Source organism: Quercus robur, chromosome 10, assembly GCF_932294415.1.
Source record: "Quercus robur chromosome 10, dhQueRobu3.1, whole genome shotgun sequence".
NCBI classification, from domain to species: domain Eukaryota; kingdom Viridiplantae; phylum Streptophyta; class Magnoliopsida; order Fagales; family Fagaceae; genus Quercus; species Quercus robur.
Genome location: NC_065543.1, coordinates 3,669,623 through 3,741,711, shown reverse-complemented (window position 1 = coordinate 3,741,711; position 72,089 = coordinate 3,669,623). Strand labels below are relative to the sequence as shown.

Below are 72,089 nucleotides of genomic sequence, written 5' to 3'. Positions count from 1 at the left end.
GATATGCTGCCATGGTCAAGAAGTGTGCAACCTACAGCCAAACCAACGAATTGATCGAACAAAATTCTTTCTTGACTGCAAGTAAACCCAAGGAATTCTGTCTCCACATCTTGATTATTAAGATGTGGAGAATCTTAATCAATTAATGAAAGAAGCCAATTGGAGGGAAAAAAAAAAATAGTCGAAATTCAGAATCAGGATTTTTATGTATATTATGGGATTAGCCTTATTCTTTAAGTTGATTTTAGTTGTTTCGTATTAATAATTTTTAAGTTTGAAATATTTATGTGTGAGTAGTGTGATTAATTAGTAAAGTGTTGATGATACTAATTACAAGAGTGAGAGATTCATATAACATAGTTGGACCCAAACGTATTACCAAAACCTTTGGGTTATATGGTGTTCTTATATATTATATTAACTACTCAACTAGAATCTTTTCAAGTTCTTATTTTCCCAACAAGTGGATTTACGAAATTCGAGTCAATGGTTCAACTAGGGAAGTGTTTGACAGTGAATAAAACCAACTAAGAGGAAGACTCCTCAATTCTACCCATGGTTAAGTAAAGCTTTTACTAGAAGCATGTTGGTGACTGCCATTATTGTGCAAGGAAGACTTCCATCTTCGCTCCACCTATAATTGAGTAAAGTGCGTTCTATTGGTGAAGGTAATGCATGACACTTAGATTGTGCAGAAAAAGACTTTCATTCAAGAGAAAAAATAACAAAAATGTTACAAGTGATTTAGCAGAAGGTTCACACTTGAATGTGGAGATTTGTTGAAATATTTACATGTGGGTAGTATGGTTAGTCAAGTGTTTAAGTCCCACAAGAGATACTAATTACAAGAGTGAGTCCTTAATACTACAATTTAGTTGGACCCAAACTCATCGATTTAAGTTTTTGGATTATGTGGTGTTCATATATAGCATTATATTAACTTCTCACTTTGAGTCTCTCAAATTATTCTCTCTCCGAATCACAAGTGTTGAACTAAAGTTGTTACTAGAAAAATTTATAATCTGCGCTAACGAGGATCAATAGCAATCAAATCCTAGTCCATCGATGCAATCCATAATTTAAATTCATGAATTCACTATGCTCTACTCGTCCAGGTAAAAGATATCGAGCATTAGCTTGTGGTAATGCATTAACATTGTTGTATCATGCTCAACGAGGTGTATATATACATATTTATATATATTATTACCTGTCAATATTAGAGTATATAGGCACCTCATGTTACTCGAACCAATATTTTTTGTACCAGGTTCCAATTCCTCAGTTTGATTTTCCAATTTCCTACGTTGTAATATATTGTTAGCTCTTATTCAATCTCTTTAAAGTTTAAACTGTCCTAGGACTGAAGCCATGGTAAAGGTTAGTACTAGTAGACACACTGCGTATCATAATACATGCCAAGTTGCCAACTTTGTCTGAATATTAGTACAATAATAACAAAGCATCAGATTGGGAGAATGTTATAAATTACAAAATCCCACCCCTTCTAGCAAGTGCATCATTACACTTTTTTAATTTGCATTCTTTGGGGAATGAATACCTGTTAGTCATCTTATAAAATAAAACCTAAAATTTCTGTCCTATAGATCGCAGCTTGTCATATGTCCATTTTCTTTTTCTTGTGAAATCGGAAATTTTTAAATTAAAAAAAGATAGAATCGAGAATCTCACTCGTTTGAAAGACAGTGGCTCAAAGACTTTAAGCCGAACTCGTCAAAAAGTACAAACACTTGGGGCACCCTATTGATTGCATAGTCTATGATTCTTCTTTATCTTGGGCTTTGGATGCGGCCAAATTTTGGCATAGTTTCAGTTGCATTTTTCACTCAAACATGTACTGTAACTTTCATATATTAAGAGAAACAACCAAGCAAAGAATTTGACTGAATCAGAGAATTGTTTCAAAACGGCCATCAATGAAAACATAATTTGAATTGGGTCTTGGAGTATCTAACAAACCGCAATTAAGCCAAATTCATCTGTGAACTAATACACATTACGATATTAAGAGGAAAAACCAACCAAAAAATTTAATATTAAGTCACGCTCTAGTCACTTAGGAAAAATTATAATTTAAATCGTTTCTCAAACTCAAAATTGCCTCAACATTATGCTATAACAAAGAAGATAACAAGAATCTGCTGATATGCTGCCATGGTAAAGAAGTGTACAACCTACAGCCAAACCAAAGAATTGATCGAACAAAATTCTTTCTTGACTGCAAGTAAACCCAAGGAATTCTGTCCCCACGAACCATGAACCAACATGCCCTGTACAAAAAAGCATCTTGATTATTACTAAAGAAATCAAACCTCCCGAAGATTCTGAAAATTTTTGTCTCTAATATCATAATATGATGTCAATTATAAAGCCTAGAATGGGAAAAGTAGTCAATAAAGCAGACCTCTAAGCTCTTCCAATTGCCTTTCTTAAGGGTTAAACAGCCCATGCAAGAATGTAAGCAGCATGAGATTATTCCACATGGCTAAAAAATATTCCAATGCAAGAACAATATCTTATATTTAGCCATATCCAATAAAGGATATAAGCTGGTTTGCATGTGAGGAAAATAAAAGGGGATGTTCTTGTTTCCAAAATAATTTTGGGGAAAGGAAGAAAACACGTGCACCTAACACCTATCGATATGATATTAGCATTTAAGAAACTTAATGTAATCAACATACCAAACTTCTCCATCCAATGGATGCACAGCAAAGAGCTTAATAAAAATTTACTAACACTGCACTCAATTCTCAAAAAAATAATAATCAAGCATCAAGGGAACTGCCAAATATATACTTTACCCAGGAATCTCGGATAATATAGGTTACATTGTCTGATGTTTTAGCAAATTTATGCATAGAATGATTTGACGACTAAAATGTCTCAAAGTAGAACCAAGTTACAAGAAAGGTGAGCACTATCATCAACACATATTCAATCAAGAACCAAATAATTGCTGCTTACAGCTTTGGCATCCTCCCATTTACCAGCATCCATAAAATCTGAAAATCTTAAAACAGATACATCTGTTCCAAAAGCATGCAAGGGAGAAAGAAAGAAAAAAATGCACCTGAAGCCTCAGATAACAGGCACACAGCGAAACCATCAACATTCAACATACAGTGTAAATACTAGTTATTAAACAATGAAAAGAGCTCTTAAATACCAAAAAAACAAAAATGCGATCTTAATATATATAGATAAGCAATGAGAAAAATTGTAAGTGTGTTAAAATAAAAAGACAAGCTCAAGTGAAAATGAAAAGGCAATGCACATGGATTTACCTCTAGTAAATCAACGTCTATCAGTTTTTCCGCTGGACCGCTTCCCAGAGAACAAATGCTTTGGTTTCAAAGTAGGTATTACCCTATCTGCCTCACCACGACGTGCATCCTTGTTCCTCTTCTTGGAAGATTTCTTTGCCAGCTTTTGTGCCTTAACCTTTTGAGCGGAGTCCCTGAAGCCCTCTCCAGGGACAAGTTCACCCGGTGGCCGTGAGACTGACCTTGATCGGGATCTAGACCTCATTCGCAGCCTCTTGTTAGGTGTGTCCACATCCATATCCATAGCATCACCACCATCATTATCAGGTGACCTCTCCCTCTTCCGACCCCTCGACCTACTACGGGCTCGATCAATGGCCTTAGATGGATCCAGCCCCAAAGCAGATAGCTGCCTTCCCATTCTCCTGGTTGTGAACTGCTTGTCCTTGTCAAATTTTCTTGGTACAATAGGCCGGCTCTCTGCAGTGCTTTTCTTGATCCTGTGCTGCTGAATGAGTAAGCTTTTCTTTTTCCTAATCTCAGCCAATGCTTGTTGCTCTTCCGGAGTCAATTCCTTGCCATCCATCTCAAAATCATCATCAACTTCCTCTGCCTGCCTTAGCCCTTCTTCTTGTTCCAACTCCTCAAGCCTTTGTAAAATATCAGGATCAATGAAGTCATATACATTGTGCCCATCAAGAATTTCTGGCAATACATCTTCTTTCCATTCATCATTAGCTAAGATATAATTCTTCTTCAAACTAGCAGAGTATACACCTGCACCACCATTCTCATTCTCCAAATCCTTTTCAGTTTTCCTCTTTTCCTTCTCTGCTGCTTGCTTCGCTTTAGCTTCCAAAACTGCCTGAGGTATACAAGGTGGCCTTTCCTTCTGGTCCCGTGGCTTTGGAATCGCAACATGAAAACGATTTAAGCAATCATTTATCTTTTTGGATTTCATCTTTATTTCAACCCTCTGATCCAATAACCTCTCACAAGCTGCATTTTTCACAGCAATTACCCCATCCTCAGTCAAAGTACTCATGGTCAGCAGCACCCCTTGGTCATCAGTAGGCTCACCTCCTTGACCAATCACCGTCTTCATAGCTTCAGCTTTCATCTCCATGACCAACTTCATATCTTCCTCTGATAAACCTTCAAGTGGTTGCAAATCAGTCTTGTTGCATACAATAGTCAAAGGTTTGTTCATAAACAGAGACTTAATGCTGTGAAAAAGTGCAGCCTGTTGTGCAATGGTATATCCACAAGACCCCGAGATGTCTAAGAAGAACAACACTGCAGCTCGAAGATGTGCCAAAGCTGTGATACTGCACATCTCAATAATATTGCGATCCTCAAAAGGCCGGTCCAAAATACCAGGTGTATCAATGACTTGATACCTTAGGTATTTATAGTCTGTATGACCGACAAAGAGCGACTTTGTGGTGAAAGCATAGGGCTGGACATCCACATCAGCTCTAGTGATCTTGTTAATGAAGGAACTCTTGCCCACATTGGGATACCCACAAATCAAGACCGTCCGAGTATTTGGATCAATTGAAGGTAGCCTAGCCATATGCTGTCTGATCTGTTCTAAGTAAGCCAAACTAGGAGCAACCCTTTTTATGACAGTGCACATGCGACCAAGAGCAGCAACCTTGAGACACTTGCATCGGTACAACGAATCACCATACTTCAACAACCTGACATAATCTTTAGCAATCTTACTAATCAGATTCCTTGCGGTATTGATTTGGCCAAGGGCAAGCTTGTAGTGATCTTTGTTGTAGAGCACATGAAGAAGATCTCCATAAAAAGGATGGATATCATCAAGACGAGGAAACTCGTCGATGATTGTAGAGAGCTTGTCATAATAGTTCGTCTGGGTATACTTCACTTTACGCATATAAAATTGGCGTAGGCGAGAGATAGCATAGCCCTTATGGACAACAGTCGGCGTTTGCCGTTGAGTACGAGACAAAATTATATCAATGAAGTCCTTCCCATTTGGAACTACAGTAATGTTCTTAAAATTATACTGCACCATCTTAAAGCTTCACCAGCTATCACCCCCCCTACTACTACAACAACAAAGTAGTGAAAAGTATAATTAAAATTTCATTCATAAACTCACACTACCACACCAATGATAATATCAAAAACACCAATATTTCGGAAAAGACAAAATGAACCAGAAAATGCAATACCCAGAATTCTTAAATCCTAAATGGACCTAACCCAAAAGCCAAGCAAGCAAAATCAACAAAACCCACAAACATAGTTGCCAAAAAACAACATTATGGATGGATTTTTGTCAATTATTCAATTCACAATCATCTTCAGCAAAAAACCAAACACCACAGTCAGCACAAATTCACACAAACTATAAACGTATGGCGTGGAGAGAAAGAGCATCAGAGAAAAATACTTGAAAATTGGAGGTTGGAGAGTCCGGCGGCGTGGTTGATGCGGCTTTGTTGATTACCTCTCTGTACTTGGAGAGAGGAAAAAACAGAGAGGGAGGCTAGGTTTAGGGTTTTAGAGACGTACCTGGTGAAAAGCTAGTAGTTTTAATGGGCCTTTAATTGGGCTTTTTAATTTTTTTGGGGTCTGTCTTTATCTTTCCTTGTTGAGCTGGGCCTGGGCTGATGTGTTCTTGGAGGAGAGGGGCCCAAATGCCCCAAACATGATTTTAATAGCCAATTTACTTATTAATTTTTAATGGTTTCCAAGCACCTATATATATATTATATGTATGTATGCGTTGTGGTGGGGCGGGTTGTGTGTTTGTTTGTTTATTTATTTCTGGTGATTGGTTTAGTATTATAACTTTTAAGTCTAGAATGGAGGGGAAGAGTGAGGAGGGAAGGGTAGCAGATTTCTGAGCACCCTTCCTCTCTCTTTCTCCTCATCCAAATAAAAGATTATGGCTAAGAAATTCAATGATATGCTCAAATGTGCTAATTAATATATTACGGTCACTTTTTAACTTTCTTCATATCTAGCTCCTCTGATGTTTTTTATCCAAAAAGGAAGAAGTTATGCTTTAAGAAATATTTGGAACTTTGGGCTTCAGCTCTTTATAAAAAGACAACATATGTCCCTGTCATGTGTAATGCTTGTTAACTCATATGGTTGGTTGGATACTTGGATCAAGTATAATTAAGATTAAGTGAGTCATGTTCATTGCTCATGACAAAAACGCATATATTCTTCTTAATGGGGGTTGAAGCCCAAGGCTCCAAATATGTTTGGAATCAAATTTTGTCTATTCAAAAATAGAGTTAAGCAATTTAATTATGTAAATGAAAAAAAAAAAAACTAATTAATTATAATAAAAAGTGACTTTAATTACATAGATCATTAGCTTGAAATTACGTGTATGTTTGGATCCACGTTTTCCTGCGTTTGCTGCGTTTTTCCTTTTTTTTTTTTTTTTTTTTTGTTTTCACGCGTTTTGAGTATTGCGGTTACTGTTCAATGAACAGTAACCGCAAAAGTGGACTTTCTGCCTTGAACAGTGCACATATGCACTGTTCACGGACCCACAAATTTCATTTTTTATCAATTTTTTCATTAAAAATAGGTCCCACAGCACTATTCACATATTTAAAAATTATTTTGCTACAATGTTTTCAGTTTTCAGTTTTCAGTTTCAGCAAAATAAGTTCTATCCAAACACACTCTACATCTCGCATAATGATGATGAAACTATCGACATTATTTTTCTATCTTTTTTTTGATAAGTATTAACACATTTTCAATTAAGTGGTTTTCTTAATAAGATGTTAAAATCATTCTTTCATATATGTCAAAAGTTGCTAACACTATAAACTTTTTTTTTTTTTAAGGAAAGCTGGCACTATAAACTTGAATGAATGGAATAATAAGAATTTTCATGTGCTAACCTATGTACCTTAATAAAGATTGATTGTATGTGACGTGCTTTTTTATAATAAGTTGTAGATCCGCACACCATTGGTGCAATGATCACTCTACAAGTATAAGTGTCTGTGTCAAGTTTTAACAATTAGGCCAACAGTTCCATCGAAGTACCTTGACAACTGGGTCAAGAATGATAATGATTATGGGCTTAACCTGTTCACATTAGAATCCTTTATTAGTATCATCAATTGGGTTGTGGGAGTGCCAAAGGTGGGTATGCCACAATGGACCGACCAAACAACAGATGCCAAGTTTGTTCAGGATGTGTGGAAGGTGGGAATTAAGGTTAAGGTTGATGAGAACGGGATTGTGAGAAGAGAAGAGATTGAGTTTTGCATTAGGGAAGTAATGGAGGGTGAGAGAGGAAGAGAAATGAAAAAGGAGGTGTTTGGCTCTAGAGGCAGTTAGTGAGGGAGGTACTTCGGACAAGAACATTGATGAGCTTGTATATAAATTGATAAACTAGTTTCCATCTTATAAGTAATTAATAAATGATGTATTACTGTTATAATAATTAACTTTATCAGAATGCTAAGAAATGGAGAGGTTGGCTCTAGAGGCAATTAGTGAGAGAGGGACTTCGAACAAGAATATTGATTAACTTGTATTTAAATTGAAAAACTAGTTTTCATCTCATAACTAATTAATAAATGATGTATTTTTGTTAGAATAATGGTTAAATAATTCAATTTATCATTTCTTAGCGGAAAACTTCAGTAAATTATCATGGTATTAAAGTAGCTTGTCCAGAGTTTAAACTATTGTTTTTGCTCTACCTCCTCTTTTAAAATTTAAAAACATCACGTGTTAGATCCCACTTATTAAAGGAGAGATTGGACTCATGTGATGGGGTAAGAATAATAGTTAAATATTTAAATTCACCAAGGTAGTCAATAATTTATCAATTGCAATAAAAGTTCATTTTTATTGTAGTATAATTTAAAAGTTTAATTGTAATAAAATTCTACCCGAATGCAATAACTTAATTAGCTCATGATATAGTCATGAGAATGATAATATTATATATTTATTTTTTATTTTCTTATGTCTCAAACTTCACATTGGCTACAGCCAGCGTCTTCTGCCTTTAAGGTGGGATGGTATCTGTCTAAGGCTTAGAGTTTGGGCTCCAAGGGGCCTCGAGTTCTACTTTGGGAGTGTTAAAATAATAGTTAAATTATTAAATTCATTTGTTAAAACCTTTCAAACAATTAATAATTGATTGATTATAATAAAAAAAATTAACTTTTAATATAATATAAATTAAATTTATTATTGTTATAAAATTTTACCTAGATATAATAATCCTTGCTCATGATATGGTTATTATGACAATTTAACCTTTTTATTTTTACTTCCTTTTGAACTCTCGCAATATTGGCCATATATAACGAGAAAATACATGTTGTTTCCATTGCATGTATCATCTCCCTCATATGGGGGTTGACCTCACACTACATGTATCCTCCTCCTCACTGAGGTCCACCCCCATGTGAGAGGGAGGATACGTGCAATGGAAACAGCATGTACCACCTCATATATAATAGACAAAGAAAGCCGACATGACCTTGCATTATTCTTATAATGTTTACATAAGCAATGATGTCAACGGATTTGTTTTTTCATAGTGTTATACCAAGATTATAGAGGAAAAAAAGAAGTGTAGTTATAGTATTGAATATCGTCGTCAAGGGCTATCTCTTAAAGGGTAACTATGTCATTTCACCTCAAAACCAATTGATAATGAGGAATACACTATTAAATTTTTTATGGTATTTGACGTCACGCTCACTGGCCTATTTTTAGAGTGGTTGTAGGGAGTCAAATTGTGGTTTCCCCATTAATAATCCCTCCCTTACAATAACACTTTTGTGACTCAAATCTATGACTTTGACTCGGATACCATTTGTTGGACTGTGAGCTGTGCCGTTCCACCTCAAAAAAATTGGTGATGAAGAAGACACACTCGAATCTTTTATAACATTCAACATCATGCTCGATAGACATGTTTTTAGAGTAGTTATAGGAAGTTAAACTGTGGTCCCCCAACAGGTATGAATTATAAAACATGTGTGATATTCATATTTCATAAGAGGAAGTTACATATAACAGTTTGATGTAGTAAATAATTCTCCACAATCATCACTCTAGAGCACGACATCTTAGGGCCTGTTTGGTTAGAGATTTCTAGTATCGTTGTTTAAGTGTTGTGAAAATACATGTGAGTTAAAAGTGTTGCAAGAATACATATTGTGGTGTTTAAACATTAAAAATTGTTATTTAAACACCCCTACCAAACACCCCCTAATTATTTGAAACTTATTAAACCAAAGTATTATTTCATTGGACTTAATCTGATAAATATTTCTAAACGTTCTTATTTTTTTCTATAACCATTTCTATACAATTTAATTTGTATTGTATGTGATGGGGAAGTGGAAAATTAGTCCAACTCCAGTTCGTCCAAAGGTATCGTCCAAAGCCAATAGAGCAAGTTGGATCAAGAATCACCCCAGAAGAAGAAAAAATGTTCATGGACGATAATATTGCTCTTGATCAATGAAGTCTCCCATGGACGATAAACTCGTCCATGAAGGTCGTCCATGGACGATCATCAGATGTCCAAGGACGACCAAATCGTCATACACTAGACGGACGAATACGCAACACTTAGAAAACTCTCGACTCTTTGTAGCGGTTACTAAACCCGTAGCTATCACCATGAATCCCTCAAATGAGTTAACTTCCATTAGCGGTTACAACTTTAGTAGCCGTTGAGAAAGTTAACTCCGGACTCATTGGCTTCCACAAATCTTGGGGAGGTTATTGGACAAATAACCGTCCCCAGGATCTCTATATAAAGGACCAATCTGAACCCAAGAGAGGTAAGACCATTCTGAGACTTGACTCCCAAAAAGTTGGAACTTCTTTCCTGTGAGATTAACTTTGCCATCGGGGGGGTGGGGGGTTTGGCCGGTCTTCTCCGATCCCTTTTTTGACAGTGTAATTGCTTTTTGTAGGCTTTCCACCGTTTAGTAGCCCACTGAAGCCAGAGCATCCACCTTACTGATTTGAAGCGATATCAGTTAGCGCCGTCTGTGGGAAAGAGAGATTGTTTTGTAGTTTTCTTTTCCACGACAAAAGGTTAGGATGGTCAAGACCAGATCAAGGGCTACTAGCCCAGGTCGTCAGGGAAGCAGAGGCGCTTCAAACGACCCCTAACGCGATCACCAATCTGCACTAGTCATGTAGACATCGTCTATTTAGCATGTGCAATCTATGGCGGCTGCAATGGCGGAGTTGACTCGCTAAAACCAAGAGTTAAGAATGGAGATCAATCAGAGAAGACAGACACGTGAGGAGTGTGAAGGAGGAGGACAAACACAGGGTCATGGTGATAGGGAAAATACTGAAATTGGAAGTCAGTTAAGAGGCACCACTTCACGGACGGTACCACACTTGAAGGAAGAGATGGACCAAATGAAGAAAGTCATGGAGGAAATGAAAGAGAATATGAGGAGGACGAATCCTATAGAAGATTTGGTCCACAAAACTGACTCTCCCTTTACGGCTTCCATCAACGGTCATCTTCTACCATCAAAATTCAAGCTGCCTTCTCTAGATTCGTATGATGGAATGCGTGACCCGTTTGATCACATTGCTACCTTCAAGACGACAATGCACCTTCAAAGGGTCCCTGATGAAATCATGTGTAGAGCCTTCCCTACCACCCTTAAAGGTCCAGCACGAGTCTAGTTTAGCAAAATACCCCCAAGTTCTGTAGGTTCTTTCGAAGAGTTGAGCAAATTGTTTATTAACAATTTCATTGGGGGACAGAGACACAAGCGTCCTTCGTCCAAATTGTTGACCATAGAGTAAGGGGAGAATGAGAGCCTGTAGTCATTCATCACTCGCTTCAACAGAGAAGCCCTTAGTGTGGACGAGGTAGACGACAAGCTTCTATTGGCGGCCTTCCATAATGGGATTAATTCTGATCTATTTATCCACAAGCTATATGAGAAGGAGTCTCAAACCATGGCTGAGCTCATCCATTCGGCTCAGAACTTTGTGAATGCAGAAGATGCAATCATAGCCAAGAAGAGGAAAAGAACTGAAAGGATGGAAGCGCACCCAACACGCCACTCAGAACAAGGCCCTCGTCCAAAGAAGGGACAGACGGAAGATAAGAAGGAACGAGATAATAGGAAGACGGGTCCTTTGGGAAGAAGCCAGAACTACACGCCCCTGAACGCTTCACTTGATCAGGTGCTCATGCAAATCAAAGATGACCCTTCTCTAAAATGGCCAAAGAAGATGAAAGGAGATCCTAATAAGCGTAATAAGTGTAAATATTGTTGCTTCCATAGGGACCATGGGCATGACACGGATGAATGTTATGACCTAAAGCAGCAAATTGAGAATCTTATTAGACAAGGAAAGCTGAGGCATTTCGTTGGAAGGGATCATAAAGATGAGAAGTTGAAAGGAAAAATGGAGGAATCATCCCGGCCCCTACTAGGAGAGATAAGGATTATCATTGGAGGAAACTCGACGGGGCAATCTTCCAAGTCGAAGAAAATGTATCTCAAAGTGGTGCAAAACGTCCAACTCTTTGGACGATCACCAAGGACGAGATCAATAGACGAGCCGGCCATTTCCTTCACCGGCGAAGATGCTGAGAGGATTCATCACCCGCATGATGATGCAATTGTCATTACTCTGCTTATTGCAGATTATACAACCAGGAGAGTGTTAGTTAACAATGGAAGCTCAGCAGATATATTGTACTACCCTGCCTTCCAACAGATGAGGCTTGGGTGGGATCGACTTCGACCAGTATGCTCACCATTGATAAGGTTCGTAGGAATGAAGGTGCAACCCGTAGGCATTATTACATTACCAGTAATGGTAGGGTCATATCCGCAGCAGATAACCAGGGAAGTCAATTTTCTCGTGGTGGATTGTTTGTCCACATACAATGCCATTATTGGAAGACCAACTCTGAACAGTTGGAAGGCGATAACATCTACCTACCATCTATCAGTCAAATTCCCTACGGAGTACGGGATAGGGCAAGCACAAGGAGATCAGTTGGCAGCTAGAGAATGCTATTTAGCCATGATGGCTTTGGAGGAGCAGGTGCAGACAATGAGTATTGAGGAAAGAAGGGTTGTTGCAGAGCCCACAGAAGTACTGGAAGATGTTCTTTTGCAAGAAGATGATCTCGAGAAATTCACCAGAATTGGAACAGGTATGAAGGAGAAGGCAAGAAAAGACCTTATCCAATTCCTGAGAAAGAGTATCGATGTTTTTGCATGGAGTCATGACGACATGCCGGGAATCAATCCAAGTGTAATCACTCATCGATTGAATGTGTACCCCTTTTCTAAGCCTGTTCATCAGAAGAAGAGGGTGTTCGCTCCTAAGCGGGATAAGGCAATCAAGTAAGAGGTTTAGAAACTGACCACAGCATAGTTTATTAAGGAAGTCTATTACCCGGATTGGTTAGCCAATGTGGTGATGGTGAAGAAAGCAAATGGCAAGTGGAGAATATGCGTAGATTTCACTGATTTGAACAAGGCTTGCCCCAAGGATAGTTATCCTTTGTCACGCATTGATTAATTGGTGGACTCTATGGCTGGCCATCAGTTGTTGAGTTTCATGGACGCCTTCTCAGGATATAATTAGATAAAGATGGACGAAGTTGATCAGGAAAAAACCTCCTTCATTACCAACCAAGGCTTGTTTTGCTATAAGGTGATGCCCTTTGGTTTAAAGAACGCAGGGGCAACTTATCAAAGGTTGGTTAATCACATGTTTCGTCCACAGATAGGACGGAATGTAGAGGTCTATGTCAACGACATGCTTGTGAAAAGCATAGACGAGGGAAGCCATTTGGACGATCTATAGGAAACCTTTGAAACACTTAAACGATATAAGATGAAATTGAACCCAAGTAAGTGTGCATTCGGAGTATCGTCGGGAAAGTTTCTGGGGTTCATGGTTTCGCAAAGAGGAATCGAAGCGAATCCAGACAAGATCCAAGCCATATTGGACATGGAACCACCGAAGAATATCAAGGAAGTTCAATCCCTCACTGGACGAGTTGCTGCTTTGAACAGGTTTGTTTCGAAAGCCACAGACAAATGTTTACCTTTCTTTAAAGTCTTCAGGAAGGCATTCAAATGGACAAACGAATGTCAAAAGGCCTTCCAAGACTTGAAGGACTATCTCACTACAGCTCCATTATTAAGTCCGTCCGTGCAAGGAGAAGAACTGTACCTGTACTTAGTGGTGTCTCCACATGCCGTAAGTTCATCTCTAATCAGGGAGGAAGGGAAAGTATAAAAACTCGTGTACTACACTAGCCGAGCACTCAAAGGAGCAGAGGGAAGGTACCCATTGATAGAGAAGTTGGCTTTTGCACTGATAACAACTTCTAGAAAGTTAAGACATTACTTCCAAGTTCATGTCATCAATGTCATGATGGACCATCTGCTCAAGAAGGCAATGAACAAGCTGGAAGCTGCAGGATGGCTGATTTAATAAGCGGTGGAACTTAGTGAATTTGACATTCGGTACCAACTGAGGAATGCAATAAAGGCCTAAGCCCTAGCAGATTTCATTGCAGAGTTCACTCAGAGTTATGAGGATCTTGGTGAAAGAGAGTACAATAAAAAATGGGTCGTCCATGTAGATGGATCGTCTACATTGCATGCTGGAGGAATAGGAGTTGTTTTGCAGTCACCAGAAGGAGACAAATTAAAGTACAAGACTCGTTTGCAATACCAAACTACTAATAATGAAGTGGAGTATGAAGTACTTTTAAAGGGATTGGAGTTGGCTAAGTCTGTAGAAGCAGACTCAATACTTGTCTTGGGAGACTCTCAGTTGGTTATAGGCCAAGTAAATGGGATATGTGAAGCCAAGGAAGACAGAATGAAGAAATATTTAAAGAAGGTAGTGCGCCTTGTGAAGAAATTCAAAGAAGCTGATTTCATTCAAATCCCAAGGGAAGAGAATGTGGAAGCAGATATTCTGGCAAAGGAAGCGTCTGTGAATGAAGCAACGGACGAGTTGGATGCAATACAATACATGCCTAGTATAGACCTTCCAGAGATGCTGCAGATAGAGGGTGATGAAAATTGGTTGACCCCAATAGTGTCATACTTGAAGGACGGAAGTCTTCCAGAAGAGAAGGACGAAGCTAGGAAGCTCAGGGTCAAATTAGCCATGTACATACTTATGGACGAAGTGTTATACAAAAGAGTTTTTCCCAGCCTCTCCTAAGGTGTTTGGCTCCAGACGAGGAAAACTACATGTTGAGGAAGGTTCATGAAAGAACATGTGGTAACCATTCAAAAGCCAGATCACTCGTCTATAAAGTCATTCGTAGCGGATTCTATTGGCCAACCATCCAAGTTGATGTTAAGGCATATGTTAAGGTATGTGATCAATGTCAGTGCTTCAGCAACATTCCTAGACAGCCAGCAGAGTATCTTACGCTAATGATGGCCCCTTGGCCTTTCGCACAATGGGGACTGGACATCTTGGGGCCCTTTCCAACTGGAATTCGGCAAATGAAATTTTTGGTGGTAGGAATAGATTACTTCACAAAATGGGTGGAAGCCAAACCCTTAGCAAAAATTACACAATAGAATGTCAAGAATTTCGTCTGGAAGAACATTGTATGTAGATTCGGGGTACCTAGGGTACTAGTGTCTGACAATGAACGACAGTTTGACAACACACTTTTCAGGGAATTTTGTGAACAGCTTGGAATAAAGAATCATTACTCTTCACCCTCCCACCCACAGGCCAATGGCCAGGCAGAAGTAGCAAACCGATCCTTGTTGAAGATCATCAAGACTCGGCTCGAAGGGGCAAAGGAAGTATGGCCGGATGAGTTACCAAGTGTTTTGTGGGCTTACAGAACGATAGTGAGAACTCCAACAGGGGAAACTCCTTTTAAACTAGCCTATGGAAGTGAGGCAGTTATGCCGACAGAGGTACATATGACGAGCCACAGGGTGAGGAAGTATCAAGCTGAAGAAAATGAAGAACAGCTCCGTCTTAACTTTGACCTTATGGACGAAGTCAGGATGGATGCAGAACAGAGAATAGCGAGGTACAAAAATCTTACGGCAAGACAATATGATGCCATGGTGAAGCCCAGGCGCTTCAACATCGGGGATCTCATCTTGAAGAGGGTTACCTTGGCAACAAGAAACTCGGCCTACGGGAAACTAGGGCTAAATTGGGAAGGACCTTATAGGGTTATCAACTGCAAGAGGCAAGGATCCTATTATTTGGAAGCTTTGGATGGACGAAGGCTAGAACACCCTTGGAATGTTAAGCACCTAAGGAAATACCATCAATAAATGCTGACTTTTGACGAAAGTGGCCACGGATGAGATACCTGGATGAGCGGAAGTATTCTCATGTTTGTTTACTACTACTATGTGTTTTAAGTATTTCAATAATCCCCTAGAAAGTACATTAGTATTTTCACTTTTGTGCTATTCATGGACGAGTTGGTTTGTATTTTTAATTCCCTAAAGCATTAGCTCACGAGCATGTGCCATGCCTGTGGATGAATGTTTGCATAAGTTTGGATTTTCAGATATATATATGATGTATTTTCAAGTATATTGTATGGGAATCCTTTATTTTTGTATATTCATTCAGAATGATCCACAAAAAAACAAATAAGCATGGATGAATGAAATCCCTAGACGCAAGGATGTATCGTCCATAAGCTTTCCTCAAAAGGAAAAATGAAACAAGGTACATCCGTCCAAAGCTTAAGACGAGATGAAACCTGAGTTAAAGTTAAAATGAAACAAGGTACATTTGTCCAAAGCTTAAGACGAGATGAAACTGAGTTAAAGTTAAAATAGAACAAGGTATATCCATTTAAAGCTCAAGACAAGATGAAACCCGAGAAATGGTTGTCCAAAACATGGAAGAACAAAGATTGCAAAAGCACAAGCCCATAAATGAATCTAACCAGCGTAACAATCCATTGCATGGACAAGAAATTGCTGGGAAGTCTTATCAAGGACGGTAATATGGTCGTCCCTAAATTTGAATAATGAATAAAAGCTAACAAAAAAGAAAGTCATTCATAGACGAACTGTACATAAGCTAAAAGGATTCAATTTGCTCTATTTCGGTGATGTAATAAGAAATTCACCCCTATACTCAAGACGAGGCAAACTGAATTCCTGGATGGACGAACCACACAGCCACAAAAATAATATGAATAATGAAAATAAAATTTCATACATAAAGCTGGAAATGTATGTATTCAAACACAATGGAAGGTGAAAATAGAAAATATTCATTTGATCATGGAATTTAAAGAAGGGTGGACGACCCACGTCCAAAAAAACCTTTAATTTGTGAAAATAAAACTAATTTTATATAAGACTTGTCCATAATCTTGGACGAGACAATTGTACTTGTATGAACTTGAATAAAAGAAGTAAAGAACAAAGCCCAAAACAACGGGCACTTCCAGATAAAAGTAAATAAAAGTAAAATAAATTTTCTAAGGAAAATGCAATCACTTGGGCAAGCTAGTCTTGGGGTCGTCCTGGGTCACTTCAGTGTTAGCATCGTCCATTATGTTGATGTCCTCAGAACTCGTCTGCAACAAGGAACTTTCAGTAGCGAGGGGAAGCTTGAAAGAATTGAAGTCCAAGTCAGGATATGTCTCCTTAGCATCAGCACAAAAGTCCTCATAGCCAGCCGCATAGTGGCTGTCTAGATGATTCTTGTACTCGTCAGACTTCTTAAAGGCTGCTATGGCTTCTTCACGTACTTTCTCTAAGGACGAGGCAAACTCAGAGACTTGTCCTTCGAGATGGATGACATGGGCATCCTTCTCTAAGTTATTAGCTTTAAGCTCTTCCACCTCGTTCTTCAGCTTTATCTCACTTCCTTGTAGATGATTAAAATCCTCGGTCAACCTAAGGACCTCCCCCTTTTTTAGCAGAACTTAATTGTTTAGCTCCTTAGCTTTGTCCTTAGCCATCTTAGCCTCTGTAGCAAGCTCCTTAGTTTGGCAGGTTGCTGTATAAAATTTTGACATAGCCTGCATATGGACGAAAGGGAGTTAGACATCCTATTCAAATTAAAATTAAAAAAAAAAAAAAAAAAATTACACACAAAGACGAGGGAAAGACTTACCTTAAAAAGGTCATGGATGCCAGAACGTTCAAATTCCTTCACTGACATGTTGTAGCATTCATTAACTTCACGCTCAGTGACGATTCCTTTGAACGTCCTCCATGCGTAACTCTCGTCCAGAACCAGATTGGAAGGACGATCAGAGGGCTCCAACGAACTAGGCTTGCGAGAAGCTTTGGCTGGAAAGGGAGGATCAGTCTGGATGGGATGGATTGTTTGGACGGGCTCCACATTCACCAGAGGGTCGTCCAAGTTCACCGTTGGAAGTGCAAACTTGGGGACCTTGGGAAGAGAAGTCTTACCAGGCTTTTGCTTCTTAAGGCCTCGATGACTTGGAAGGTCGTCCAGGTCCACGGCACTGAATATCGACTTAGATTTCCTCTTCCCAGCCTGGACGGAAGTCACTTGGACAGTTGGGGGTGCAGCAACATCCTCGTCCCCACTAGTCACTGTTTTTTCTTTTTTTTCCCTCATTGTAGTTATTCTTGTGACGAGGAAAATCAATTAAAAAAAAAAAAGAGAAATGAAATAAAGTGGACGATACTTACTTTGACGGGTGGTTTCCTCGTGACTGAGGTTCTCTGCAGTAGGCACTGGGCCAAGTCCCCAAGCTGCTAAACGACTGAGAGTTACCAAATCGTGGAAAGTTCTCCCAGGGAAGGTACGAACCACGTCTATCCGGTCTAAGTAAAATTTGTCCAAACGTGGACGAACAACAGTTGCATCACCAAGAGAAAGAGTTAGACGATTGAAAGTTAGGAAAAATGTAAGGAAAAACGAAATAAAATGGAAAGAAAACATACCCTCAGGACGAAGATGACCTAGAGGGCTGGTAAAAGGTGGGAAGAGAGGATTACCCACATCAGCTGGGTCCCCAGCCCAATTTCAAGAAATAATAAAAAATTCTTTTTTCCAGAGCCGGTCAAACGAGCTACGACCCTTAATTAAACTGTAATAAGAGCCCCTGGATGAGAACTGGTAAAAACTAGCAGATTTCTTTATCTCCGAGGGCTTATAACAGTAAAGGAACTCGTCCACCGTAATTGGACGGTTCCCTTCCAGTACCTCACGCCATAGCACTTGCATGGCGACTATCGTCCTCTAACCATTGGGGTTGAGCTAGTTAGGTCCAATACCCAACCTTTGGAAGAGGTCTCTACAGAAGGAATTTAGAGGAAACCTAAGGCCAGCTAAAAGGTAAGAAGTGTATATCCCTAAACCAGAGGAAGCAGAACAACACCATTCTCCAACCTTGGGTAGACGAGGGTTAAGCTCTTTAAAAATTTGGTATCTATTTACAAGGGTTTTTAACTTGGCAGCGTCTAAGGTGGACGCTACCTCTGGGGCACAACTATAAATTATGTCCTCCTCGTCCTCTTCCTCGTCTTGAGGAGGGCTAGATGGCTGTCTGGACGAGCTAGCCCCAGATCCAGAAGCCATCCTACGTTGTAGTTCCTGAAATTCCTCTAAGGGAATGCCAGGAACCCCAGACGAATAATGCTCGTCTGAGGAATTGCTATAGGATGAGCTATCTACACTACTCTCCTCATTACCTTCACTCCCAGAAGAACCGTTCTGGTACTCGTCTATCTCCCTCTCTAAACTACTAGACGAAGACATGGTTGAAATGTAGAAAGATTTAAGATGAAAACCTAAAAAGAAAGAGGAAATACCTGATAGAACTAGGAGGAAAGCTAGACGAGGCTCTTGGACGAGATGGTAGAAGGGAAAATGAGAGGAAAGTAAGGGGCATGAAAGAGAATGCATTATTTATAGGCCCCAGCAACAGGGTCAGTGAAACGACGCTCACCACTTAAAAATTGACACGTGGCGGTTCCTTTGGGAAACGAGATCGACACGATTGGCCAACCAATAGCTTCGCGACACGTGGCTCACAAAAAATTGAAATCTTATTAAAATCACAACAATATCCTGGACGACCCTTTGAACAAAGGGGCAACTGATGGGGAAGTGGAAAATTAGTCCAACTCCAGTTCGTCCAAAGGTATCATCCAGAGCGAATAGAGCAAGTTGGATCAAGAATCACCCCAGAAGAAGAAAAAATGTTCATGGACGATAATATTGCTCTTGATCAATGAAGTCTCCGATGGACGATAAACTTGTCCATGAAGGTCGTCCATGGACGATCATCAGATGTCCAAGGATGACTAAATTGTCATACACTAGACGGACGAATACGCAACACTTAGAAAACTCTCGACTCTTTGTAGCGGTTACTAAATCCGTAGCTATCGCCATGAATCCCTCAAATGAGTTAACTTCCGTTAGCGGTTACAACTTTAGTAGCCATTGAGGAAGTTAACTCTAGACTCATTGGCTTCCACAAATCTTGGGGAGGTTATTGGACAAATAACCATCCCCAGGATCTCTATATAAAGGACCGGTCTGAACCCAAGAGAGGTAAGAACATTCTAAGACTTGACTCCCAAAAAGTTGGGACTTCTTTCCTGTGAGAGTAACTTTGCCATCGGAGGGGGTTTGGCCGGTCTTCTCCGGTCCCCTTTTTGACAGCGTAATTGCTTTTGTAGACCTTCCACCGTTCAGTAGCCCACCGAAGCCAGAGCATCCACCTTATTGATTCGAAGCGATATCAGTATGTATTGTGGTTATTCGACCTTTTTCAAAAGAAGACTTTGGTTAAACTTCTCATTCTCCACGCCTGTTAATTTTTTTTTAATTAAAAAAAAAGGTGCACGTATTCTTCTTTTATATCCAAGATCAAAACATAATTTAGGTATTGATTTTGACTAAAAAATAATAATTTTATCTATAAACTTTTAGCCGTCTTTATAACATTAACATGACATGCTCAAACCGTATGTCAATCCCAAAAACTTATAATTTAGAACGTCAAATATTTTATACTCGTTTAACTAAATACAAAAGTCCTTTATCTATAATTTTGAATTTGTGAGAGCTTCTGCCTGTTAAACCACCATTAATTGTAGGTGAACCTGAATGATATAGTCCCAGGTCTTGGCCAACAGATTTGAAGACCTAAGACGATAGCCTCAAATGGACTTTTTTTGTTATCATTTAAATGATATTTAACTAATGGTTCTATATTATAATTTTTTTATTAAAATAAATTCACTATTCTTACTTTTTAATATGACTATTTTTTTTCGAAAAAAATACTAAAATTAAACTATTACAAATTTTGCTTAAAAAATTACAAATTGATGTAATAACAAACATGATGGTAACATTTTAAGAACATAATAAATATATATATTTGAATGAATTACGCTAAGGATATTATAAATTTTACAACATAAAGCTTACAAAAATATATTACCGTTCACCATTCACCTGAATGATAGTCACGTAAAATATATTATAGTGCACAAATGGTCCATAGGTGAACATGAGCTAGGCTGTACTTTGTGTTCTGACATTGAAATAGTGGGCTTATAAGTTTTAACTTCTATGTTTTGCAAGTATGAATGGTTAATCCCAGGGTGAAATCGGCCATTTACCACTTTTTGCGGAAATTATTAGCAACATACCACTGTTTGCAAAATAAGTAGCAATATATCACTTTTTTGAAACTCGAGTTCAGAAAACTTGAGTTTGTTGTGTAAATCGAGTTTTAAATACTCAAACTTCATAAAAAAAACTTGTGTAAATGCTCTCATTTGTACTTCTATGGTACTTGAGCTTACCAAGCTCGAGTTCTTTGTATGGAACTCGAGTTTGACAAGCTCGAGTTCCTTATTCATTTTTTATTTTTTCGATAATCAACAAATAAACATAAGTAAGTTTTTTCATTTGAACGCACAAACTTATGCAGTGAACAGAGAATAATTTATGCAAAAAAATAGTGAACAATTTTTTAAATAATGCTGAACATAAATAATTTATGCAAAATGCTAGAAACAATTTATGTAGAAAACAGTGAACAATTTTTATGAGAAACAGATTTGAAAAATTGTTCACTATTTTTTTGCATAAATTATTCTCTGTTCACTGCATATGTTTGTGTGTTCAAATGAAAAAAAAAAAAAATTTTATTTTTATGTTTATGTTTATCTGTTGATTATCGAAAAAAGAAAAAGAAAAAAGAATAAGGAACTCGAGCTTGTCAAACTCGAGTTCCATACAAGGAACTCGAGCTTGGTAAGCTTGAGTATCATAGAAGTACAAAAGAGAGCATTTACCACGTTAGCACAAGTGTTTTTTTTTATGAAACTCAAGTATTTAAAACTCGATTTACATAGCAAACTCGAGTTTCATGAACTCGAGTTTCCAAAAAAGTGGTATATTACTACTTATTTTGCAAACAGTGGTATGTTGCTAATAATTTCCGCGAAAAGTGGTAAATGGCCAATCTGGCCTTAATCTCAGTATATTACAATTTAGTTTTAACTTTCTGTTTTTGAAGGCATGCACATTAGGATGAGTTCTTTGGGATTGAATGTAAAGGCAGATATAAATAACACAATAAGAGGAGTCCAAATCTTCTGTACCACTTTTTGTATACCATTCTATGTTCCACTAATCACTACTTGCCATGTGTTCATTTTACTTTCCTTATAGAATTACTGAAGTTTAAAATGGAAAACAATCATACACTTCGTAAGTAGTGATTGGTGGAATATATAATGATATGCAAAAATTGGTACAGAAGATTTAGACTCCAATAAGAGTGCCAACTGGGGCAATTTGTTGACTACCTGACCGGCCAGCCAGTACCCATCGATTCAATGTTACGAAAAATATTGTTATCTTTTTGAATCAGTTTGATTTATTACTTTACTAGTATGATTAATAAACCGAAAAAAAAAAAAAAAAAATATTGTAACAGGGCGGTCGGCGAAGATGAAAATGTTAATAGCCACGGAACAAAGAAAAATTCTTGTGCCACACCATTGGCCATGGTGTGGCACGAAAATTACTCCAGAACAAATTAAAGTCCACATCCTCTCATCATTTCTAATTTTAATAAAGCCAAGAAATTGACAGGCATTTGAATTAGCTTTATAAAAAAAATCACTTTTTCTTTTTAATGAGTGATTACTGACATGTATATATATAATAAACATTGTGGCAGAGAAAAGCCACAGAACGAAGAGCCCACATCCTCATCTTTTCTACTTTTAATAAAACCAAGAAATTGACAGGCATTTGAAGCTTTGTTAAAAGTTCTAACCAAAAAAAGAAAAAAAGCTTTGTTAAAAGAAAAAAAAAAATCACAGTTTTTTTTAAAATAAAAAAACATGTGATGTTACTAGCTTGTATATAATAAAAAGGCGAAACTACACAATTGGTCTTTGAAGTTTACCTTATGTGCGTAATTAGTCCTTCAAATTTAAAGCGAGCACAATTAGTTCCTTATGTTTTAAATCTGAGTTGTATTGGTCCTTTCACTAACCTCTGTTAACGGTGTTACTTACGTGACTAACTTTACAATGACTTGGCATTTTCTTTAATGATGTGGCATATTTTTAATTAAAAAATTACAAACTAATTGAGAAAAAATATTAACCGGTGTTTACCAAAAAAAATTTCTATATTTTCTATCTACTGTAAAAACCCACAACGAGAGAGAAAGGGAGAGAGGAAAGAAATCAAACCCCAGTAAAAGAAAAGGAATAAACCTGTATAGGGAGACATGGATGAATACTTCAACCAGTATCCCTCAGCCACTACAAAAAATAGCAAATATTAAATAAATAAATTGAATTAAATTAAATCAAAGATATTAGTATGGAATTAACAGAGCGGGCAGTCCAGAGGTGAAGTCTGGTGAGAAGGGCAGAGATTTCAGCGTGAGAAGCGAGGATAAGGTTTTTGGGGAAGTATTTGGGGGATCACTCTGAATGTCACTGAAGCTATCAACCACAACCAATATCAAGGTTGTTGCCGCCGCTCTGTCTTCTTGTTTTGCTCTTTAGGTTTCAGTTCTTTTGGGTTCTCACCACTCACCAAAATAAGTGGTCAACAAAAGCACTGTTCACACAGTTGCTTCATTCTCTGCTTCAATGGGATAGTGAAAAAGTGACAAACTCTCCTTTATTTATTTATTTTATATATAGAGTATTGATAACAAACAAGCAAATTATGAAAAGATAAAATTTTCAGAGGAAATAAAAAATCAAATACCCATTAAAGTCTCTCTCTCTCTCTCTCTCTCTGAACACAACTTTGCATCACTCACATTCATTCTTTGCTTCCTCTTCTGATATCACGAGATCCCCATCTCTCTTTCTCTCTTTCTATGTCTTCCTCGCACTCTCTCTGCTATTACATAACTCATTCTTTGTATTCTTAACACAAACAATTGCTAAAACAACCGAAACTCTCCCACCCACCAATTACAATTCACAAACATTTCTTCGCAAACTGGTTGTACGACATGTCGCATTCTGCAAAACCCATACAAGAAATTTCCAGCTTTGACTCCTTAACCACTCGGTTCCATGACTCACTGAGTTGCGACGAGAACAAGCCTGATTTCCGCGAGCTCGATCTGGCCTCACCAGTCTCTCCCTTGAGAACTCGTGGCTCAGTGGCCAATGGTGCACTCACTCCAAGCTCAAGCTCCAGCTCTTCTGGCTCAGCTTCGGCCAAGAACAGCAACAACACCCAGTTGGCAAGCAGATCGGCGGCGGCTAGGGCATGGAATTTCAGGCGGGCTGGGGTTTGATTTCTTTCCTCTCTCCCTTTCTCTCTCGTTGTGGGTTTTTACAGTAGGTAGAAAATATAGAATTTTTTTTTGGTAAACACCGGTTAATATTTTTTCTCAATTAGTTTGTAATTTTTTAATTAAAAATATGCCACATCATTAAAGAAAATGTCAAGTCATTGTGAAGTTAGCCACGTAAGTAACACCGTTAACAGAAGTTAGTGAAAGAACCAATACAACTCAGATTTAAAACTTAAGGGACTAATTGTGCTCGCTTTAAACTTGAGGGACTAATTGCGCACATAGGGTAAACTTCAGGGACCAATTGTGTAGTTTCGCCTAATAAAAATAATGACAGTGATGAATTTATGTGTTGTATTAATTATAATTTATTAAAATTAATGATAGTTATTAATAGACATTTATCATCATTATGTTTGTATATTAAGTATTATATATGAACTTTTTTTTTTTTTGATAACCAATATTATATATGAACTTTGTTAATTATGAAAGTTCTTAATGAATATTTATTATAAATATTTTTTCAATGAAACTATTAAATATATAATTATGGTTTGGGTTTAAGTTACACATAGTGTAACTCTAAACAATATTACACCATCTAATAATTTATTATTAAATTTATATTTTGAAAATTTCACTGTTAGATTATATGTTCTATATGTTAAAACATGCATGCTTCATGTCACTCAGTTGTTATTTATTATTTGATTTAAAAACTCATTTTTTATTCATTATTTTAAAATACAAAAACTTGAATTTAAATAATTAATTGATAACATGACTATTGATATTTAATTATATTGACTTTTGCAAGCATTCGCAATCAATTAAAAAATATTGAATGATGTGATACTGTTTAAAGTTACACTAGATATAACTTGAAATCAATCTTATAATTATTATAATTATTTTTATATATGGAGATATTTAATTCACTGTGTAAAGAAAATATGGCAAGACTCTAATTGATGGTTTAAACTTTAAATATATAGAACAAAATAAACTCAATAGTCAGATTTTTAAAATGTAAATTCTAAAAAAGTTATGGACGTGTAACACTCTTAACCTTATATATACATATATCATGACATTATCTCTTTGAATCCTTTCTCATCCATCTGATAGAGTGAGGGAGAGCAAATTGCAAGAAAATGGAGAGGAAAACTCATATTCTAGTGATTCCTTACCCTGTACAAGGTCACATAAATCCTATGCTCCAGTTCTCCAAGCGCTTAGCCACAAAGGGTGCTAGAGTGACTTTAGTCGCTACCAGCACCATTAGAAACTCCATGCAAGCCTTGCAAGGTGCTAGCTCTGTCAACATTGAGATAATCTCTGATGGCTCTGAGGGAGACGAAACCGTAGAAAGCTTAATAGCAACTGTGGATCGTTTCAAAGATGTAGTTTCACAAAGCTTAGCAGAGTATATTGAGAAACTAAACAGCTCCAAATACCCCCCAAAGTTTATTGTGTATGACTGTGCTCTACCATGGGCTCTAGACGTGGCTAGAAAATATGGCATAGATGGAGCTCCATTTTACACTCAATCTTGTGCAGTCAATGTCGTCTATTATCACTTCAAGAAAGGAACAGTAAGGTTGCCTCTCGAAGAACCAACAGTATCACTACCCTCGATGCCAAAACTAGCAATCAATGATCTATCTTCGCTCCTTTCTAATCCAAGCTCATACCCACCTCTACTGAACCTTTTTCTGGATCAATTTTCCAACTTCCTAGAAGCAAAGTGGATCTTTTTCAGCTCTTTCAAGGAGTTGGAACTCGAGGTAAGTTCACAATCTCTCTAAATATTTACCTTACTTTAACTTTTGACTTATGATAGGCATTGCACTTTTTTTTCAAAAGACTGTCTTGCAAATTGATAGTTACCAATTTTATTTATTTAAAATATGATTATTATTTGTTATATTGTTGATGGTATTCTAATCATCTTTATTATCACATCAATTTTCAAGACTTTTGAAGTTAAATTGATATTAATTTAATATTTTATGTTTATCTAGAGTTAAAATTGTCAAGAGTCTTGTGATTAAGTGAGCATAATCCCATTTTCTTTATTGAGAACAAAGTTTTGAATTCTATTCCGAATTAACGTTGGTTATAAGAAGGAAATATTTCAGTATTGCAGTGTACTTATTTTATCATAAAGCTTAATGATTTAAAATACTTAATTTAATATAGTTTTTCTTAAAAATATTCCTTATAGAGTGATTAGATTGATTGTTAAAAAAAGATCAAAGGTAATTACAGATTTACACTATATTAGTAATATAAATCTTATATTGTTAGTACAATGTAAATTAAGAATTTTCCAAAATTCAAATATAGTACAATTTCTATAAATAAACGGGTACTATGAAGAATATAGAACCAACATATTGGGGTACTGTGAAGACTATTTCAACTTGTTCTCAGGTAACCTTGAATTTTTTTTATTGTCATACATTTCCCCTATTTCCAATTATTTTTATGTATTTCCTTCCTCATCTAACTTTACCTTCTCGACCTTATTCGCATATTTAATTTCTTATAATTCTAAATAATTATATGAATTACAAACCTTCATTCACAAAAACAAACCCTAAATGAGATAATTCTATTTTTAGACCATTTGGGAGTCCAATTATACAAGTAGACCCCAAATTTGGAATACATGTGAAATTTTAAGTGGGAAAGCGGTAAGTTTAATCAAAAAATGGTCATTCGAAAAAATGTTGACAATCAGTCGACGATTGGTTCGAAGAGAAACGATAAAAAGGAAGAAAATTAACCATTGAAAGAGTGGTTTATAAAAAAAAACCATTAAAAGAGTGTCTTTTGTGATATGAAGTTTATTTTTGGTAAGTATGTTGAGTATGTAATGGTTCAGAAAACTTTTTTTGCTCTTAAAAGGTTAAAACGTTTTTTTTGTTCCTGAACTTGTTTTTTTGAAGTCACTCTCACTATCTTTTTATTTAAAAAAAAAAAAAAAAAATTCAAATTCGTTATATGAAGATCAGATATGTATTGAATATGCCAAACCGACTCTATAGCAATTTAAAAAAAAAAAAAAAAAATTTAATGAATTTTATTGATATCATTCTGAGACTATATATTGGACATAAATACAATACTTTTATAATAAGAGGCACTGCCGGAAATTTTCACAGCGAAAAGAAGACAAAGCAACCTAGCGAAATGATGCTAAATCCATTGACTCCACCTTAATTTTAAGGTAATTGGCATGAGAAGTTTATATAAATATATATATATATATATATATATATATACCATTACAAATACTTATATAATATATAATTATATATGCTACAACCCCAATAAGTTGAACCCATATACACTTTACTCCTCCGAACACTAATGCTTAGAAAGGTACCAACTTGCTCAATTGGGTAGTGAAATGAGAAATTGTGAACATGGGACATACGGGCATAAAAAGTTATAGTTTACATTTCAAATCACAGCAAGTCCTCAACTTCACATAATTTACATAGCGTTTCTCAAAAAAAAAAAAAAAAAAATTTACATAGCATGACACAACAATTTTCAATGGATAAAACTTAGGTATAATACCTTAGGTACTATTCCTTAAGTTTCACTCTTAAGATTCGGTTATGTGGCTACTCAACTAAAAAATACACTTTCATCTTATAAGAAAAAATACACATAGTAGAATTTTAAGATGAAAACCTAAGAAACAGTACCGAAATTCTATCGTACTCATTTTCAATATACATATGAGGTTATAAATGGTTATTGAAACAATAATTTCACTCAAAATATTTATGGGCTTAAGTTATCTACTTAGAAACGTTTTGGCCTATATGAACTCGGTAGGCCCTCTTGAGGCTCTCATTGCAAAACACTAATGTAAGCCAATAGAGTTCATGATTAAAAGCCTTATTGAGTATAGTAGATTTGATCTTATACTTTTTATTTTTTTATTTTATATATATATATATATAAATATTAACATAATTTCAAATTATGAAGCTAATATGCTAATGCAAGACATCCTTACGTTTCCTCTATTTGTTTAGTACAATTTTAGAATTCAACCTATACTTTGGTATCTTCTTCTTTTTTGTTTTTACAAGCCTTTCTTCTTTTTAATTGTTGAACATTGTTTTATTATTATTATTATTATTATTATTATTATTATTATTACCTATATTTCAAAATTCTATTATTCCATTAGGTTGTGAATTGGATGGCAAGCCAGAAATGGCCTATAAAAACAATTGGACCAACTATTCCATCAATGTACTTAGACAAGCGGTTGGAGGATGACAAAGAGTATGGCCTTCATTTATTCAAGCCTGATGTGGATGCTTGCACAAAGTGGCTAGACACAAAAGAAACTAACTCAGTCATTTACACATCATTTGGAAGCTTAGCATCCCTAGGAGAAGAACAAATGCAAGAGCTAACATGGGGTCTAAAGAATAGCAATTGCTACTTCTTATGGGTTGTTAGAGAAACTGAACAAAAAAAGCTTCCTACTAATTTTCTACAGGAAACAGTGGAGAAGGGATTGGTTGTAAGTTGGTGCAGTCAATTAGAAGTATTGGCTCATAAGGCCATTGGGTGCTTCATGACTCATTGTGGATGGAACTCAACCCTTGAGGCATTGAGCTTGGGAGTGCCAATGGTTGCAATGCCACAATGGACGGATCAACCAACGAATGCAAAGTTCATTGCCGATGTGTGGAAGGTTGGGGTTAGAATTAAATTGGATGAAAGAGGTATTGCTATTAAAGAAGAAATAGAGTTTTGTATAAGGGAAGTAATAGAGGAAGAAAGAGGGAAAGAGATGAGAATGAATTCAATAAAATGGAAAGAATTGGCAAAAGAGGCAATGGATGAATGTGGAAGTTCGGATAAAAACATAGAGGAATTTGTGGCAGAACTTGTAGGCTTGTGAAGTTAATGTAAGCAACAACTTTTCATTTGAATAATGATCAAGAAAACAAAACATGATTTCACTATAGAAGAATTTGTTTTAGTGATTATTAGAAGCATCACCAAGTTTGAGGAATTTCATTTTTATCAAAACAATTTAATTATGATACAACCTTAACGGTTATTATTTTTAATAATTTTTCATGGTATTAGAATAGTTTGTCCAAAGTTTAAGCCATTATTTTTGCTTTACCTCCTCCTTTATATATAAAAAGTTGAAGCATTGCACGTGTTAAGTCTCATTCATTAAGGAAGAGTTTGGACATACATGAAGGAATGTAAGAATAATAGTTAAATAATTAAGTTTGCTGGGACAATTGGTAATCGACCAATTGTTATCAAAACATTTTTATTAAAATATAAATTAAACATTTAATTGCAATAAAATTTTACTCAAACATAGTAACTTTTTTTTTGATAATCACATAATAACTTATTAGCTCATGATATAGTCATGAGAAAAACAATATTATATATATTTTTCATTCTCTTTTGTGTTTTGTCTCAAATCTCACCTTATTTATTTATTTTATAACCTCTCAAACCTCACATTGGCTATGATAGACAAAGAAAGCAGACATGATCTTAGACCACATTATGATTACAATCTCTTGCACTGTCCTATGATGTTTGCATAAGCAATGATGTCAAGGTTTTGTTATTTTACACATTACCTTTCCAAGCCTTGAGTTTGAGGCCTCAACCTAGGTTGAGGGGTATCGCGTTCTACCTTTAAAAGAGCAATTTAGGATGTATTAGAATATATTTCTAATCAGTTCAAAAAAGAAAAAGGAAAAAAGAAAAAGAAAAAGAAGATTGAAAGAGGTCTGAAACCATAAGGAGAGTTTAAGAACAATAATTAAATGATTAAATTTACTCATTAAACTTTTTAACCACAGGTAATTTATTGATTATAATAAAAGTTCACTGATTATAATAAAAAGCTAATTTTTTTATTGTAATAAAATTTTACCTGAATATAATAATCCTAGCTCATGAATATAATAAAACTCACTTTTATTTAGTATACCAATTTAACCTATTTATTTCTTCCTTCTGTCTCAACTCTCACACTGACCATATATATATTTTTTTTGCTGAATTCACACTGACCATATATAACAGACAAAGAAAGCTGACATGATATTAACCTCATTATAATATCTTGCATTATTCTTATAATGTTTACATAAGCAATGATGTCAAAGGTTTTGTTTTTTTCCATGATCATATATAGTGTCTCCCCAAGATTTAAGAGGACAAAGATGTGTAGTGATAGTACATGAGGGCTTTCTCTTTACAGCAATTCAATGAATAATGAAGTGTCGTAGTGTAGTATTCAGATCGAGCACGACATATTATTATTTGAAGTTTATTAATCTCATCGAAAGAGACATGAATATGACAATGTGTGACCGACCGGGTACCCACCCTTTAAACAAAAGTATTATTTCATTCGACTCCCATAAAAATTTTAAAACTTTCTTATTTGTTTTTATAAGTATTATATGTTATTGGAGGGTATAAATTAAACTAATATTTTTACACCAAAACCTAATAGAATTCAAAATCTTTTGAAAATTTAACAAATAAATTGGAAAAAAAATAATTGGGGGGTGAAAACTGTTAGTGTATAGCTTAGACTAGATTAGCCCATTGGGCTTAGTCCAGTATATTGTACTTGTAGTTTACTTATATTACTTGTACTGCACGCATATCTAGCTTATATAAGACTCTCTATTGTACATTATTATTCACACAGAATATACAGACTATTTAGTCTTTCTCTCTCTCACTTTATATTCTTAACATGGTATCAGAGTCAATGCTCTGACTTTCTGGCACCTGTGGTCTTCTTTGGCATCTTTCCACTGCCCTTGCCTTTGTCCGGTACCCACTGTCAAAAGCAAGTTACCATCGTCAGACCCATAGCACCAAAAACTCTTAGATCCAGTCCTTCTATCCATCACCTTGCCAACCTGAGAGCACAAATTGATAGATCGCACAATTCTGAGAAAAACCCAACCCAAATCAACTCCATATGGCATCACACACGCTTCTACGCGCCATCGGAAAGTTCGGTCTCGCAGTAACACGCGTCCACGCGCTTACACGCGCCACCACTCTTTCTCATGTGCTCTCACACGCCAGAGACGTTGTCACATGGCCCACGCGCCATTCACTACCGCATCGCCACGTCAGCCCTAGTGACGTCAGCACACGTCAGCCCTAGTGACATCAACATTCGTTGACCGTTGATCGTTGACTTTGCCACCATCGTTGATCGATGTCAAAATTTTTCAAAGGGGCCTATCTTGCTTAGTTTTTCACATAGATTCTGATTTTGGGTTCAGTTTCTTCGTTTGAGGTCCCTAAATCCCTTTTTTGGTCATTTACTTCATTATGACTCAACAAAATGAACGAGGTATCATATATCCTATCACCATTATGTTGGATGGTCCTACTAGATATCATGCATGGTCTCAGAATATGACTGTATTTCTCAAGGGTCGTAAACTGTGGAGATATGTGACTGGTTCAATTCCTAAGCTAGCACCAAAACCTAAGTCCAAAGCCACAACTGCTAAAGATGCCTCCAAGACTGCTGTTACAGAGGATGATTATGAAGAATGGGAGAGTATTCAGAGTAAGATCTTGTCTTGGTTTATCAATAACTTTGTTCCCTCCATTCATAATCTTCTTCCTCGTCTTGAGACTGCTGAGGCTGCTTGGAAATTTCTAGCCGATCGCTATAATTGCACTAATGATTTAAGCTTGGAGTTCAACATTGAATCAAAACTTTATCAAATGTGCCAAGAGACAGGTCAGTTTATTTCTGATTTTTATTCTTAGACTTCTACTATGTTGGAATAACTCTTTGCTGCAGATCCTCCACTAGTGTGTTCTAAGGACATTGAGTTCTTTGTCAAATGTTGGGATCGTTGTAAATTTATGCATTTCATGATGGGTTTACGTGAGGATTTTGAGCCTATTAGGGCTTCTTTGTTTAGCCGGTCTCCTACTCCTTCTCTTGATGCTGTAGTCAAGGAGCTCATTTCTGAGGAGAATTGTCGGCCAACTCATCACATGTTATCATCTGATCATGTATTGGCTACACCATCTCCATAGCCTCCCATTGCTGCATTCACTGCTCCTCCACAAATAAACTCTAGGCATCCTACCTCTCAATTTTCTAAAGTTACTCGTTGCAAGTTTTGCCGTGCCAAAGGCCATGACATCTCAGTTTATCGCAAATTGCAGAAATTTATGCAAGACTAGAATAAAACTTCTCTTCCTTGGGCAACTACTATATGTCCTTCAGATCCATCGGTTCCTATAGGTTCATCTTTGGCTTCCTCACTTACTACGGCTGATATTGAGGCAGTAATTCAACAGGTTTTATCCCAAACTTCCATTGCCCTTTCTATCACTTCAAGTAAACAATCTTGGTTTTTCGATACTGCATGTTGTAATCATATGACTTCTGATAAATCCCAATTTTTTGATAAGGCACCCTTAGAACAACCCATCACCATTTACACTGTTGATGGAACTCCTATGCCTGTTAGTCATAAAGGAACAATCTTTTCTACTTGTTTATCCCTTAGTGACACTTTTCATATCCCAAAGTTATCCCTCAATTTGCTTTCTGTCGGTCAACTTTGTGAATTAGGCATAGATCTTCTATTTATTAATCATGGTGTGGATGTGCAAGATCCCCGAGGTCAAGTGCTTAGGACAGGTCGTAAGGTTGGTCGTATGTTTGAGGTTCATGACTTGAAGATTCCTTCAAAAGTTGTTTCTACAACTGCTACCACTGCCACCCCCTCACCTGATCTATGGCATGCGTCTTGGTCATCCATCCCTATCTCATCTTTAGTTGTTAGCTTCTCAAGGTCATTTAGGTTCAGTTTAGTTTTAAAAATTTGATTGTACTTCCTGATCTTTTCCTCCCTCTCTATCCTGAATTTGTGGAGGATTCTTTGACATTGGCTGTCTTTCCAGACGAATCATCTCTAGTTCTGTCCTCAGCATATGACCCGCCTATCTTGGATCCTGTGGCACCACCTTCTCCTGAGTCTCCTGTTGGTCTTGAACTTCGTCGTTCCACTCGGGTAAGCATTCATCCCCCTTATCTTACTAATTATTACTGCTCTTTTACTCTTACCACCCTTTTTGAACCTCACACCTATCGTGAGGCCCATATTGACCCTTTTTAGCAGCAAGTTATGAACGAAGAACTAGATGCCCTTGATAAGAATTACACTTGGGATATGGTTGATTTGCCTCCTAGTTAGTCTATGGTAGATTGTAGGTGGGTTTACAAGATCAAGACTAAGGCTGATGGATTTGTTGAACGATACAAGGCTTGTCTAGTTGCCAAGGGCTTTACTCAGGAGTATGGCATTGACTATGAGGAAACATTTACTCCTGTTACTCACCTTACATCTGTCAGATCTCTCATTGCTGTGACTGCTATTTGCTGTTGGCCTCTTTATCAAATGGATGTGAAGAATACTTTTTTCAGTGGAGACCTCTAAGAAGAAGTGTACATGCAACCACCCCCTGGCTAGCCACACTTAGGCGGTCAAGTTTGTCGCCTTCACCGTGCTCTTTATGGCCTCAAGCAGGCTCCTCGAGCTTGGTTTGAAAAGCTTAGCTTAATTGTTGCTAAGTAGGGTTTCACTTTGAGTCCTCATGACACTGCTCTCATTGTTCGAAGATCCTCTGCTGGTATCACTCTTATTATTCTTTATGTTGATGATATGATTATTACTAGAGATAATTCTACAGGTATCTGTTCTCTTCAGCACTTCCTTAGTCAGCATTTTAAGATAAAAGATCTTGGCACTCTTAGCTATTTTCTTGGGCTTGAGGTTACCTCATCCTCTGATAGATATTATCTTTCCCAAGCTAAATATGCTTCTGATCTTCTCTCTAAAGCCGGTATCATTGACAACAAGACTGTTTCCACTCCTTTGAAATACAATGCAAAACTCACATCCTTGGATGGTGAACCTATATTCGATGCTATTCGCTATCGTTAGTTGGTTGGTAGTCTGATCTATCTCACTGTTACTTATTCGGATATTTCACATGCTGTAGGTATGGTTAGTAATTTCATGGATGCCCCTTGTTCTGTCCACTATGCTACCGTTCTTTAGATTCTCTGATATGTTAAGGGCACACTTTATCATGGTCTCCACTACTCCTTTCGGTCTTCTCTTAAGTTTCATGCTTATTTAGATGCGGACTGGGCAGGTGATCCGACTGATCGATGCTCTATCATAGGTTTCTGTTTCCTGTTGGGTATTTCTCTTGTCTCATGGCGTAGCAAGAAGCAGGATGTGGTTTCCCATTCTAGTATTGAGGCTGAGTATCGTGCCCTTGCTGACACCATCTGCGAGCTTGTTTAGCTTCACTAACTCTTGGTTGACATGGATGCTCTACATCCCTTTGCCACTCCTCTTTATTGTGACAATCGTAGTGCTATCTACATTGCTCATAATGATGTCTTCCATGAACGCACCAAGCACATTGAGATTGACTGCCACATCACTTGCCAGCATCTCAAGAAAGACAATCTCAAGTTGTTCTTCATCTCCTTTGCTGACCAACCTACTGATATCTTCACCAAGACTCACTTGCTTGGTTGTCTTCGAGATTTTATAGCTAAACTCTAATTGGCTTCCTCCTTGCCACCTCAAGTTTAAGAGAGGATGTTAGGGTATAGCTTAGACTAGATTAGCCCATTGAGGTTAGCCCAATATACTGTACTTGTAATTTACTCATATTACTTGTACTGCACACATATCTAGCCTATATAAGGCTCTCTATTGTACATTATTATTCACATAGAAAATACAGACTATTCAGTCTTTCTCTCTTTCACTTTATATTCTTACCAAAAACTAATAATTTTACACCAAATCCTAATAGAGTCCAAACTCTTTTGAAAATTTAACAAATAAATTGAAATATTATTTAATTTAAAGAAGAAATTGAAATCTTACCCATAAATCATACTTTATGGTAAATATGGTATTTTCACCTATATCCAAATACAACTTTAATATCTTATTTCACAACATCTTTTATAATTTTTTTTTATTTAAGAATCTATAAATTGTAAATCATTAACTTGTTATTATTTTTACTTAGACCTATCACAGTATCACTAACACTAATACACTACTTTATTGTCTACACCATTCATTTATATATATATATATATATATATAACCGAATCCTTGACTTTTAGTTGACGTCTCCACAATTTTATACATCAGCATTATTAATAATTAATTGTAATATAGAAATAAAACACACCTGGTGAGGAAGGTTAGGGTTTGAATGAAGCACCAAAAAGAAACTGATTAGAAATAGAACACTTAGGTGGACAGAAATCAATTAGAAACAGAACACTTAGGTGAGCTTTGATTTATCTGTGGTTGAGTGCAATGGGGTTTATGTTTACTCATAGTGTTCATATACTTATATACATGATGGTATATACAATACGGGATGAGTATGAGATAAGCAAAAGCTATAACACAGAAGCGCCTGCGAAATAACTTCATACTCTCGGATCATGCTCATTAGCATCTTTGATAGGGCTAAATGCACAACAATGAGTCAATGACTCATTCAGATCCACTGCTCTTGTAGACTCGAGTCCAACGGTCAGAGTGTCACTATAGTAACAGTAGGTGGAAGACGCCAACTTAGGTCGACCCTCTACCAAAATTTTTTTTTTTTTCAATAAAAAGAGGAAGCAAAATCTGTAACGCAATGCAACGAGATTCGAGAATTGATTGAAAAAAGAAAGAATAAAAGGAGATTAAATAAAAAGACAGGAAGAAAGTACCATTGTAGCTAGGTGAGCCTGAGTGATATGCTATACAGTTGAACAAGAGCTAGGTTAACTTTTTGCACGTAACTTATGGATATAAATAACAATCTGAGATTGCCAACTAAGGCAATTTGTCGACTACCCACTGATTCAATCTCTTATGAAAAAAGATTCTTATCTTTTTGGATCAGTTTGATTCATTATTGGTATGACTAAGAAAAAAAAAATGTAAACCAGTGGGCGGAGCCTAGATCTGACTTGAGGGGGGAGGGGGGAGGGAAAAAATTACATTTGATATCACATTTGCACACGTGTATATATATATATATACATATATATAGTATTTGAGATCAACTTGCAAAATAACAATTCATTCATGTGTATATTAAGCAATATTTGAATGTAAGAAAATTCAAAATAAAATAACATATTCATTCTATTATTTATCTATTAGGGGTTTATTTACATAAAAAATCATTTTGAAATTGTAATTATAAAAATGTTATATAGGAGGGTTTTGGTTTTGGTTTAAAAAACCATCCTATTTATTAACCATTAATTTATATAAATTTTAAATGCATTTATTGTATTATATAAAATAATAGAAGAAATATTAATAGATTTTTTGGGTGGGGTTAGAGGGAAGTGCCCCCCTCGACCCCCCCTGACTCCGCTATCGTGGGTGACAAAGATGAAAATGTTAAAAAGCTACCCAAAGAGTTGGAGCCCACATCCTCCTCATTTCTCACGTTTTGGATCAAGAAATTGACAGGCATGTGAAGTGTGAACCTTTATAAAGTAGTAGTAGTAATAATAATAATAATAATGAGTTAATAATCTAATCTAATCTAATCTAATCTAATCTAATATACATACAATATATTACTATAAATATAATGAAAATGAGCACGCGTGTTTTCCAATTTACTATTTTAACCCCATTTTTAAGTAGTTGGTTAATTAATTTAAGGGTATTTTTGACAGAAAAAAAAAAAAAAAAACAATAACTAACTTTCTGAATCCTCTTAATATATACAGATAATAATAATAATAATAATAATAATAATAATAATAACTCATTGTTATTTTTGAAATGATTAATACAATGATTTCCTTATAATAATAAAAAGATTGATGTTACATATTGTAGTTAGTATTCAATAAAAATAATGGTAGTAATGAGTTGTTTATGTGTTGTGTTAGTTATAATTTATCACCTTAACAAACATTAGAAAAAAAGCCATTATAGAATATGATTTTATCTCAAATTTATCTCTATTTTTTATATTGTATATGAAAATTTATAATAATGATAATATTAATTGACATTTATTATACTTATGTTTTTGTATAAAATATTAAACACGAAATTTGTGAATTATGGTAGTTATTAACTAGTATGTATTAAAAAAAAATTTCCAATGAAACAATTAAATAGTAGATAATTATGGTAATTATTAATGACAAAATGCTAAGTGATAAATTATTAAGGGTACGTAGGTGAAAAAAAAGAAAAAAGAAATATTAGCTGTGAGCTTAAATGGGAAACCCCACTAACATAAAATTTAGCTTGCATATTAAGAGCAACAAAAGCATATAGTCCAATTGTCATATTTCTAAAATATTATTTTTTTCAAAAGTTATGGAATGATGTAACACTCCAATTTTTATATATAAATATCATGGCATTATCTCTTTGATCATGAATCCTTGCTCCTCCATCTGATTGAGAGAGAGAATATTGCAAGAAAATGGAGAGGGAAACTCATATTCTAGTGATTCCTTACCCTGTACAAGGTCACATAAATCCTATGCTCCAATTCTCCAAGCGCTTAGCCACAAAGGGTGCTAGAGTGACTTTAGTCGCTACCAGCACCATTAGAAACTCCATGCAAGCCTTGCAAGGTGCTAGCTCTGTCAACATTGAGATAATCTCTGATGGCTCTGAGGGAGACGAAAACTTAGAAAACTTAATAGCAACTCTGGATCGTTTCAAAGTGATAGTTTCACAAAGCTTATCAGAGTATATTGAGAAACTAAACAGCTCCAAATACCCACCAAAGTTTATTGTGTATGACCATGTTCTGCCATGGACTCTAGACGTGGCTAAAAAATATGGCCTTGATGGAGCTCCATTTTTCACACAGTCTTGTGCAGTCAATGTCATCTATTATCACTTGAAGCAAGGAACAATAAGGTTGCCCATAGAAGGGCCAACAATATCACTACCCTCGTTGCCAAAACTAACAATCAATGATATATCTTCATTCCTTTCTAATCCAAGCTTGTACCCAGCTCTACTAAACCTTGTAATGGATCAATTTTCCAACTTCCTAGAAGCGAAGTGGCTCTTTTTCAGCTCTTTCATGGACTTGGAACTCGAGGTAAGTTCACAATCTCTACGTATATTTACCATGCACTTAACTTTTGACTCATGATAGTGTTATTACATAATTTTTCTATTTTTATAAGGCTGTTTTACCAATTGATATGACATCAGTTAAAAAAAAAAAAAAAAAAAAAAAAAAAAAAAAAAAAACAAAAAACAAGAACGTATGATATTTATTTATATTATATAGTTGAGATTACATCAATTCCATGAGTAATTTTTAGGTACTCTAGGAGTATGGAGAATGGTGCTTCCACATCTCACATTTACGGTGGGATTTACTCATCAAATTCATGGCAGGGTCTACCATGAATGTGAAAGGAGGGAGCACCATTTCTCTATACTCCTAGAGTATCTAAGAATTTTCTCAATTCCATATATATTCTATGAATTTAATGAATAGACCCCACTATAAATATGAGAAAAAAAATATCATTCTTCATACTTTGGAAATACTTAAAAAGTACTCCTTTTTGCCTGAAACTCTCTTAGAGGTTTGAATAGCAGGTGACTGTCTCTGTTAGTCTTTCCTTCTTCCAATAAAGATTGAAATTAAAAAATAAAAAATAAATAAAAATAAAATAAAAAAATAAAAAAAATAAAAAAATAAAAAAAGGTACTCATTTTTCTGCCCAATGGGTTTCTGCATCTTCATAGTTGGATGCTTTGTCCGGTTCAAAAAAGCGAATTTAATAATTGTGCAGTTTGGAATAACTTGGCAAAAGGTACAGATATGCTCAAACTCAACCATAGGTGCTCAACTTTTCTTTTTCTGGTAGATTTGTAACTTAAAAAAGAAAAAGCAAAAATATGTTCCAACTACAAGTCAATAGCCCCCTTGAATTGTTGGGTTCGTGCACCCTTCTCCTTCAAATCACTATCAACACGTTTGATAAGTTGGAACACGAGGTAGGTTAATTAAGCAATCCATTCATGTCATATGTTTAGGAATTCATGTGTCTTGCGTGTGATAATAATAATTATCTCATAAATTCATCTTCTAATTGTATAGTATGTGAATTTCGGGTGTGGCTTCTGTCTAGTGCCTCTAGTGCACTAGACCCATTGCGATTATGACACGTGTTTTAAAATGGACTCGTGTCATGATCACAGCGAATCCAGTGTCACAGGACACTGGACAGAAGCCATAACCATGAATTTCGCATGATTGTGTGATTTACATGATGTGAGAGGAACGATGCATATATGTGAAACATTGATTACCTCCAACTTATAGACTTTTGAGACAATGTGAAACAAACTCTCTGATACAAACAAAATAACTCTAATTTCAACCTAACTATACCTTAGAGAAGCCTGGTCTAATTTACAGCCACTAGGAATTTTGTTTGTTTGTTTGTTTGTTGGTACAACTCAACTAGTCTAATCTTTTAACATCGATCGTTTAGTACGTAATAGCAACCAGTCAAGATGGGGATGGGAAAAGCTTCCTCAAACACAAATGTCTAAACTATTTAATATCTTAGACACATCCCAAATCATTATTAAAAATTAGGAATTTGTATTAAAACAATTCAATTTGTGTTGAAAATAAAAGTTCCAAACCTATTTGTTTACTTACCATTGATCGGCATCAACAGGTCAGGTTGGATGTGGTTTAACTAAAATTAAACTTCTAAAATATTTTAAACTAATTAAGATAGACTAACCATTGAACCTCCAAGCACTAATCCTTAGAAAGGTACCAACTCACTCAACTGGGCAGTGAAATTAGAAATTGGGAACAAGGGACCCACAGGCACAAAAAGTTATAGTTTACATTTCACATCAATCCAACATATACAGCAAGTCCTGAACTTCACATATTTTATATAGCATGACACAACAATTTTCAATATACATATGACTTGATAAATGGTTATTGAAAGTACAATACTTTCACTCTTAATATTGATGGGCTTTGGCCATATACTCGGTAGGCCCTCTAGACGCTCTCATTGCAAAACACTAATGTAACTCAATAGAATTCATGGTAATAACCAACTTATTGAGTATAGTAGATTTGATCTTATACCTTTTTATAAATATTAACGTATTGTAAAATTATTAAGCTAATATGATTGCACAAGACATCCCTACGTTTCCTCTATTTGTTTAGTAAAATTTTAGATTTCAACCAATTTTTGGTATCTTCTTCTCTTTTGTTTTAACAAGCCTTTCTTCTTTTTAATTGTTGAACAATATTGTTTATTATTATTATATTACCTATGTTTCAAAATTCCACTATTCTATATTAGGTTGTGAATTGGATGGCAAGCCAGCACTGGCCTATAAAAACAATTGGACCAACTATTCCATCGATGTACTTAGACAAGAGGTTGGAGGATGACAAAGAGTATGGCCTTCATTTATTCAAGCCTGATGTGGATGCTTGTATAAAGTGGCTAGACACGAAGGAAACTCACTCAGTCGTTTACACATCGTTTGGAAGCTTAGCATCCTTGGGAGAAGAGCAGATGCAAGAGCTAACATGGGGCCTAAGGAATAGCAATTGCTACTTCTTGTGGATTGTTAGAGAAACTGAACAAAAAAAGCTTCCTACTAATTTTCTACAAGAAACAGCGGGGAAGGGACTTGTTGTGAGTTGGTGTCCTCAATTAGAAGTATTGGCTCATAAGGCCATTGGGTGCTTCATGACTCATTGTGGATGGAACTCGACTCTTGAGGCATTGAGCTTGGGGGTGCCAATGGTTGCAATGCCACAATGGACGGATCAATTGACTAATGCAAAGTTCATTGTGGATGTGTGGAAGGTAGGGGTTAGAATTAAATTGGATGAAAGGGGCATAGCTACCAAAGAAGAAATAGAGTTGTGTATAAGGGAAGTGATAGGGGGAGAACGAGGGAAAGAGATGAGAGGAAATTCAATAAGATGGAAAGAATTGGCTAAAGAGGCAATGAATGAAGGTGGAAGTTCTGATAAAAACATAGAAGACTTTGTGGCAAAACTTGTTTGCTCGTGAAGTTAATGCAAGCGGCAACTCTTCATTTGAATAATGATCAAGAAAATGATTTCCCTTTAGGAGGATTTGTTTTAGTGATGGCAAGCATCACCAAGTTTGAGGAGTTTTATTTTTATTGAAACATTACTTATGTCTTTTCACTAGTTTTTAAAACAACATATCAAGGGGTACTTTTAGCAAGCTTCCTCTATTCCTGATGTGGATGCTTGTATAAAGTGGCATGACCATTTTAAGGAAGGATGTCTTATTCTTTAATCAAACTATACTACTTCATACCTATGAGACACCACAAAAATTTCATTGACACACATTGGTGGTGGATTGAACCTAAGATCTTTGAATTTACATCAGGCCTCAAACCAATGAGCCCACTATTTGGGTAACTCTGTGGGGGGTGTTGCCACAAATTGAAGTGCATTTAGAGTACAAAGATACATGGCATCAAATTAGAAGGAAAATTAGGACATTTGGCACAAAACTGTGATACAATTAAAATCTAATTTGAATTCTTGATTGAGCCGTTATGGTTCTACATTGACTTCAATTACCTACTTGTAGTGGTTTCTATCGGAATTATTACATGCCTGTCTTTGGGGTGGTGGGAAAAAGAAGCATAAAATTACATTTTAAGTAACAAACTAAACCATATAATTTCAAAAGTAATAACTTTAGTCCTAAAGTTTTAAAAAGTAACAAATTAAATCAAACCATATAGTTTTTAAAACAACATATCAAATCCCCATTTTTTAAAATATTAAATAAAACTTAAACATTCATATACGTGGAACAACATTGTATTTGAGGTCAATATAGGATAAGGATTAAATTTGCAACTTTGTAAAAAACTGAAAAAAAAAAAAAGAAAAAAAAAAAAAGAAAAGAACTAGAAGGTATGGTCAAGGTCCAACTACAAGTCTGCAACACCCCCCTTGAATTATTGTGTTTATGCATCCTTCTCCTTCAAATCACCATCAATTATTTATCTTCAAAGAGAGCAATCATACTAAAGATAAGAACTTCAAAATAATAGAGCCCACAGTTGTCTTTACTTTTAAGAAACTGACTAGTGTCGAAAATATTTATCACATTGAATTGAATAAAATCAGTAAAAGCTCCCCTGTAATTTTAGTTCATGAATTATTCACCCTCCTACTTCCTCAGAGAGAAAGCATGGAAAGAAAATGGATGGACAAGATAAGATTAGAAATTGTGATAACAATGCTAAAGAAACAACATTTTTTCACAATTTCAAAGATGTCAAGTAACGATTGGAGTAACATTTTTTTTTTGTAAGCCAATTACTGATAGAACTTTTATTCTGCATTAATCATAACAATATTTTATATGGAAAAAATAAATGAAAAATGTCACCAAATTTATTATATACAAAACCCTAAGATCTTTTTAAAGAGAAAGAAATGGCTACCCTAAGATCTTTTTAAAGAGAAAGAAATGGCTCACATACTTTTATATAGTTTTAATTCTTTAAAAAAAATTAATAAAAATGTTATTTTAATAATTCAAATATAGAAGTCATGTTTGTATACCAAAAATTGATATTTCTTTACTTTTTTTTTTAATAAAAAAATTTCTCTTTACATGCTTAAATGATGTCGCGAAAGCCTAGAAAAAGCACACATGATACTCTTTTGATGGAATAGAAACTAAATTATTAGTTTTTAGTAGTATACCTTGAATCTACAAGGGATTTCCCTGAATCTACAAGGAGAAAAAAAAAATGGAATTCACCAGAGAAAGAATTTGATAAAAGTTTGTATTTATTGATAATAATCTAATTTGCCTCTAACGGCTACAAAACATATAAATACTGAGAAAAAATGTCTGAAACTCTAATTCGCACTAATTACGTGATTAAGTGACAAAATACCAAAATTTACCAAAAATAGCAAAATTAAGTTAAATACAAAATCATAAACTACTGATCTTAAGGGTCATCCCAAAACAAGCGGAGCCTTATTCTGACTTTTGAGCAAAAAGTTATTAAGAAAACAAATATTATTATAAACAGCAAAATCATAGTTTTTGGGGCCTAAATGAAGGAATTCGTCATTTTCAAGGGGTACTTCGTGGTGAAGTGATGACTATTGCTCAGGAGGCCGTTTCACTTCAGCCTACCAAATTTCATGCGATTTCGACTTTGAGACCCACGACTTCTACTAGTGCCTTTTTGCCAAGCGCGTTGATTTCTAGTACGTGTGAGAGTACAAGAAAGCCATGGCGGTCTGTTCTACATCATTAAATATTTCCATCTATTATGCTTCTTCATTTACTTCAATTCCCTACTTCTAGTGGTTTCAATTATCGATAATTGTCCGCTATCTTTAGGGAATAAAAAAGTGTATAACATAATATTTTGAAAATTGTTCAAATTATTACAAAGTAAGAGATATTAAAAATACTACAATTTTTTACTAATACTTTTAATGGTTTTTTTGATAACTACTGAGATGTTGTGATAGATGCATAATAACTAATGAAAGTAATGTTGCTTTAATCACAACATATCAAGTCAAACTAAAAAAAGCACATCAAGTCAAACTATTATTTTAAATAGAAAAAAGTTGGATTCTTAGGCCCTGTTTGATTGCTGAGTGAGTGTTAACTCATCATTCATCACCCTCTTCCTCATTTTTCGTATCTCAAAAATTTTGAAAACACGCCCACCCTTTGTTTGGCAACCAAACCCACTTCTGTTTGCTGCCTAAAAACTCACCTTTTTATGGGACCCAGGGGCTGACCACTGTGCAGTGCACACAGTTCTTTCCCTTCCCACAAATCCCAGTTCACGCTTCTTTGTTATTGATTTCGTTAACAGAGGCTTTACAATTTGGGTGCTAGGAAGATTGTTCAATTATTGGACCTATTGGGTGTATACCGTATGAACTATGAAAGGGATACCAATCCAGTTGCAGGGGACAATTGTGTTAGTTTGGAAAATCAGTTGGCTCGATGTTAATATGCTGATCACCTTTTGTTCAAGCAAAAGGCAGTTAAACTTCAACAAGGCTCAACAAAGTGATGAATAGCCAAAATAAATTTTTTAAGAAAATTCAATACAAAAATTCGAAAAAATCCTTGACCATCTAGATCTTCTTTGATCTAATCTTGACCTCATTTTAAACCCACAAGACAAAAAAACCAAAGCTTTCAAGCTTCAGCCATTTTTAATAGAGAGAAAAAATAAAGAAGAAAAAGAAATCACAGAGTTTTGAGGGAGAGAGCCCCGCCGGCCACAGATCAAGCCTCCCTTCAATCAAGCCTCTCTTCAGTCAGCAACTTTCTCAGCTGGATGGGCACTCTTCAACTAGCCAAATGCTTCGGATGCAGCAGATTTTTGAGAGGAAGAGAAGTGAGAGGAGGAAGAAAGAAGTTTACGAGAAAAAAAAAAAAGAAAAAAAAGAAAGAAATAAGAACTAAAGCAGAGGAGGAGGTTTGAAAATGAAAAAGAAAAGAAACAAAGAAAAAAAAAGGAAAAAAAAAGTCAACAGTAATAAGAAGTAGATGTGACAATACACTGCCATTGGGGTCTACCGTGCACCATAATTACACTTTCGTCATTGAGTTAATAAACTCATAACTTGAAAATAATCTTGGACTGTTTCCAAAATTGGTAACTCATATCTCAAAAAACTCAGTTTTGTTAACTGAGTGAGCACACCCAAAATCATACAAACAATGTTTATATATGTGGGCCCATGGATTTCGGGTTATGAGTTAACTTGGTTTTGTTAACTCAGTTTCGCAAAATACAAACAAGGCCTTAGCATTTTTACTAAAAACCCAAAAGTATAGTCCAAATACTCTGTAACACCACTTGAGTTGTACTAGTATTCATGCGTCCCTTGATCCTTTCCCTTCGCAGCCGTAGTGAAGATAAGCACAACTATCAAAATTAGTTGCCCACATTTATCATTACCACTTTCTCTTAGGAAACTGACAGTTGCGGAAAATCTTTTCCACTTGAAATTGAAATCAATATATAAATTCATATCCCCTGTAATTTTAGTTTATGAATTATTCACCCTCCAACTTCCGTAGAGAGAAAGCTTTGAAAGAAAATGGAGGGAGAAACTCATGTCCTGGTATTTCCTTACTCTGTGCGTAATAGGTCACATAAACCCAATGCTCCAATTCTCAAAGCGCTTAGCCTCAAAGGGTGTTAAGAGTAACATTTGTCATTACCACCTCTAGTAGCAAATCCATACAAGTCCATGCCAACCACTCTATCAATGTTGAGATAATCTCTGATGGCTCTAAGGAACCCGAAAATTAGGAAGGCATAGAAGCACATCTCGAGCATTTCAAGCTAAATGTCTCACAAAGCTTAGCAAAGCTTATTGAGAAACATAATACCTCCAAATACCCTCCAAAGATTCTTGTGTATGACTCAATTTTGCCATGGGCTTTGAACGTAGCTCGGCAACTTGGACTTGATGGAGCTGCATTTAGGGGCGGTTTTATGATTCTTTTTTAGGATGGTCACTAAGAGCATCCACAGCCGGAATTCTCATCTTATCTTATTTTACCATCTCAAAAAGCCACTTTATCAATTATACAATACTCCCAGCATCCCAACTTTTATTTCCCTATTTTACTCATTAAAATAATATTTTTACACAATAAAATAATATATCCCACAATCACCATCATACAATACAACGCATTATTTATTCTTTCTCTCTCTTTCTTTCTGTTTAAGAACCACAATCACCACCATCGTTGCACTACACACACTGACACCACCACCACCACCGGCAACCCATAATCTACCGTCAACACCAAAAAAAAAAAAAAAAAAAAACAATGCAACCCAAGGTCAAAAACCAGACCCACCACTGCTGAAGCTCAAAGGAAGCGGATTCGCTGCTAGGAAGCTTGAAGGAAGTTGATTTTGTTGACCCATGTAGAGAAGGAAAAATAAAAGAGAGAGAGAGTTGCCAGAGAAGGAAAAACGCAGAGACCCACCATCGCTGATCTCCAACTCAACCGCGCCACCATGCCGATCAAAGAGACGAAGAGGATGACTACTGCTTGCATTGCGTTTCCATTGGGTTGATGAGAGTTTAGCGTAGAGTGAAGGTAATGAGAAGAATCAGAGAGCAAGAAGAAGAGAGAGCAAAAAGAAAGAGAGAGAAGATGGTACTATAGAAAGAGAGACAGAGATAATATAATAATAATATATAATTATACAATATTGCTATAGTACCATCTTACATTTGAGATGGTACTGAAGCTATATGTGAAAAAAAATTTGGCCTTTTCCCATTTGGCCTTCCCGTTGCTGGGATTTTTTGGGCCTGTATGCCAAATGTATCTTACAGTTGGCATATGTAAGGCCGGCTGGGGATGCTCTAAGAAACTTAAATTATACAAAATTTAATAAAGAGATAACTTGAACATATCAACATCAAAAAAAAAAAAAAAAAAAAAAAAAAAAAAAAAAAAAAAAAAAAAAAAAAAACGCAAATACATGAAATATTACAATTTTTTGTACTAGCAAAGAGAGGGGGAAAAAAAAGAATAATAAAAGATAAAATGAAAATTGAAAATGTTGATTTGAAAATAATAAAGTGACCACAACAGTTTCATAACAAATCTTATGCAACAAGTTGTCATTGGTGGGTAAAACATGTAAATATTGAGCACAAATTAAAATTGGTAACAACTTACCACATAAGATTTATTGTGAAAATATTATGGATATAGCATTACTATTATTTTTATTGAATTCAAATTCTTGTGATTCTCAAGTCATGTTGTTTAATATTTTTATTAGGGTGGTCAAAATAAGTAATATAGTATATAATATATATATATATATATATTTTTTTTTTCAAATCAGGGTGGTCATTGAATAGATTAATTTAAACTAATTATTTATATATATTTTTTGCTAAGTATAAATATTTTTTTTGGCAAGTGAGGGTGGTCCGGGGACCACCCTCACATACAAGTGGAGCCGCCACTGGCTGCATTTTCACTCAGTCTTGTGTGGTTAAGACCATCTATTATCATGCACATCAAGGAACAATTCAGGTGCCCTTAGAAGAAGGGTCTTCAATTTCGTTGCCCTCGATGCCATCACTAGGGGTCAATGATCTACCTTCCTTTCTTAGTAAAAAGGGCTTGTACCCAGCTTTGCTAAACTTCGTATTGAATCAATTCTCAAATTTCCGGGAAGCAAAGTGGATCTTGTGCAACACTTTCGATAACTTGGAATATAAGGTAGGTAATTAAGCAGTCCATTTATGTCATGTTTCTTGTGTGTGACAATAATAATTATGTCATACATTTCATCCACCTCACACAGCATTTGAATTCTACATAACTGTGGGGTTCACATGAAAAAAAAAAAGAGAAGTGAGAGAAAATGATACATATATCTGGTATATGTGATATATGAAATACCTGTAGCTTATCTGCGGGCAAAGCAATGTGAACCAAATTCTTAGATGGAAACAAAATAGTACTAATTTTCACCTAACTATATACCTTAGAGAAGTTGTAAGGTCAAATTTACAATCACTTGCATAGTTGCATTTTTTTTTTTTTTTGGGACCAGATGCATTGTTCTTTTTGTACAACTAGTCTATTGAAAGAATATAGTTTAGTAATAGCTACCAGTCAAGATGGGGATATGTAAACTTTTAATTTTATTTTTTATAAGTAATAAGTTTTATTAATATCAAAAATGGAACACCCTAGTACATAGGGAGTGTAAAAGGGGTCAACAATTCAAGTACAAAAATTACAAGAATAAAGGAAATCAAGAAAGGAAAAGAATGATTGGTTTCACATGGCAGCCAACCAATCCAATAAAGTTTGAAAGAAAAATAATTTGAAGTCTGGTATAGATCTCTCATTATCTTCAAAACATCTACTATTTCTCTCATTCCAAAGTCACCACATTAAGTAATGGGGAACAATTAACCAAATATGACCATTTTAATGATGACCAAGGGATGTGTAAACTATTTTATATCCCAAACCAGTCCCAAATCACGTTAAAATTTAGGAATTTCATATTAAAACAAGACCATTTATTTTTTGAAAATAAGAGTTCAAAAGCTATTGTTTACTAACCATGGATTGTCTTGAACAGGTCAGGTTGGATATGGTTCAACTAAAATTAAAAATCTAAAATATTTTAAACTAAGTTCAAGTATTACTAAGTATTAGCACTTCAACATTAATTGAATCAAATTTATACGTAATCTATAATATAATCAACACTTAATTCATATATTCCGCTAGCATTTTAACAGCAAAATAATAGAGGTTGTGATTTGGTACATGTGTGAAGTTTAGTGGATGAACTGGTCAAAATAAAAGTTCAGGGAGTGTAATGATCAATACCTTAAATTTCAGGGGTGTGTGCATTTTTCCTAAAACTATATATATCACTTACTACAAAGAACTCTGTTGTGTTACATACATGCACTAGTGTTTTGCAATGAGCACCTGTAGAGGGCCTACTAACCCCGAAATTCTCAGCACAACCAACTTCATATAAGACCCAACAATCAACATGTTTCTAAGTAAATAACCGAGGCCCAACATGTTTCCTCTATTTTTTAAAAAGGTATTTTGTTGTTGTTATTGTTGTTATCTTTTGTTTTAAAAGGTCTTCTTTCTTCAATCATTGATTTTATTTTTTGTTATAATAATTGTAAGGTCTCGTTCTGGATCCTAAGTCCGAAAGATAAAAGGATTAAGGCCCAAAGAGCCCAACACTATGAATTTGTAGAGAGTGGGCTTAAAACTAGACTTCAATGAGTTGGACAACAATCAGACTGAGTTAAAGATGACAAGAAAACCAAAATAAACACGTTTAGTGCAAAGAAAACCTTCCTCGGCAAAGTTCGAGGAGAGTAATTCTTGTATATATTTCTCTTAGACTTGATTACAATTACAATTCTTAGTGCTATAGTGTTTTTTCTACAAATTCTCCGATGATCCTCTTGTAATGGGGTTTTTCTTCCTTATATTCTCCTGTTTTGCTTCATCTCCACCCTCCACGTGTAGGTCAAGTTGCCTGTCTTGATCCTTATCCCATCAGCACATTCTTGAAGTCTTTGGAGGTAGCTGTAAGACTGAATATCATTGTTCAGGTATCACATCCACATTAATACGGCCAGAGAGTTAGCTACAAAGCATTTAATGCGTTGGTAATAGCTTTCTCTTAGATATTTCTTAGCTTCCCTTTGTCCTATTCCCTCCTGATGTTTATCCTTAGCAGTAGAATTTCCCAGAGTATTGCTCTTGATGGTAGTTCGACTCCTCTGACCCCTACTCTGTTAAGCTGAGGAGGCATTTCTTCTCGGATGATCTTCCCAAACCCTCATGACCAGGACCCTTCCATAACTCATTGATTTGTACTTCTTTGCTAACGTCTACCTATCCTCGAACTATTAAATGCCCTCAGATAAGGCCCATGGCTCAACATACATTCCTGAGCCTTTCATCCCTACAATAGCCCTTCGAAATTCTCCTCTTTTGCTCCTCGGGAAAAAAATGAAGATTTTGATATTATAATAACCATTCTACTCTTCCTTTACATCATTTCTGTTTGTGTAGGAGTCTTTTCAACTGCCTAAAAGCATTCTCATGATGTTTCGGCATTTGGGACGCGCTTGCATTTAATTTCTGCGGCTTTATACTCCCTACGTTCTATGGTACGATGAAGATCCAACGGCTGAAGATTTTATGGGGACTTGGGCGGGAATTCTCCCACTTGCTTTTCCCTTTCATACATATATTGCTTGAAAACGTCATTGGCTTTACTTTTTGCACTTCCCAAACCTCTAGAACTAGTCCGAAGAGCCCTACTTCCCTTTCGTAAGTCGTTTTCAATATTCTTTTCTTCTCATTTTCTTTTCTATTTCTTTTTATTTAGAGCCCTTTCTTTCCTCGCCCCCCCCTAACTTCACCTCGTCTCCCTTCTATCTTTAGTTTTTCTTTCACATGGGTAGATTTGCTTACCTGGTAGACACCCTAGAGGGTATAGAGAGCTTTAAGGCTCAATACCGAATTCCCCAGGGAGTTTCCATTAGGTATTGTAAATAGAGGGAATGACACACTATAAGGCAAGAGGGAAAAGTAATAATCTCAATGATTGCCTTTATAGAGGAAGGGATGAGAATCCCTATGGGTAGAGTAACTAGGGATTACTTAATTGCTCACAGACTCTCCCCCACCCAGTACGCCCCCAATATGTTTAGCATCCTAGGTAGTATAGATACCCTCAATGAGAAGATGGGTGTGAACCTTAGTACCTTACCCATCATGACGTTAATTAGGTTTACAATCATCATAAACTACTAGGGTAAGGGTATTACTTAAAAACTAGAGTTCTTGAGGTTAGACTTATATCGTGTTTCCCTAAGTCCAACAAGGGTATGAATAAGGACTATTTAATCATCTCAGGGGAGTGGCATGATGGGCTTCACTATTTCACCAGAGAAGGGACACTAGGTGGGGTATTTAGGCCTAAGTTTATTATTCTAACAATCTCGTTTTTTCTTACTAACATTTCCTCTGCTCACCCTTTCTATTCGTGCTTGTAATTTAGTTTTTCTTTTATAAGCGCTGCTTTTTGACAATATCTTTGCTTCTGATGAACTAGCAGATAAGTACTCTGCTATCCCGAACTTCAGCCTTGTCAACGAGCCAGACTTGACAAAAATACTCAAGGCCGAGATATTCGTCCACACAGACGGGCAATTAAGAGTAGCCCATCTCATCCTTGGCTACAATCCCCTATCATCTAGCTTCCAGGTACCCAAGTACGTGATCAAAGCGAAAGACCGTCGCCTACACTTGATCTATGTTACCATACCAAGTTTTCTTGACCCAAGCCCTGCTCCAGAAGGTGTACAGCAGGTAGAACTACCCTTCCAGTACACAGCTGAGGAAGAAGCAGCTCATTTTCAACCAGCAATCAAGGAAGAAGAAGAAAAAGAAGTGGTTGAAGTCTCAGATTTCGAGGACGACTTTGAGGTCTTCAACCAGCCTCAATCCCTAGAAGTACCAGCTAGTGATTTTAGCCACCTCCCCCCAACCCAAGTAAGCCACCTCCAGGAAGTTTTAACTATTCCTAACGCCTTGGTGCTACAACGCAAAACCAGGTCAAGAATCCTAGATCTGCTGGAGTCCCACGTAGGAGGCAATATGCCCAAAAAGGCAATCTAGAACAAGCCTTCCACCCCTCCATCTACTCAGGCTTCCTAACTCGATCCTATTGACAAAAAGAGGAAAAAGGGACCAGAAGGGTAAGGAGGTGGTGGAGGAAGGAAAGGGCCTTCCTTCCAAGGAAGTTTAGCTTTAAAAGGGGGCCAAAGTGGCCAAAACTGCTTACACAAGGTCCTCAAGTGAAGGATCTATGGTGGAAAGGGGGCATGACCACCAAGTTAAGGTGCCAGCTTGGAACACCTCCTTGGTGTTGGACAGAGCCCCCCCTCCAACAGATGCATCTATAGGGGACTTCCAGCATGGGAAGGCTAGGTATGTGGCCAATGTCGTAGAGCAGGCCCTTTTGCTGCCTGAGGACATGGTTGATCTCAGGTCCATGAAGAGACACGAAGTGTTTCTTAGTCTGAAGAGGGACCTTGCATTGGTAAGTATTTTAATTGACTTTCTTTCACTTAAGGTCATAATTACTTTTCTCTAATCATTATATTTTTTTTTTTTCTTGAAAGGCTGTACAAGCTACGCATAGGGCCAAGGAGTTGGTGAACAACTCCCACAAGCAAATGAAGGATGAGGAAGGGAGGCGCATTGCCAATGTTGACGCCTTTAACATAGCTGAGAAAAGGATACAAGAGTTGAACACCAAACTAATCGAGGCTGATAGAGATAAGAAGAGTGCCGAGGCTGCCCTGCAAGGAGTTGAGAGGCAAGTGGAAAGTCAATGCAAATAGCTCCGTCAATCCGAGGACCAGCTAACTGCAGCCAAAGAGTAGATTGGGGTCCTGAAGAAGAAGTTGGAAGAGGTTGAGAAGGCCGTAGACAAGGCTGAATAGGATGGTTATGTTGTAGAGGTAGTAGAGACTGAGGAGGCGCTTAGAGCTGAAGTCTTTGGGGTGTGCACAACTTACTTTAAGATGACAAAGATGTGTAATGATAGTACATGAGGGCGGACTATCTCTTTACAGCAATTGAATGATTAATGAAGTGTCGTAGTGTAGTACCCAGATCGAGCACGACATTTTATTATTTGAAGCTTATTAATCTCATCAAAAGAGACATGAATATGACAATGTGTGACCGACTGGGTACCCACCCTTTAAACAAAAGTATTATTTCATTCAACTCCCATAAAAATTTTAAAACTTTCTTAATCTGTTTTTATAAGTATTATATCTTATTGGAGGGTATAAATTAATATTTTTACACAAATCCTAATAAAATTCAAAATCTTTTGAAAATTTAACAAAGAAGTTGGAAAAAAATAATTGGAGGGTGAAAACTAATATATTAACACCAAATCCTAATAAAATCCAAACTCTTTTGAAAATTTAACAAATAAATTGAAATATTAATTAATTTATAGAAGAAATTGAAATCTTACCCGTAAATCATACTTTATGGTAAATATGGTATTTACACCTATATCCAAATACAAATTTAATACCTTATTTCACAACATATTTTAATTTTTTTTTTTTTAAATCTATAGTGTAAACCATTAACTTGTTATTAATTTTACTTAGACCTATCACAGTATCACTAACACTAATACATTACTTTATATATATATATATATATATATAACCGAAGCTTTTGACTTTTGGTTGATCTCTTCACAATTTTACACATCAGCATTTTTAATAATTAATAGTAATTTAGAAATAAAAACACACCTAGTGAGGAAGGTAAGGGTTTGAAAGAAGCACAAAAAAGAAACCGATTAGAAATAAAACACTTACGTGGGCAAAAACCAATTAGAAATAGAACACTTAGGTGAGCTTTGATTTATCTACGTTGTTGAATGCTGTTAGACTTATGGTTAAGTGATTAAATTCACCATTTCCTAACAGTTTAAACTTTTGGGACAATCGGTAATTTAACATGATATCAGAGCCACTGCTCTGACATTTTCTTAGCAGTCTTATCTTTATTGGTGTTACTACGTTCTCAACATCGCTTCTGCTGTCACATCAGTCGTCGCAGCCTCTCGCCATTGAACCTCCGACGTCTTCTAGCCATTGTCTTTAGGTTCCGGACCTGCAGCCACTGTCGTTGAGGAGTCCTACACCGCAAAGACCACTACACATGTCGTCACTGCCGTGAATATTGCTCCGATTACATTTCTGCAGGTATCAATGAGATCATCTTGCGTTGATCTACACGACGGTGGAAGCCTCGCAATCATTGGAGACCGCATGCGCCCTCATGCCCCGCCCAAAGCTTCTGCGTCAAAGCCCACGCACCACACGCGCCATCCTCAACTCCAGTTGACGTCACCCGTGACGTCATCAGTTCCACGTCAGCCCTAGCTTACGTCAGCATCTAGTCATCTGCTAATGTCAACGCCACATCATCTTGCTAACGTTATCCGTTGAACGTTGACTTTATCCGCTGATCGTTGATCGGGCTGTTGACTTTTCTCCAGGGTTGACTTTTGCAGTCCAGGTTCTCCTCACCTAGTTTTTTACGTAGAATTCATTTTTGCAGTCTGTTTTTGCATATTGTGTCTTTAAATGGATAAAAAGGATATTTTTCTTCCTTACCCCATCAATACTATATTGGAGGGGAATAAGAATTACTTGTCTTGGTCTTAAGCTATGCACAGTTTTCTTAAGGGTCGCATGCTCTGGCATTATTGTACTGGTGCAATCACTATTCTTGTCAAGGGAGCAAGTGAAGAAGATGCTGCCTTCCTTGGTCGCATGATTGAATGGGATAGTCACAACCACATAATCCTCACATGGATTCGGAACACTTCCATTCCCTCCATCTCCAATCTGTTGGGTAGCTTTGATGATGCAAAATCAGCATGAGATATGTTGGCCAAAAGGTACTCCACTACTCACGGATCCATGAAATATCAGTTAGTGGTTGAATTGCATCAACTCAGGCAAGAACTAGAGCAATCCATCAATGACTACTATGATCAGCTTCGCTTTATTTGGGACCAAATTGATCTTTCTGATCCAACTTGGGCATGCTCAAAGGATGCTCAGCAATATGCTTCCATTAGAGATGAATTTCGCCTCTATGAATTCCTGATGTCACTTCATAAGGACTTTGAGACCATTCGAGGTCAACTTCTAAATCGCAGTCCTGCTCCCTCTCTTGAGACTGCTGTGAACAAGTTGGTTAGAGAAGAAACTCGTCTTGCAACCTTTCAAGCCCAGAATAAGGTCAATGCTTTGGCTATTACTCCTTCTGCTCCACCCATAGAGCAACCTCAGCAATCAGGTGATTCCTCTAGCTCTAGCAATCACCGCAAGCAGACCAACAAAAAGTTCTGCAACTATTGCAAGCGTCCTAGCCACACCATTGAGACTTGTTACCGTCGCAACAAATCTACTACTACTACTGTTGCTAATACTGAGCCTACTCCGCCAATGGCTTCCATTTCAGCGAAGTCCCAGTCTTCTGGATCCACTATCAACCTCTCCCCCACTGAACTACAGGAGATCATAAATCAGGCTGTTCGTATGGCTGGTAATGCATCTCTTTCCACTACTCTCTCAATTCTACCTACTAAGTCTCAAACTTGGCTTTTTAATTCTACCTGTTGCAATCACATGACACCTTACTCGTCCTTATTCTCTAAACTTGACCCTGCACCACATCCTCTAAATATTCATATAGCTGATGGTTCCACCATGCATGGGAATAGTCTAGATTTTGCTTCGACCTCCAACCTCTCTGTTCCTAGATTCTTCCATGTACCTGACATATCCTATAATTTGTGCTTTGTGGTTCAATTAGCTGAACTAGGTTATTGCCTTATTTTTTACTATTCTGGGTGTATTGTGCAGGATCCGAGGACGGGGTAAGAGCTTGGGACCGATCCTAGAGTTGGGCATATGTTTCCCTTGGACAATCTTCATCTTCCACCTGTTGCTCCTGTTTCTGTTATTGCTGTAGCTGCTGCAGTTTCTTCCTTACCATCTCTCGCACTTTGGCATTCTCGTCATGTACCATCTTCTTGGGTACAACAATTAGCTTCTAAGGGTCTGTTGGGTTCTGTGTCCAAAGACAATTTTGATTGTACTTCATGTCAGTTAGGAAAACAGCCAGCTTTGCCTTTCAATAACAGTGAATCCATTTCTAATAGTATTTTTGAGTTAATTCATGCTGATGTTTGGGGACCTTCTCTTGTTGCTAGTATTGGTGGATCTCGATATTTTGTTGTTTTTATTGATGATTATTCTCGTTATAGTTGGATCTTTCCTATGAAATCTCATTCTGAAATTTTACCAATATACAACAACTTTGCAAAAATGGTTGAAACACAATTCTCCAAACGTATCAAAACTTTTCAATTTGATAATGCTCTTGAATATACTCAATATGCGTTTCAAGCTCTATTACATTCCTATGGCACTGTACATCATCTAACTTGTCCAGGTACCTCTCAGCAAAATGGTCGAGCCGAAAGAAAACTTCGTCATATTCTTGACACTATTCGTGCTCTTCTTCTTTCTGCCAAAGTTCCTGCCCTATTTTGGGGTGAAGCTACTCTTCATGCTGTTCATGCAATTAATCACATTCCAAGCGTTTTCATCCATAATCAGACTCCGTATGAGCATCTCTTTGGGTCACCCCCTGACTATCATCACCTTTGCTCCTTTAGATTTTCTTGTTTCGTTCTTCAGCCTCATTAGCACAACAAACTTGAGCCTCGATCTAGACTTTGTTGTTTCCTTGGTTATGGCGAATTTCAAAAAGGGTATAGGTGTTATGATCCTGTCTCTCATTGTTTTCGTGTTTCTTATAATGTTGTCTTTTGGGAACACCAATTGTTTGTTGAACTCTCTCACTTTCGTTCTTCCTTAACTACCTCCTCTGTTTTAGAAATCTTTCCGGATGAGTCTCTTGTTCCTTCTACAAATACTTTTGATCCTCCTTTGGACTTCTCTATTCAACCTCCAAATATTTTTTATGCTTCTCCTAGACAGGTCGAAGATGAACAGGTTGATGACGAGCTACCCCACCTTAAGCCTGGGTCCCCTATTCCTGCACCGCTTGAAGATCTTCTACAAGACATTCCACCTCGCCACTCATCCCGAGTAAGATCCATTCCTGCACATTTACTTGACTATCATTGTTACATTGCACTTGCTACATTTCACGAGCCTCACACCTTTCGTGAGGCCTTTACTGACCCTTTATGGTAGATTGTAATGAAAGAGGAACTTGATGCATTAGCCAAAAACTATACTTGGGATCTGGTCACTTTCCCTCCTAGACAGTCTGTGGTTGGTTGTAAGTGGATATATAAGATCAAAACTCGCTCTGATATGTCCATTGAGCGCTATAAGGCTCGTCTTGTTGCAAAATGTTTTACACAGGAGTATGAGATTGATTATGAAGAGACCTTTGCTCCAGTTGCTCGTATCTCATCTGTTCATGCCCTCTTAGTTGTTGTTGCTGCTAGTAAATGAGATCTTTTTCAGATGGATGTTAAAAATGTCTTCCTTAATGGGGATCTAAGTGAAGAAGTCTATATGCAACCTCCTCCTGGTCTCTCTGTTGAATCAAACAAGTTTGTCACCTTCAATGTGCACTTTATGGCCTTAAACAAGCTCCACGAGTTTGGTTTGCCAAGTTCAGCTCCAATATCTTTCGCTTGGGTTACACTACCAGTCCTTATGATTCTGCCTTATTTCTTCGTCACAATGATAAAGGCACCATTTTACTTCTCCTATATGTGGATGATATGATCATAACTGGTGATGACCTTAGTGGCATTCAAGAACTCAAGAATTTTCTCAGTCAGCAATTTGAGATGAAAATTTTTAGACATCTCAGCTATTTCTTGGGTCTTGAAATTACTCATTCCACAGATGGTCTAAAAATGTCTTCCTTAATGGGGATCTAAGTGAAGAAGTCTATATGCAACCTCCTCCTGGTCTCTCTGTTGAATCAAACAAGTTTGTCACCTTCAACATGCACTTTATGGCCTTAAACAAGCTCCACGAGTTTGGTTTGCCAAGTTCAGCTCTAATATCTTTCGCTTGGGTTACACTACTAGTCCTTATGATTCTGCCTTATTTCTTCGTCACAATGATAAAGGCACCATTTTACTTCTCCTATATGTGGATGATATGATCATAACTGGTGATGATCTTAGTGGCATTCAAGAACTCAAGAATTTTCTCAGTCAGCAATTTGAGATGAAAATTTTTAGACATCTCAGCTATTTCTTGGGTCTTGAAATTACTCATTCCACAGATGGTCTTTATATTACTCAAGCCAAGTATGCTTCTGACCTTTTGTCTCGAGCTGGACTCACTGACAGTAAGACTGTTGACACTCCAGTTGAACTTAATGTGCATCTGACACCCTCGGGGGGGGGGGGGGGGAAACTATTGTCTAATCCTTCTTTATCTCACAGTTACTTGTCCAGACATTTCCTATGTTGTTCATCAGGTGAGCTAGTATTTGTCTGCTCCACGATCAACTCACTATGCTATTATTTTACGTATTCTTCGATACTTGAAGGACACTCTCTTCCATGGCCTTTTCTACTCAGCTCAGTCTCCTCTTATACTCCGTGCATTCTTTGATGCTGATTGGGCAGGAGATCCCACCGATCACAGGTCCACTACGGGTTATTGCTTTCTCCTTGGTTCTTCTTTGATTTCTTGGCGAAGTAAGAAATAAACTTTTGTAGCCCGCTCCAATATGGAAGCAGAATATTGTGCCCTTATTGATACCACATCTGAGCTCCTTTGGCTACGATGGCTTCTTAAGGATTTGGGTGTGTCCACATCTTCTGCTACTCCTTTTTATTGTGACAACCAGAGTGCCATTCATATTGCTCACAATGATGTTTTCCATGAACAAACTAAACACATCGAGATTGATTGTCATTTTATCCGTTATTATCTTGTCCATGGTGCCCTCAAGTTTTTCTCAGTCTTCTCCAAAGATCAATTTGCAGATATCTTCACCAAGTCACTTCCTAAGGGACGCACTTGTGATTTGGTTGACAACCTCAAGCTAGTCTCACATCCACCTTGAGTTTGAGGGGGGCTGTTAACATATATTATGTTATGGGCTTTAGGCTCAGCTAGATTATTTGTATAACACACATTCTTGTACTACACTCTTACTTGTACTGCATACATATTTACTTGTACCGCACATATATGCCTCCTATATAAAGGTACTCATGTATATTCTTTGATTATGAAATACAATACAATTATTCAATATTTCTAACTTGGTATCAGAGCAGGAGATCCTGAGTTCGATCCCTGGCTTTACTCTACCTCCCATTTAAAATGTTAAATTCCCACTTGTTGGGCCCCCACTTATTAAGGGGAAGTTTAGGCCCACAAGTGAGGGGGAGTGTTAGACTTATGGTTAAGTGATTAAATTCACCATTTCCTAACAACTTAAACTTTTGGGACAATTGGTAATTTAACAAATGCAATGTGGTTTATGTTTAATCATAGTGTTCGTATACTTATATACATGATGGTATATACAATACGGGATGAGTATGAAATAAGCAAAAGCTGTAACACGGAAGCGCCTGAGAAATAACTTCATACTCTCGGATTATACTCTCGGAAACCATCCTATTTATTAACCATTTATTTATATAATTTTCAAATGCATTTATTGTATTATATAATATAATAGAAGAAATATTAATAGATTTTTTGAGTGAGGCGAGGGGAAGTGCCCTTCGACTCCCCTGACTCTGCCCCTGATGTAACCATGGGTGATGAAGATGAAAAAGTTAAAAAGCTACCCAAAGAATTGGAGCCCACATTCTCCTCATTTCTCACGTTTTGAATCAAGAAATTGACAGGCATGCGAAGTGTGAACATTTATAAAGTAATAATAATAACTCATTGTTATTTTTAAAATGATTAATATAATGATTTCCTTATTAAAAAAAAAAAATTTGATGTTACATATTGTAGTTAGTATTCAATAAAAATAATGGTAGTAATGAGTTTATGTGTTGTGTTAATTATAATTTATCACCTTAACAAACATTAGAAAAATAAAGCATTATAGAATATGATTTTATCTCTATTTTTTATATTGTATATGGAATTTATAATAATGATAATATTAATTGACATTTATTATAATTATGTTTTTGTATGAAATACTAAATATGAAATTTGTGAATTATGATAGTTATTAATAGGTATGTATTAAAAAAAATTTTCCAATGAAATAATCAAGTAGTAGATAATTATGGTAATTATTAATGACAAAATGCAAAGTGATAAATTATTAAGGGCAGGTAACAAAAAAAAAAAAATAGCGGTGAGCTTAAATGAGAAACCTTACTAACCTAAAATTTAGTTTGTATATTAAGAGCAACAAAAGTGTATAGTCCAATTATCAGATTTCTAAAATATTATTTTTTTTAAAAGATATGAAATGGTGTAACACTCCAATTTTTATATATAAATATCATGGCATTGTCTCTTTGATCATGAATCCCTGCTCCTCCATCTGATTGAGAGAGAGAACATTGCAAGAAAATGGAGAGGGAAACTCATATTCTAGTGATTCCTTACCCTTTACAAGGTCACATAAATCCTATGCTCCAATTCTCCAAGCGCTTAGCCACAAAGGGTGCTAGAGTGACTTTGGTCACTACCAACACCATTAGAAACTCCATGCAAGCCTTGCAAGGTTCTAGCTCTGTCAACATTGAGATAATCTCTGATGGCTCTGAGGGAGACGAAACCGTAGAAAGCTTAATAGCAACTATGGATCGTTTCAAAGATAAAGTTTCACAAAGCTTAGCAGAGTATATTGAGAAACTAAACAGCTCCAATTACCCACCAAAGCTTATTGTGTATGACTGTGCTCTACCATGGGCTCTAGACGTGGCTAAGAAATATGGCCTTGATGGAGCTCCATTTTTCACTCAGTCTTGTGCAGTAATTGTCATCTATTATCACTTGAAGCAAGGAACAATAAGGTTGCCCATAGAAGGGCCAACAGTATCACTACCCTCGTTGCCAAAACTAACAATCAATGATATATCTTCATTCCTTTCTAATCCAAGCTCGTACCCAGCTCTACTAAACCTTGCACTGGATCTATTTTCCAACTTCCTAGAAGCGAAGTGGCTCTTTTTCAGCTCTTTCATGGACCTGGAACTCGAGGTAAATTCACAATCTCTAAGAATATTTACCATACTCTTTAACTTTTGATTTATGATAGAGTTATTACATAATTTTTCTATTTTTATAAGGCTGTTTTACCGATTGATATGGCATCAGTTAAAAATTAAAAAACAAAAAAACAAAAACAAAACGTATGATATTTATTTATGATATTGTTGAGATTACATCAATTCTATACATATTCTATAAATTTAATAAGTACTCCTTACCATAAATATGAGAATAAAGAATATTATTCTTCATTCTTCAGATGTAATTAAGAAATACTCCTTTTTGCCTGAAACTCTCTTGGAGGTTTGAATAGTAGATGTCTGTCTTTGTAAATCTCTTCTTCTTCCCATAAAGATTGAAATTAAAAAAGAAAAAAAGAAAAAAGAGTACTCCTTTTTCTGCCCAATCGGTCCCTACATCTTCATAGTTGGACGCTTTGTCCCGTTCAAATAAGCGAATTAAATAATTGTGCTGTGGAACAACTTGACAAAAGGTACAGATATGCTTAAACTCAACCATAGGTGTCTATCCAAGGCACATCTAATCTAAGCTACATGCCAATTTGCCAATGATTAAAAAATTTTGTGTTTGACACCAATAATATCGGCCAATACCACAAACAAATGAATCATTTTATATTCATCACCCCTAAAAATAATTATGTTGAAGATGTAAAGCCCTCATGTAGTGAATCATTTTATATAAAAAAACATATTGATTAGTTAAAACGCTTTAATAAAAAGAAAAAGTTTGTCCTTTGACATGATCATTATAAAAATAAAAAAATAAAAAAATTTGAGTATCACTTCATGCATACATATGAATGAATGTATTTAAAATATATATATATATATATACATATTAAAATTTCTACCTAAAAACATATATGCATATTTAAAAATAAAAACATACATGCGTATTTTTAAAAAGACTTAAGTTGAATTGTTTTCTCTCTGTGTCCAATTTACCTTGTTTTTATTTTGAGAAATGATATGTCTATAATATTTTTATAACAAATTACAAGTGGTAAGTTGTTATTGTTAGGGCAAAAAAGTAATCTTAGCGTTAGTTTGAAATTTGAACTAATAACAACTAACCACCTGTGATTTGTTGTAAAAATGTTATAAAAATATTGTAGATATAATATCTCTCTTATATTATTTCAATCAATAGTTTGACTTGCTTTTTAAAGTAAACTAGTAAAGGTGTCTACATAAGACAGTTTAGTAAAAATCGGTAGAGAAAATTTAGTATCACGACTAATCTCACAATTTCTTTGTAAATACGGCAGAGTATGAGTGGTAGAGAAAAAATAATAAGTCTATGTGTAAGTGATAAGTAATTATTTATAATTTGTCACGTCTAAATTATAATAAAAAATTATAAAATAGTGTGTTATTCTAGTACAACTTAAAAAAATATCGTTCTATTTGTTCCAATTTTCCAAGAGGCCGGTGACCACACATTTCTAGTAAAAAATCTTGTACCATTTGCTCCACTTTCCAAAGGTCACCACACATGTAAGGTTAAAAAACCACACACTTATTTCTTAAAAAAAAAAAAAGGAAAAAAAGAAAAAAAAAAAAAAAACCCTTACAGCTAAAAAACAAAAATTGATAATTTGATATCGGTTTGCATCTCAACCATAGCGCCTTTTCTTTAACTGTGCGTTTATATTTTTTAATTAAATTGATAAATATATACGATTATATACCATATGAACATAATATATATTATTACTTTTAAAAAAAATGATTGGTCATATGATATATTATTTTATGCAAATGACTGTTCTATTTTATTAATAATTTTATTTTAGACTATGAAAAAGTTTATAAATATAATTTTTGTGTCACAATTCTAACAACAATTTTGATATATATGACTGAATTATAAATAAAAAATTGTAGATTCACATCCAAGTAATGGTTATCGAATAATAATCACACATGTTGTCAAATTGTGGCAAAAATTATGACAAAAATGTATGATTGTAGAAAATTTATTAGAATATTGCTGTTGTCAGAAAAAAAAAAAAAAAAAAAAGGATTAGTCGTTTCATTTCTATATGCGCCCTCCAAGACAAATTCCTGCCCCACCACTGTTTAAAAGCAATTAAAATGTGTAATTTGAATTATTGATTGAGCCACTCTGCCTTCTCATTCGCTTCATTCCCTGACTTCTAGTGGTTTCTACTTTCTAACTTTCTATTGACATTAATTACCTGCCTATCTTTACGGTAAGAGAAAAGAAGTAAAATTACATTTTAAACCTCATAGATTAGGGAGTGTACCAAATAAAGTTTTCTTCTTTTAATGAAATTAAGTTTTCTTCTCAAAAAAAAAAAAAGAGAAAAGAAGTAAAATTACATTTTAAACCTCATAGATTAGGGAGTGTACCAAATAAATTAAACCACAGAGTTTCAAAAGCGATAAATTTAGTTCTAAGTTTTTTAAATTAACAAATTTAATCGTATGGTTTCAAAAATTACAAATCAAACATTGATGTTTTATAAAGTAACAAATTAAATCTCAACCATTTAATTTTGTTTGGGGTTTAATTTAGGATGGGGGTTAAATTTGTAACTTAGAAAAGAAAAAGCAAAAATATGTTCCAACTACAAGTCAATAGCCCCCTTGAATTGTTGGGTTCATGAATCCTTCTCCTTCAAATCACTATCAACACGTTTGACAAGTTGGAACACGAGGTAAGTTAATTAAGCAATCCATTCATGCATAGGTTTAGGAATTCGTGTGTCTTGCGTGTGATAATAATAATAATTGTCTCATAAATTCATCCCCTGATCGTATAATATGTGAATTTCACATGGTTGTATGGTTTACATGATGTGAGAAGAATAATGCATATATATGAAGCATGGATTACCTCCAATTTATATACTTCTGAGGTAATGTGAAACAAACTCTTTGATACAAACAAAATAACTCTAAATTCAACCTCTCTATACCTTAGAGAAGGCTGGTCTAATTTACAACCAATAGGAATGTTTTTTTTTTTTTTTTTTGTGTACAACTCAACCAGTCTATTCTTTTAACGTCGTTTAGTACGTAATAGCAACCAGTCAAGATGGGGATGGGAAAAGCTTCCTCAAACACAAATGTCCAAACTATTTAATATCTAAGACCCATCCCAAATCATTATTAAATTTAGGAATTTGTATTAAAAAATTTTCAATTTGAGTTGAAAAGAAAAGTTCCAAACCTATTTGTTTACTTACCATTGATCGGCTTTAACAGGCCGGGTTGGATATGGTTTAACTAAAATTAAACTTCCAAAATATTTTAAACTAATTAAGTGAGACTAATCATTGAACCTCCAAGCACTAATCCTTAAAAGGGTACCGACTCACTCAACTGGGCAGTGAAATTAGAAATTGGGAACAAGGGACATACAGGCACAAAAAGTTATAGTTTACATTTCACATCAATCCAACATAGACAGCAAGTCCTGAACTTCACATATTTTATATAGCATGACACAACAATTTTCAATATACATATGTTATGAATTTATATATGGTTATTGAAACAATACTTTCACTCTTAATATTTGATGGGCTTTGGTTATATACTCGGTAGGCCCTCTAGAGGCTCTCATATGCAAAACACTAATGTAACTCGATAGAATTCATGGAAATAAGCAACTTATTGAGTATAGTAGATTTGATCTTATACCTTTTCATAAATATTAACGTATTGTAAGTTTGTTAAGCTAATATGATTGCACAAGACATCCCTACGTTTCCTCTATTTGTTTAGTAAAATTTTAGATTTCAACCAAATTTTGGTATCTTCTTCTCTTTTGTTTTAACCAGCCTTTCTTCTTTTTAATTGTTGAACAATATTGTTTATTATTATTATATTACCTATGTTTCAAAATTCCATTATTCTATATTAGGTTGTGAATTGGATGGCAAGCCAGCAATGGCCTATAAAAACAATTGGACCAACTATTCCATCGATGTACTTAGACAAGAGGTTGGATGATGACAAAGAGTATGGCCTTCATTTATTCAAGCCTGATGTGGATGCTTGTATAAAGTGGCTAGACACAAAGGAAACTCACTCAGTTGTTTACACATCGTTTGGAAGCTTAGCATCCTTGGGAGAAGAGCAGATGCAAGAGCTAACATGGGGCCTAAAGAATAGCAATTGCTACTTCTTGTGGATTGTTAGAGAAACCGAACAAAAAAAGCTTCCCACTAATTTTCTACAAGAAACAGCGGGGAAGGGACTTGTTGTGAGTTGGTGCCCTCAGTTAGAAGTATTGGCTCATAAGGCCATTGGGTGCTTCATGACTCATTGTGGATGGAACTCGACTCTTGAGGCATTAAGCTTGGGGGTGCCAATGGTTGCAATGCCACAATGGACGGATCAATTGACTAATGCAAAGTTCATTGTGGATGTGTGGAAGGTAGGGGTTAGAATTAAATTGGATGAAAGGGGCATAGCTACCAAAGAAGAAATAGAGTTGTGTATAAGAGAAGTGATAGGAGGAGAACGAGGGAAAGAGATGAGAGGGAATTCAATAAGATGGAAAGAACTGGCTAAAGAGGCAATGAATGAAGGTGGAAGTTCAGATAAAAACATAGAGGACTTTGTGACAAAACTTGTTTGCTCGTAAAGTTAATGCAAGCGGCAACTCTTCATTTGAATAATGATCAAGAAAATGATTTCACTTTAGGAGGATTTATTTTAGTGATGGCAAGCATCACCAAGTTTGAGGAATTTTATTTTTATCGAAACATTACTTATGTCTTTTCACTATAAGGAATGCACATTATTTTTTTAATAGGTAATAGCAAATTTAATTTTAACTAGGAGTAGACTCTTCTTGTACAGAAAGAAAAAAAAAAAAAAAAAAAAAGGGGCAAAAATTAGTTTTAAATGAATGTAGAATAGTTTTAAATAGATTGGAAATATTACACATTCCTAGTGTTATAAAAAAATTTAGTTGTTTTTTTTATATTATGTATAAATTCACGAATTCAGTAAAAAAAAAAAAATGTTTAAATTCATGAAATTAAAGATAAAATAACTTTGGGCACAATTTTATTTTTTTATTATTATTTTAGATAACGATGGATGTCTTATTCTTTAATCAAACAATACTACTTCATACCTATGAGACACCACAAAAATTTCATTGACATACAGTGGTGGTAGATTGAACCTAGGATCTTTGAGTTTACATCAGGTCTCAAACCAATGAGCCCACTATTTGGGTAACTCTATGGGGGTGTTGCCACAAATTGAAGTGCATTTAGAGTATAAAGATACATGACATCAAATTTGAAGGAAAATGTAAGGTTGAATTTAATCAACCATGTGTTGGCTTTATTCCGTGACAAATTTGCTTGTAATACAGCACTTAGAAACCCTGTATTTAAGTGGGAATCATGTAAGGGTAGTGTGTGAGAGAGTGTGAAGAAATGCTCAAGACTATGCAGTTAAGCAAGGACTCGCGGCTGGACTCGCGGGAGGCTCGCGGCTTCAAGCCGCCAAAAGTTACACACGCGCAGAGCATGCAGTGGAGCTGAACAGTCATGCCAGCTGGAGCACTACAAGACAAAAATCCAGACTGGCCACTCAGTTAGCTCGCGGCTTGAACTTGCGACTCACTCAAGTCGCGAGGTCAAGTCGCCAGCCAACCCTGTTTTGGAAAAATTGACTCTTTGCATTCCATTATCACACCAATATAAATACCCCTCATTCCCACAAAATATGTGTGGCCATTCAGAAAGAAAAATCGTAAGAGAGGTTTCTTCAAAACACCCACTTAATTAGAGATAGCTACTCATTCTTAGAGAGAAATCTTTGTAGTCTCTTCTCATTCCCTCTCTCATTGTCATACCTATTGAGAGAAGATTTCTATACAAACACTATCCACACCCATTCAGAGTGTTGAGTGTTTTTGGAGCTTTGGGAAGCATTGGAAGATGCCAAGGATGGCGGATGCTATGGATTATAGCGGAATCCGATAAGTTAGAAAAGAAAAAGGTTCGGCGCAACCTCGTTGGAGCAAGAAGCTTGGAGGGCTTAGGTACATCGGATAGATTAGACTTGGAGGGTCTATTACTGTTCATGTATCCCAACTACATTTTCTAATAGATTATTAACCGCTTGGAGGGCGGTGGAGAGGTTTTACGCCGAGGGCTTCGGTTTCCTCTTCGATAACACATTGTGTGTTGTCCTTGTGTTTGCATCTCTTTTCCCTTTATCTTTGCCTTTTATTTTCTGCCGTGGATGTGATTTTAATTGGCATAGATTATTTACCAATTTTGTATTAAGCTTTTGTTCATGTTTCACACATTAATTGTTTGATATAAAGCTTGAATTGGTTATTTGTAAATTGGGGGTCTAAACGTTCAAGGGTGTTTATACACATATTTGAACTTTCAGAAAATTAGGACATTTGGCACAAAATTGTGATACAATTAAAATCTAATTTGAATTCTTGATTGAGCCATTATGGTTCTACATTGACTTCAATTAGCTACTTGTAGTGGTTTCTATCGGAATTATTACATGCCTGTGGGAAAAAAGAAGCATAAAATTACATTTTAAGTAACAAACTAAACCATATAATTTGAAAATTAATAACTTTAGTCCTAAGGTTTTAAAAAGTATCAAATTAAATCAAACCATATAGTTTTTAAAATAACAGATCAAATCCCTATTTTTTAAAATATCAAATGAAAGTTAAACATTTATATAAGTTGAACAACATTGTATTTGAGGTCAATATAGGATAAGGATTAAATTTGCAACTTTGTAAAAGAAAGAAAACAGAAAAAGAAAAAAGAAAAGAAAAAAAAGAAGGTATGGTCAAAGTCCAACTACAAGTCTGCAACACCCCTTGAATTGTTGTGTTTATGCATCCTTCTCCTTCAAATCACCATCAATTATTTATCTTCAAAGAGAGCAATCGTACTAAAGATAAGAACTTCAAAATAACAGAGCCCACAGTTGTCTTTACTATTAAGGAACTGACTAGTGTCGAAAATCTTTACCACGTTGAATTGAATAAAATCAGTAAAAGCTCCCCTGTAATTTTAGTTCATGAATTATTCACCCTCCTACTTCCATAGAGAGAAAGCATTAAAAGAAAATGGAGGGATGAGATTAGATTAGAAATTGTGATATACAATGCTAAAGAAACAACATTTTTTCACGACTTCATAAGATGTCAAGTAATGATTGGAGTAACATTATTTTTTTTAAGTCAATTACTAATAGAACTTTTATTCTGCATTAATCATAACATAACAATATTTTATATGGAAAAAATAAATGAAAAATGTCACCAAATTTATAATATACAAAACCCTAAGACCTTTTTAAAGAGAAAGAAATGGCTCACATACTTTTGTATAATTTTTATTTTGTTAAACACAGAAGTCATGTTTGAATACCAAAAATTGATCTTTTGTTACTTTTTTTTTTTGAATAAAAAATTTTCCCTTTTCATGCTTAAATGATGTTGCAAAAGCTTAGAAAAAGTACACACAATACTCTTTTGATAGAATAGAAACTAAACTATTAGCTTTTTGTAGTATACCTCGAATCCATAGGGTATTTCCTTGAATCCACGAAGAGAGAGAAAAAAAAACTGGAATTCACTAGAGAATGAATTTGACAAAAGTCTGTATTTATTGATAATAATCTTGTGCATTTTTAGACCCCTTAAACACAAACAGATTAACCTAATTATTTAGCCCAGTGGTTAACTTAGATAAATTATGCAGATTTAGGTTAACACAGATAAATCATATCATTGAAACAGTGTGGAAAATAAATAATACAATGATATGATAACACAGGAAAACCAAACCAGTAAAAAACCTGTGGAAGATTTAACTTACCTATCCTCAAGGTGAAACAAATCTACTATGAAAGAATTGAAGTTTACACAATAGCGATTTAGACCGCTAATATCCTATTTCTATCTCGAGAAGGAAACTTGTAGGGGTAAAATTCCCAAACCAAACAATGGGCCTTGGGCCCCATACAGAGTCCAGCCACATCCGAGGAGAAAGAGGGGCGCCAAAAGGACTTTCAGCCCAACTCTAATGAGTCTAAACTTATTTAAAAAGAGGTCCGAGGAGGAATGTCTCCTCGGACGTGCCAAATATGGACCAAACATGCACCCTATCCATAATAAGGAATCACTCCAACGAATATTGGTAGTAAGGACAAGCCTCACAAAGCCGGGAGAAGGAAGAGAGTATAGGATGTCTAGGGAGAGATCACAACTGCCACATTAAATGCAGGGAAGCTACTTTTCTGGCCGCATTAATGTGGAGAGGACAGGCGAACAGTGTTACCTTGGCCACTACAACTCACAGAAAGGTAGGAGGGATGTCCGATGGGACGGGCACTCAAGTGAAGGTCCAGATGATCAACAAGTGTAAGGCTCTGATTACTTTAAGGAGGCTATATAAGAGAAGAGCATCCCTATAAAGAGGGGATAAAAAAAAAGAGGAAAAAAGAAAGAATAGAAGAGAGAGAGAAAGACCATAACCTTTGATCAGGAACAGAAGTGCACCCGCACGTCTCATCGGACCAAACATCCAGTGGACATGAAGGAGATATTCTTACGTTCAATCATTGCATGGCCCAAAATTAACTAACACTCACTTCGTTAAGGCCTAGTTCTGTAACCCGTTCTCTACAAATTCATTGTTTAGGGCTCTTTGGACCAGAATCACCTACCTGCTGGGCCTGGGCCTCAAAAATTGACCCTACAATTGGCACCGTCTGTGGGAAGAATTTGTGTCTCAACAAGTGAAACCGTTAGAAATGAAAGGATCAGGTTCGCGCCAAACCGGACACACAGACTTCTAACGGCAAGAAAATTTTTTGAACCTCGAACGGGAAAAGGATCGAGACAAGCAGCGAGAGGGTAGTGTAAACACTTCCCACACGAGCAGAAGTCGCTCGAAAGAGAAAGGTCACGCATCCTATAAGCGAAACGATCACAGGGCTCTACAGCAAGAAATTGACAACTTGAAGGAAAAGTTACGCCGAGCACAACGAAAACGTCTTTCACCCGGTTCGGACACTGGCGATGTGGAAGACAATGAGTACAGGCGGAGATCAAGAACTCCTCCAAGTGAAAATTTTTCTTATGAGGAAGAACAACCTCGCAAACGCGGTCACAAAAGCCCGTCTTACCAAGGCCTGGCAAATGACGCCATGAGTAAGGCCCTAGACCGCATCTCTCAGTCGCCCTTCATGCGTAGGATAGAGAAGGCTGAACTTTCTCGGTGGTTCCACCAACCAGCCTTTGCCATATACAATGGTCGGACGGACCCAGTGGAGCACATAAGCCAGTTTAACCAGAGGATGGCCGTCCATTCCAGGGACGAGGCATTGATGTGCAAAGTGTTTCCGTCTAGCCTGGGACCCATGGCGATGAGGTGGTTTGATGGCCTCAAGCTGAACTCCATAAATTCCTTTAAGCAGCTAACACAGGCTTTTGGTTCCCGCTTCATCACCAGCAGCAGAGTCCCTCGGCCCCTAGATTCCCTCCTATCCTTGTCCATGCAAGAGGGAGAGACACTGAAGGCCTATTCAGACAGGTACTGGGAAATGTACAATGAGATAGAGGGAAATTACGATGACGTCGCCATTAGCACATTCAAGAGGGGCCTGCCGACAGAGCATGGTTTAAGGAAGTCTCTGGATGGGAAGCCGGTCACTAGTGTGCGCCAACTCATGGACAGAATTGACAAGTACAAAAGGGTCAAGGAAGACCAACAAACGGGGAAGGGCAAAGCGAAGGTTGTCCCTCAGGAGAGGAGGGACTTCAGGTCGGACTGCTTTAACAACAGTAATAGGCCAAGAAGGGATTACTCGGGGCAGTCTGGATCCACTGGGGCACAAGCAGTCCATGCTGTGTTCCAAGAACCATTACATAAGATTCTAGAGAAGGCGAAGAACGAACCATTCTTCCAATGGCCAAGCCGGATGTCAGGTGACCCCTTGAAACGTAACCAGAATTTGTATTGCGCATATCACCAAGAGCCGGGCCACAACACCGATGATTGTAGGAATCTGAAAAACCTCTTGGACCAGCTTATCCGAGAGGGGAAGCTGAGACATCTATTGCATCACCCTGCTGGATGGCAGGAGCAGTCAAACATGGAAACCAGGCAAAGTACATTGAGGCCACCCCTTAGCATAATAAATGTAATTCTCGCTGCACCAAGAAGGACCGGCTCCAATCCTTTCAGAGTAATGTCGGTGGGTAGGCTCCCGGCTGAAGCTGGCTACAGGAAATCCAAGAGGGCTAAAGGGATGGTGACGCCCTTAATCGGATTCTTGGATGAGGATAAATTAGGAACCCTTCAACCCCATGATGATGCCCTGGTCGTCACGCTTAGAATTGGAGGATACAATGTGAAGAGGGTGCTAGTTGACCAAGGCAGCGCCGTGGAAGTAATGTATCCTGACTTGTATAAGGGATTGAAGTTGAAGCCAGAAGACCTGACGGCATACGACTCCCCTTTGGTTAGCTTTGAAGGAAAAACCGTCACCCTGAAAGGCATGATTAGGCTGCCAATACAAACAGACTCAGACGTGGTGGAGGTGGACTTTATTGTGGTAGATGCATACTCCCCCTACACTGCCATCGTGGCTCGACCGTGGCTTCACGCCTTAGGGGCTGTGTCATCAACCTTACACCAAAAGGTGAAATATCCGTCAGGAGGCTGAGTGAAAGAAGTAATAAGGAACCAGGCGATGGCCCGACAATGCATAGTGTCAGCAATCTCACGACGACCGAATAGTGAGCCCTCCACCTCACCCGAGAACGGCTTACAGCAATTAACGGCCCCAGCCTCAGCCTTGGGTAGTGGGGGACCAGCCACGGAAGCAAGTTGCGAGGATTTGGAGAAAGTACTTGTCGGTTCAGACCCAGAGAGGTTTTTTCAAGTCGGCTCGGAATTACCGCCCCAAGAGAAGGAGATGCTAATTGATTTTCTCAGACAGAATGTGGACGTGTTTGCCTAGGACGCCTACGAGGCCCCTGGGGTTGACCCAAATTTCATTTGCCATCATCTTCATGTTAGCTCGACCATAACGCCTAAGAAGCAGCCTCCTCAGCGACCGTTGAAAGAGCATGCAGACGCCGTGAGAGAGGAGGTCACAAAATTGAAGAAAGCAGGAGCTATCAAGGAGGTGTTCTACCCCGAATAGTTGGCCAACATAGTCGTCGTAAAAAAGAAGAATGGGAAATGGTGGGTCTGCGTAGACTTCACGGACCTAAATAAGGCCTGCCCGAAGGATCCTTTCCCCATGCCGCGGATAAACCGATTGGTGGATTCGACTGTGGGACACCCTCGAATGAGTTTTTTGGACGCCTTCCAAGGATACCATCAAATACCCCTGGCTGCCGAGGAT

General features: G+C 36.4%; 3 protein-coding genes and 1 long non-coding RNA gene across 11 annotated transcripts in view; 2 read left to right on the top strand and 2 right to left on the bottom strand.

Moving 5' to 3' along the window:
• The window catches only part of LOC126704451 (nucleolar GTP-binding protein 1-like), a 6,107-nt gene extending 249 nt beyond the window's left edge, over nucleotides 1-5,858 (bottom strand). The window contains exons 1-4 of one of the 3 annotated variants that reach the window (XR_007648183.1): nucleotides 5,716-5,858; nucleotides 3,309-5,368; nucleotides 2,196-2,291; nucleotides 1-31 (exon numbers count right to left, since the gene is read on the bottom strand). The exon at nucleotides 1-31 is cut by the window's left edge and continues 249 nt beyond it. Coding sequence is in view for 2 of the 3 variants with exons in the window: in XM_050403483.1 (XP_050259440.1) it covers nucleotides 3,319-5,334 (2,016 nt within the window). In the remaining variant the exon portion in view is untranslated. Of the gene's footprint in view, nucleotides 32-2,025; nucleotides 2,292-3,308; nucleotides 5,369-5,715 lie in introns of those variants that run through there. The other 2 variants (XM_050403483.1, XM_050403484.1) reach the window with 2 other exon arrangements.
• Nucleotides 5,859-25,190: 19,332 nt separating this feature from the next.
• LOC126704452 (mogroside IE synthase-like) lies at nucleotides 25,191-65,503 on the top strand. Of its 6 annotated transcripts, none has more exons than XM_050403486.1 (3): nucleotides 25,198-25,299; nucleotides 37,730-38,316; nucleotides 64,582-65,503. In XM_050403486.1, the coding sequence occupies exons 1-3, from the start codon at nucleotides 25,254-25,256 to the stop codon at nucleotides 65,305-65,307; spliced, it is 1,359 nt and encodes a 452-aa protein (XP_050259443.1). In that variant the 5' UTR covers nucleotides 25,198-25,253; the 3' UTR covers nucleotides 65,308-65,503. The 6 variants fall into 6 exon arrangements, with proteins under 6 accessions (XP_050259444.1, XP_050259447.1, XP_050259443.1 ...); XM_050403489.1 differs by lacking the exon at nucleotides 37,730-38,316 and adding an exon at nucleotides 60,065-60,651 and having other exon boundaries at nucleotides 25,205-25,299; XM_050403488.1 differs by lacking the exon at nucleotides 25,198-25,299 and adding an exon at nucleotides 60,465-60,651 and having other exon boundaries at nucleotides 37,617-38,129.
• Nucleotides 62,711-63,129, bottom strand: LOC126704454 (uncharacterized). Its single transcript, XR_007648184.1, has 2 exons — nucleotides 63,042-63,129; nucleotides 62,711-62,935 (listed from the first exon to the last, which is right to left on the bottom strand). It is a non-coding gene; the product is annotated as an uncharacterized LOC126704454 (long non-coding RNA).
• A 4,726-nt stretch (nucleotides 65,504-70,229) lies between the features above and the next one.
• LOC126703733 (uncharacterized) lies at nucleotides 70,230-71,885 on the top strand. The gene is made up of 2 exons (XM_050402815.1): nucleotides 70,230-71,198; nucleotides 71,700-71,885. The coding sequence occupies exons 1-2, from the start codon at nucleotides 70,230-70,232 to the stop codon at nucleotides 71,883-71,885; spliced, it is 1,155 nt and encodes a 384-aa protein (XP_050258772.1).
• Nucleotides 71,886-72,089: the final 204 nt, after the last annotated feature.

Bases quoted from the DNA above. Each gene is read 5' to 3' on its own strand.
- LOC126704452 (XM_050403486.1), top strand. From the start codon at position 25,254: ATGGAGAGGAAAACTCATATTCTAGTGATTCCTTACCCTGTACAAG. The intron at 25,300-37,729 runs GTCACATAAATC...ACCCTGTACAAG, and splicing joins GATTCCTTACCCTGTACAAG to GTCACATAAATCCTATGCTC. The intron at 38,317-64,581 runs GTAAGTTCACAA...ATTCTATATTAG, and splicing joins TCATGGACTTGGAACTCGAG to GTTGTGAATTGGATGGCAAG.
- LOC126703733 (XM_050402815.1), top strand. From the start codon at position 70,230: ATGCAAGAGGGAGAGACACTGAAGGCCTATTCAGACAGGTACTGGGAA. The intron at 71,199-71,699 runs GTTAGCTTTGAA...GTGTTTGCCTAG, and splicing joins CGGCATACGACTCCCCTTTG to GACGCCTACGAGGCCCCTGG.